The following is a 72,089-nucleotide window of genomic DNA, read 5'->3' as shown; positions in this document are numbered from 1 at the left end:
CTCTAATAATCTAGTGAATTTATGAGAGATGCTGACGTCTAAATTGGAACCTTAAGTATGAATATATTAGCTACATAACATATGGCAGAGATGGAGTGATGGATTGTAATTAGCTTTCCAGCCAGAGGTTACTCTTTCCAGGAAAATTCTTACGTAAAGGAAAACATTCTGAGGGACTCAATCCATTATGAACATCCCTCTTGGGAGGAACATCTTCCTCCACCTCAAAATGTTTCCTGGATAGACATGTGAGACACTTAAGTGGGTAAAAAAGATCATCACAAACAGTAAGTTAAAAACTGTTTTTGTCCTCATCTCTGGAAAAACATTTGCTAACCATGCACAGGAAAATCAATTAACAGATCTCAGAAGCCCTTTAGCAGAGATCAGCAAGGGCTCACAAAGGAGGTACAAATCTCAAGTAAAAAGAAGCTTGAGGGGCAGCTAAGTAAGAAGTTCACTTACTGGGTCCAGCGGACACACCGCATCCCCGCTGGTATCGTGGAGGAGGTTCAACTATCTGGGCCAAGACAGCGCTAGCTTCGCAGGCTCCTTAGCGTCTTGTTTCTCCCTTCCACTATCGCTCCCCTTTTGAGGCCAGAGAGGCAAAGGACAAACCAAAGCTCCATGGTCCTCACAGTTTATCACTTCTTCTTCCAGAAAGTTTTTGCCAGCACCTGTCGCTGGTCCAGGTTGTCCTGGAGCACCTTTTCGGTGTGCCTGCGGGTCTGAGCTCCCAGCAGTTTTGCTTCGAGGCCCACTATCAGGGGGAGGCCCTGGCTGATGGGCACGGGTTCGTCAGGCCCTTCAGTGCCTTAGGACAGGAGGTGGGCTGGATGCTCGAGCCACACTAAACGGCTTCTCCGTGGAGGAGGCTGGGCGGGTGACTCTCCTCAGGTCGTCCTGTGCCTAGGAAGCGACCTTGTTGAAGGAGACAGTCCCCAAAGACACGCGGCCGCCCAGGGCCGCTCTCAAACTGCCGCTGCTTGGTGAAAAGGGGCTGGTTTCTCAGAAGCGTCACAGCCAAGCCCAGCTCAAGTTTGTCTGTGGTGCGACGGGGACTTTCGCCACAGCCTCCGTGTGCTCCGGCCGCCAGCCAAAGGAAGCAAGGCTCGACTCCTGAAATGCAGCCACCTTCCAGTTTTCCTCTGAGAGGCTCCTGCTCCCTGGGGCAGCGCTGGTGATGACGCGCTGCGTCTCGTGCTGGACGGAAAACGCGTGGATAGACGTGCGTTCTCCCCACACTTCTCGCGTGACCTCGCTGCAGACCCGAAAGACTCCCGCCTGCGCCGCTGAGCCGCCAGGATCAGCTCTGACAGACCACACTCGGAAACCGCAAACCTGCTAAGCGTCGGATTCTTCAGGTGGTGCTCAAAAACCTCCTGCCTTTCCCACAGTGTGAGAAGGTCGATGAAGACGGTCCAGTCGGACAGGCCTCGGCGGAGCGTTGTCCAAAAAGGTCAGCTTGGTTGGTGGAATGCCAGGGCCGTGATGCAGTCTGTGGTGCAGGTTCCGTCTATTTACGTAGAAGCTGGTCGAGAGTCTGCCCTTCCAACTTTTTGGAGAAGCGGGACCTAGTGGCGGGGCGCTTTTTGTCCTCATTGTCTATCTCATCAAAGTATACAAGCGCGGCTTCCTTGAAGAGCCTCCGCAAAAGGCAGGCCGGAGGCCTTGGTTGACCTCCCTCAACTCAGGACCAGCGGCGACTTCTACAGCCCAGCCAGGTGAACCCAGCGCGCCCTCGGGAGCTTTGGCACTGACCTGAGGGAAGCGCTGTGGGCTCTTCAGATAATCATAAACTGACTGCATTACCGCCGCGTCTTTGCGGCTGACTCTTTCCTGCATCTTGCCATCCACAATCATGACAGGAGACATTTTAAGCTGATGAAAAGCTCTGAGTTCTGCTTCCCTTCCTGACAGTCCAGTCAAATGGGAAACAATGCACAGCCAAGCCCATCGCTAATTTCCCCGAGACAGAGAGGGCATTTCCTAAGAAGCCCGTGTGCTTGTAGGAAACTGGGGTTCGGGCCCTGTCTTCCATATTCAGCTTGTCTTAAGTGTCTCTTCTAATTTGTCCACATGTGCATCCGGCCGAGGCGGATGAACACAAGGACTCCGGGAAGCAGGCCAACTTCCACCACATCCCTCCGGGCACCCCTGGGCCTGCGCACTTCGCGCCCGTGGCCCAGGTCTCGTGGATGAGGTCGGTCCGGGAATGTTGTCCCCGCCGGTGCTGAGGAGGGCAGTGGGCTCGCCCCGACAGCGACGGGAACAGGTACAGGTGGTCCTCATTCCCCTTGCCTCCTTTTCTTCTAAGGGGCTCCTACCCTTGGATTTAGCAATGCTAGTTTCTGCTTCTTCCTTGAGGTGTTAAAGTAGTAGTTTTCAGAGTCTGACCAGATTCTGGACCAGTGCTGTATCAGCTGTCACCCGCAGATCCTATTAAAGGTAAGGGTCAGCTGTCGCGCTTGCAAGCTCTGCGGAACTCGGCCTCCAACCTGGGCGAAACTCGCAAGGCCTGTGGAGGCCTGTGCAGCACGTGGATCTCCTCCCGGCCTGGCACAGAGGCCTGGGCCCCGCAGCCGCCTGGGCCCAGGGCCCTGACTGAAGGCCCCTGCCTTTTTTTTTTTTTTTTTTAAGTTTAGAGTTTAACCACTTTTCTTTTGAATAGGAAGCATTTTGGATGGACATCATGTCGCATCAGTCTTCTCCCCCTAAAGCACCCCACAAAACATCCTAAAACGTGGGACACTTGTTGTAATGAATCTTAAAGCCTCACTACCTCTCCACCCACATACTTGTCCCTAAGCTGGTCTGGAGTCACTTGTAAATATTAACCTTAAAATTGTGTGTGTGTATATATATGTATAGAGAGAGAGAGAGAGAGAGAGAGAGAGAGGATACTAATACAACTTTCATTTCATTGAATTGTACCGTTTTTGCATTTTTTGAAGATTATTTCTTACTTTCCTGTTTTGTTTTAATGGAAGAACAAGTGCAGTGGAAACAACTTGATAAACTTGTGGAAATGATTTCAACTAATAAAAGCCTGTAATATGTCTACTAAGAGACCCAAATGCTATATGTTCAGGCCTCCTATTTCTATGTAAGATGTTTATTAATAGCAGCTACTGCTTTTGCCAGCTATCCCAAGGCTTATGAATAACAAGCAGTTACCTTTTTTTTTAAGCATATAATGCATGGCTTTTGATGCTTCTCTGGGGATTTATTTGACTTATGTTGTATAAGTTTTAGAAATGCTACTGAAGATTTACATTGATCGAATACCCAAGGGCCTAGGTAAACCAATATCTAGATTGAGTTATTACTTAAGTACTATTTAACAAAATTACACTTGCGTCACCTGGAAATATTTTGAGGTGCTGGTTTGATATAGAGGACAGCTACTGTAGGGCTACTTGCTTTGGTGAATTCAGAGGAGAATCAGGTCATATAAGGGGGAATAAGTCACTATATTCAGATAACTGTCACTGCTAACCAGGGACACAGTGGACAATCTTTTTTAGGTAGGGTTATTGATTTGGAAAGAACAGTTCTTTTGTTGCTGTGTGAGAAAATGAAACTTTTAGGGCTATATGTGTGTGTTTACCACATTTGCAAATTCCATAGGAAAGGATTGGGCCATAGCATTTTATTCAGAGGCAAAAAGAGAAGGTAAATTTCTCTATAGAGTATACAAGTTTTATCCCAAACTATGCTTTCAAAATGTGTACAGATTTTTAAATAGTAACTGTGATCACATCATTGCATAATTACTAGCAATTTTACTTTTTAAAAATATAATCAACTCATTTCATGGCTACAATATTAACACTTTGTTTAAGCTATAACATATGGGAAAATGCTGAACAGGATGTGTTTCTCTCTTGAAACACTCTAGGAGTGATCTGCTTGCTCCCTTTTATAAGTATTCTTTTACAAAGACTGATTAGAATAAATAAAAAAAACCAAATACATACTGAAAGTTCCACTGTAATGTATTTACCTTCTGAAAAAAAAATGGGTGGCTGAAAAAATTACTATCTTAGTAATATTGAAATATAACTTACCATTAAAAGGAAAGCATTTTTGCAATCCCAAATTATTGGGGAAAATGTTTAGATGAATTTATAAGAATTGACATTTTAAAAAAACTCAAGTCCCAGGATGTCATTCATAATTCTTCAGTAAAACAGCTAATGGCTTTATCATAAACACATTAATAATCTGTACCCAGTAACTCCCTATGGTGAATATTAGATATTCTAGTAGAAAACAGGAATAATGTAAAATATTAATTTCTAGTTTCCCAAAGATCTGAGAGTGAATATTGTTATTATCTCGTTGGGATGTATTTTTTAATAGGTTGGAGTTCAAAAAAGTTCTTCTATGGCTGCAAGCATCAAATAAAATTATATATAAGATTGTATAAAATAGTAAGATTGAAATATAGTATATAGTTTTCCTACTTTAAAAAATAATCTTAATTTTCTTATTGTCAATTCTGCTTAATTTTAGTTTATTTTTTAAACATAAGTATTTAAAGTGACATTAACTTGACATCTCATAGGCTTATTATTTAAAATTTATTTTTTCCCTAGAGATATAACATGAACAATTTAAGAAAAATAAATAAAATGTATACTTTATAATAGAGTGGTACTTCAAGTTGCATCTTGTAGTGGGAAAAGAATGCATGTTTTCCATATTGGCTGTACCAATTTACATTCTCACCAATTGTATAAATGTGTTTTCCCTTTCTTCACACTTTAGATGCATACACTTCTGAACTCAAATTTCTAATATAATATCTTTGCTTATCTGTCTATACTGTTTTTATATCCCTTCTTAGTTTTATATTTTTATCCTCTCTTTAAATTGTATTTTTCCAGTGAATTTTTGTAATTCATTTATTAGTTCTCAGCCTTCTCCTTCATGTCGTAGTTCAGGTTTTCACATCTCCCATTTGGAATTAACCATTTTCATTTTTCCCCCAGTTATTAAAGATACTGTTTGTGGTTCCAATTTTTTTCAACACAAATGTTAAAGTGAGTATAGAAATCTATATGTTCAATTTGCTCTTATTTTAGTGTCAGTGGATTTGGGGAAAGGTATTTTTTAATAACAAAAAATATAATTTTTATGATCAAACATGACATTTCTAATTAAAGAGGAGTCTAAAATGAGCAATTTGTTTAGGAGAGTTCATCCTATGCCTGTTTTAATAAGAAAAATGTATTTTTAACTTTTAAAATTTGCTTATATAAGTACAACACCTTAAGCAGGAATAGAACTACTATAAGTTAACAATATCATTCTGTATCATAAATGTCTGACTAATTTCTAGCATGTATTTTCTGGATCAACTTTAAGACAACCTGAGATTATTTTAAAAGTTGGTTTTTTTTTATATGTAGAAGAGGGCAGATCAAATAGCTTTTGTTATTTTAGTAGTAAATTATTACTTTGATTTCTGTTTTGTGTAAATATAGTAGTATCCTACTTCCTTAGTTCAATCTGTGGTTTCCTCTCTGTGTTGGTGGGAGGAGCCATGCTCCAGTGAGTCAGTAATATACACAAGTAATACATCAGTAATGTATACCTGCATCTTGTGTATATCTCTAGAAACCGTGTGTGACACGATATGCCAGATAATTTGGCAAGTGTAGCCACTGGGCTTTTCAGTTTAGATCTGGAAAGTATATTTCTTTAAGTTGATAGAAGTGCAAACCAAAATGCGGGCCTACGGAAGAAGATTAGGTGGAATTTAGAGCAATGTTATGGATTGAGCATCTACTGTGTAAAGGACTCCCTAGGTGGTGTAGAGGAGGGGACAAAAAAGAGTATGAAATTGCTTCTCCCATCTTGAAAGTGGTCTAGAGTGGCATGAGAATAAGAAACAGCAGTAAAAGGGAAAATATCAACAATAGAAATTACACTTTTCTTAAGTGCTCTGTTCTTTTCAGGTGCAATTCCTGTAATAGCAACAAATGACTTGCCAATGATACAGTGAAAGAAGAGTCAAAGGCCACTCTACTAACTATCCATCCTTAGTCTCTCTTTCCCATATAGAGAGGAATGCCCTTCTATAGGATCTAGGGTTTAAAACTATGTCCCTAACTGGCTAAAATATTTATGAATTGAAGCAACTGGAATATATTCATGAAATGAGGTTCTAGTTATGTTTTCTTCAAGCTAGATACCTTTTTAAATTTAAATAAAAGATCAGCCTATACGAGAAGCATTATAGCCACAAGTAGATAAAAATATTTATAAGTAACAGAAAAATTAATAAATAGAACTATGTATAAAACTTAATTTGAGTATTGCCAGGTATTCTCATTCTGTTTTTTCCTCCAAATATAGACAGTTAAAAATGTGTTTTTGAAAAAAGCTGGGTAGGGTAAATTTATAGAGATGTTCTTTGAGACAAAGTACTATTATGGAGACCATTAAATACAAGAATCAGTAATGGAGATACAAAAAGATGGAATTGTTTAATGTGATTAATTATTTTAAATGTTCTTTAGCCATTTTAGTGAAATTTTACTTACACAATTACAGGATGAAGGGTCAGGAGAGGGTGGATATATCGTCATAAATAATTCATACTCTTTGCTCTTAAGTAGCTAAGTCTAGTAAGAAAGACACCTGTGTTACTAAATATAATGTACATGTGATGTGTTCAATTATAATGGTCAAGCCATTAAGTCCAGTGGAGTGCAAAAGAAGGATTCCTAGAGGATGATATGCTTGTTTTAGATTACTTGAATTTCATCCAGGAGAGGGTGTATGTGTGTAGGTGTGTGTAGCAGTAAGAAAGATAACCAAAAACTAAAGAGAAGTTGGTAAGGATGCATTTAAAAGTGTGATAGCCCATAGTCAGGAAGACCCCTTTAAAGGATACTTCAAGTGAAAATAATGAGTTCAATTGATGTGTTTTCAAATTATTAGAGCAATATCCTTTTAAGTTACTTAAAGGGAATGGAAATATAACTTTTGAGAGTCTCATTGTAGTATGCTCTTTACTATTCTGTATTCCTCAGACCCCTGTGATTTCACAAATCTTGGAGGGAAATGTCTCATTTATTTGGTTCTCATTCATGTAAACTATGTTAACCACACAGCGATGCATATTTATACTAGTCTGTTTCCTGCCACACAAGCCTGTTCTGTTCTCTTTCCTCTACTCCCACTAATGACATACAAATACATGTGGCTACGCATACGCACATACACTAAAGAAAGATTTGTATTTCTGCTTGATAACTAGCTATTAAACACAGCCTTTGGCTATGTGAAGATCACTAAAACATACACAGGTAGAACACATTTATATAAAGAGAAGCAACATCAAGTTCAGGAAGTAAATGCTAGAAACTAGCCATCAAATAGGATTAGCTTAGCTTCACTGGAGATTTTTCCTTCTGATATTAAGCTTTCTTTTGTCCTGTGAAGATTTTTTTTTTTTCACTCCAAACATCCAGAGCTAACTGAACAAATAACCTACTTGTCTAGACATTGTCTAATAGACCATGGGGTAGGGGGAGGGAGGACAGTGGAAGGTTTACAACAGAAAAAGTATCTGGACAATCAGTTAAATAAGTCTGCATGATAAGATGTTTTCAGAATAAAAGTATTGCTTGGACTCCACATGTACTTTTTTTGTGGGAGAGGATTAATTGACTAGAAGGAGTATATTCAAAATAGAGCACATGGCACTTAAAAAACTTATGAAAATAATTCATTCCTAATTTTGGAGAGACTTGAGTAATTTTGTATAATTAAGTAAGCAGTAGGCACATAGAGACAGTGGATTTACAGAAAAGAAAAAAGAAAGCAGGCACGACCTTTCTCTGCTATTATCTGTACACCCCAGGTAGAACAGAATAGAATTTGCAAGGATGACAGAGGTTCACCAAAACTAACTTCATTTTCCTGTCAGTGTTGTTCCAAAAATCTTAATGTGATCAAAAGATTTTGAGAATGCAGCAGGACTTGTATGTGTCTCATTAGATCTTAAATTCCCAGGACATTAATTAATAATAATTAATGCATCGATACGCATACCTTTACATCTCCAATTTCAACAAAGTAGAACTATTACTCAATTAACTGGAAGACTTTGGTTGTGAAAAACTTTGGTTGCAAAGTTTGGTGTGATAGTATAAGAAACAGAGACCCCATGTTTAAAATATGTAGTAAGGTACAGATAAGAGAATATAACCTATAAAGAGAGAGAAAATAAATAATGGGTGGAGGTAGGACAGTGGATGAAGAATTAATTGGGAGGTGATGACCATTGTTTCTCTCCCTTCTCTCCTACTGTGTGCGTTTGTGTGTATGAATGTAAGAAAGAGAAAGCAGACTTTTAAGAAATTTTGCTATACTGAATATTATATCCATTTGTCATTGTCAAGAAAATTCATAAGGGTAATTTGACTTTATGTTGGCTATAATTGTAAATATTGTATTTGGGTGTTTTAAAATGCATTTTTAAAAGATAAAATCATTTCTCATACAAATATGAAATAAATCTGTATCAAATATTTTCCTTAACTAATTTATTAGTAAGGGATACAATAAGATGTTACCAAGAATGGTTCAAAGGAGAATTCAAAGTATATACATATAGGTAAATCAAAAATGCCAAAATGAATGTACAAATAGATGCAAAATTGGCTTTTCTTCCACAAGAAGGAAAGGAAATTGGTTGTCCCATTACTAGATAATTTATTTTCATATGGAAAATAATAATATGCAGTGCTATGAATTGACAAAGATAACCTGGAGGGCTGGGTTAGGATATCCACTATTAATTTTTGCCCATTTTAAAGTCTTTTACACTCTTTCCCAGCTATATATACCAGGTTCATATTGATTTTAAAATCAGAATTTAGGAACTGTGTTTTAAGAATGCCATAAACTTATGAATTGAGGAGAAAATGAGAGAAAAGCCAAAATGTTATTTATTCAACTCATTTTTTCAGTTTTACAGTCGTAGTCTGGTATAATGATTCCTCAGGTCCTACCAGTTATCTAACTTTCCATACAATAAATGCTTTAATTATACTGAAAACTCACATTGGTAAATCTTCCACGTCCCATTCTTACCACATCAGCATTCTCTTTATCTTCCCAAAGGATAAGTGAAGTATCATCTGCATAATTTGTTGTTCTTCCCATTGTAATGGAGATAGAAGTGAGAAAAACACAAACCTGATAAAGTAAGAATAGGGAGCATTAACTACAGGGATTTAGAGTTAATTTGTTTAAAGTGAAGTTCTCACTCCCAGGTCCTCAGTTTCAAAGAATTAGAAAAGCCACATTAATTTGCCTAATGAATGGGTACTGAGAACTAAATGCTAAATAAAGATATAGGTAATCTTAGCACTTGGATGGCCATTAAGTTAAAACTACTCAATTGATTTTCTTCTTTTCTGGGAAGCCCTTTAGCAAAGTGGAATTAATCATTAATTTGAAAGATAGGTGATTGTTAAAAATGTTTTACAAATTCTTAAGTGTAATAGTATAAATATGTTTGTGGTGCTATGTCATTGTCTACTGATTTTCCATTTTGATGCAAGGGACAATTTAAAATAATGCAACATTTTAATTAAAGGTAGATTGCAGCTATACCTAAGAAAAGCAAAAGACAAAATCTTTTAACATTGTCTGATTAAAGACTCACTGTCTTTTAACGTAAAAACCCATCTAAACACATACCACACCACATGATGAGAATGGGTTACCAAACTGTTTCTGGTTTGCTTCATCCATGTTAATAACACGTTCAGTTCAAGTATGATGTATATCCCTATTAAAGTGATGTAAATATAGGAAGTTTAGTCTGAGAATTACTTGTGTAATTCTTCTTGTTTTGTATTTTGCTGGTACCTAGAAAATAAGATTAGTCACTTCAGAATAGTTTTGTCATTTCCTAGGTGATTTACTGTGTGTAGATATTAAACTTTAGTTCAGGATTTGTACCGAATAAATCACTAAGAGTCAATAGGAACAAATTTCAGAAAATGATTTACTACATTTAACAAAAATGAAAAATAATATGAAGTGTTCATTTTAATTAGGTTTTTGGATAAAGCTTACATTGTTTACCATTCTTGCCTCAACTTGGCCATGGGGAACATCAATTTAATGACTTGTTCAGAACAAATTACCACTATGATTTTCCCAGCAAACAGCAAGTATAGCAACATTACATGGGAAACAGAAATTCAGCAATTGTTAACAACAAAATACAATTTTGAGGTTTTTTTAAACTTTGTCCTACACTGAGGGGTAAAAAAGCAATAAAATAGTACAAGTTGATAAAATAGCTGCTGCTAAACATCAAGTTAGGCTCAAAGAAACATGCAAGCTTATTAATCATCATTAAAGTTATTATTAGGCCTACAGTTTGGAGAAGTCTATAGTTTAAACCGTTTCCTTTTAAACTAGGTACCAATTAAAATTATAGTTACAGTATAATACTGTGGTTCTGACAAAAACACTCTCGTTAACCGAACATTAATCATATTCCTCTAAGCCCTTTTCAGACTAGGCTTTCTCCTTGGGCCTTTTCCTCAAGCCCATCTAGCCCAGTTGTAGCAAGAATCCTGCTAAGTCAGTTTAGAGTGAATCCTCACCTTCAATATCTGGTTGCCCTGGCCTGCTTTCACCATGAATCCTGTTAAGTAGGTTTAGCAAGAATCTCCTCTACCCTTGATGTCTTCTCTTAGTCATTTTTCCTCCACTGATGCCACCTTCCCCAACCTCTGTTCATTGGCTATGAATCCCCACTCATCTTGCTATACTTAGAATTGTGCTCAGACGGTCTTCTGTTTTGCAATAATCTTGACATCTATAGCAATAGTCTTGAATAAAGTCTTCCTTATCATTTAACAAGTGTCAGAATAATTTTCTCTGTGATAATTCAAAAGATGTATTTGAGCAAGTGTAAAAATTAAGAAGATGCATTAGATGCCAAATATTTTAAAAAATATACAGTTCATTACTTAACTCCCAATTTTCTCTATCACAATTTCAGTTTTTATTAACATTGTAAATATTCAAATCTTTTTATGAAAACAAAATCAATACACATGTCTTGAGTCCAAATTTTATATAAATGCAGTACTTTAAAAATTTAAAGACAACTTTGATCTTTTCACCTTGTTCTCCGAGATAACCTGTGTCAATAGTTGGTGGATTTTTTCCTAGTACTTTTCCTCCAAATGCTTATTTTTAAACATTAATTGAATTCTTCAAAGTACCACTGTTTTTCTCTCCATGACTGAATCATAAAAGTGTTCATGGCCTTGTACAATATTTAGTGTGTATAAAATGTAAAGGGCCAGTAATTCTGCTGGTAAAACAAAATAAGCACAAAGCTTGTGATTTAACGTGCTTTAAACAATACACAAAAGCATTAACTGTGAAGATTCCTGGGGACTTACATATGCGTGTTTGGTGGTGATGGTGGTGGTAAGGAGAGGATTGGGTAACATTTATATTTTACTTGACATAACTCATTTGATTTTTAATTTTTTAAACATCACTTTTACAATAAAAAATAGAATACAGAATTTAGTACTTAGTATCTCTCTGATCAGTAATTGACAGTAATGATCAGGTTCACTCCAGATGCCTGTTACCTTACCCAACATATCATGTCTCTAGAAAAGGCTCTTCCATTGTGTGATAATAGATTGGACTAAATTAATTTTTTTCTACTCATCTGAAAGCTTAAATGAAGATACCATTTCATACTTCCCAGCACCACTTTTGAACCAGAGCCCCAAGTTTCCCTTTTATGTTGTTATGGAAGCTATATACTTTGAGTCTGCAACCTTCTTGAAATTGTCACTGTTATCATTCATCCCCACACGATGTACTTCTGTCTCTGTGGATAATTTCAGTAGATTGTACATGTATATATTTTCCAAACAACTTAGCTGACCTCATTTTCCAAATTGATGTTGGCTGTCAGTGCTACTCTTCAAGTTCACATCATCTTACCCTCCTCAATAACCATGACCTTTACTTATCTTCACTCTAGATTGACCACCCAGTAATACAGCCCCACTCTGACCTCATCAGCACATCCGCACCCAACAACTCAAACTTCCCACTTGGCATGTATAATCAAAAGTTCCTGTCTTGTTTTCTTTCCTATTTCCCTACACCCACTAACTCTGTTCTCTAACTTGACTGAAAATGCCAGTTGCTCAGTTTCTCTTTCTTTAATTAACTCTCTCCTTTCTTTTAAATATATTTGCGACCTTCTGTGCGTCTTTGCTGAGGAAGCTTTTTAAAAATTATCTTTCTGGATTCTCTAATACCAATCTAAGTATTTCTGATGGCTGGATTCATGGTGGTTCTTGTCGGTGAGCCATCCAGAGTTCTTATGTTGATGCCTGCATTTTAAGTCTCATTCTCCAGACTTCCACTAGGTATATGAACCCAAATGTTTTTTGAATAATTTTTCTTTCTAGTTATCTTTTTTAAAAAATTATCTTTGCTGCCATGAATTTTGACAAACACAATTGATAAAGCCCCAGAGCCCACAGTGAACAGGGCCAGAGCACAGGGCATATCTGCATCAATAGGGAAGATAAGGCTTGAAAACTAATATTTCTATCTATGCCAGTAATTCTTAAATTGGAGTCCAAAGTTACTCAAGGAATCTGTGGAGAAAAATGTATTTAACAGAATTAACTTTCTTAGGAGACATCCAAAGGTAATATTCAATGAGTAAATGCAGCTCAGAGTCCAGAATCTACAGTTGATAAGCAGCAATCACTCTATTGGGATTCTGTGTGGCTCCTTTTGGCCTTAAGATCTAAAACTAAGAGGACTGCTTGTCTGTCCCCTACACACCCAATATAGGATGGTAGAGCAGGGCCAGGAAAAGCACACCCACATAAAAATAGCTCCACTTGAAAGGAAAGAATGGGATTCAAAACAGTCAATTCTGAGATTACTGTGAAGGCCTCTTACCCCAGAGGTCAGGAGGTTCTGCAAATAGTGTATGATTCTCTTGAGAGAGCTTTTTTTGTTCCTCTTCTTTATTTTTCCTTATCCTCTTTGACCAGTTCTAAACGGAGGCTGCACAGCTTTCTCAGCTCACCCCCTGCTCACTTAAGTTTGAGGAACCACAGGTTACTTTTGTTATGGAAACGACAGGCCAGTCAAGAAACAAGCACCACTTGGAGGGTTGGAGTACTCAGATGTATTACTCTGGCAGGCTCAGAGGGGCTTTTGCTCCGAAGCTCTGAGCACCTCCAAGACGTGCGCATGAGGTTTTATAGGGTAAAGTACAAGCTTGGGGTATTCGGCCAATAGGAATGGAACAGCTTTAGCATCATTATCATCACAAAAGTGGAGGCGGGGAGGCAGCAAACCCACATTCCAAAGCCAGATATGTATCTTTGAAAACCCAGCTGGCTAGCAAAAAAACATGAACAGCAAACCAACACTAATTAACTTAGATTTACAAGTTAGTCCAGCAGAACTCAGATCAGTATTCCGATACTTAGATTTGCGAGTTATCTTGTTAGCCCAGCCTGGCTTTTCCTTCACACTTTAATTCTCAAAGAGTCACAGGATTTTCTGATTCAGGTTCATGGCTTCTTTGGCAGTTAGTACACTGTGTTTTCTTCCAGTCTCTTCTTGTGTTGGGACCATTTAGGTGCTTATTACAAATGCAGATTCCCATACTCTACTCAGTCACAATGTCAAGAGGTGAGGTAAGAGGCAGGGCTTGGGAATATGCATTTTAACCAATTAGTTAAATAGTTTTGATTCTGTGTAAATTTGGGGAACTATTGGATTACGCTGAAGGTGATTCGTTGAGGTAGGAGAACTTTTTGTGTTGTTCAGAGGTAGAAAAATGGATGCTGAGAGCCTGAAGTAAGGTAGTTACAGAGCAGCTTGACAGAAGTAAGCAGATTGCAGAAATACTTTGGATGTAGAGTCCACAAAAGTTGGAAACATTACAGTTAGGAGATATATTAAAAAATAAGGTAATCAGGATGAACTTCCAAGTTTTGCATGGGGTAAAGTGCATAGGAGTGTTCTTCATCAAGGTAAAAATAAAAAAAAGTTTCTCATGTGATTTGCAGGTATCTGTGGAGCATGAGCAGGGAGGGGCTGTTAATTGAGGGATGAGAACTGAGGGATCGGAAAGTAAAAGAAGTAGAGTTTGTCTTCTTTGAGGAGAGGGTATTTTAAATGATTCTGTTCCAGTGCTATTCATCTAAGGTCTGATTAGCATATGTTTTCCTCAGATTTTTATGCAAAACATGAACTCATTGTATAGTTTTGTATGCACTGGAAAGTGATTGTGGTGCTTTTCGTTTAAAGTTAATGAGATTTCTTTGACAGTATGATGTTCTATGATGTACTGTGTGTAGAGGGGACTACTACTGGACAAATTACTTTTGAGCCTTAAACTGTTTAATTCTATCCCATTAACTACAACGCAGAATTCTACTGACATTCAAAAGGATGTGTTATTCTGTCTCCTACCTTGTTTGAGACCTAGAAGTCATTACCTTTTTTCAGCACTCAGTATTAACAAACAAATTAAACTAGGAACATTTTTAAGACTAAAATTCCCTAGCCTGGGAATTGATGGACAATCTCTCAACACCCCCCCTCCCAGGTCCTTGGTTAGACAAAAAGAGAGACAAAATGTGTGGCTGCAGCAGTGTATGTAAATTATCTGCTATCTGTGCCTTTGCTCACCTTTTTTTTTAATCTAGAAAATCAAGACTTTTGATTATACCTAGCAGTGATCTATGGGAAGTATACATTCACTCTAGTTTGCTCTGACCTTCAGCAGCACTTCCCCATTGAATAAAGATAAAAAAGAAGAGGGGATTCAATAACTGTGTCTATGCTATAGGAAAATAAAGCAAAAGTGTCCACTGAGACTTTCTCAAATGACTCGGACAATTATAGCAGAGTGCTGAGGGGACATATCAATATATCATTGTGTCTCCCAGGAGCACTAGATCATCTTTCCCCTCCCAAGTGGGATCATTTTGCCTGACCAAAGTACTCTGACCTTTATACTACCCCACTGCCTTGTCATCCTTTCTGCCGCCACTCCACCTCCCCTGGCTGTGCTTAAGACAACCCACAAATTCTATAAGACACCTATACTCTCATTCTAGAAGAAGTTACGAAATTAAAAAAAAAAAAATCAATGAAAAATATGTAATGTTAAAATACATATTTTTACTAATTTTTATCTGCTGAAAAACATATGTATCTAGATACATTTTTGATAGTACTCTAACTTGTTTTCATTTTTTAAAAAACTATGTCCATTTCTATTATACATTAAGCAATTATGAGCTATTCATTTATTTTGCACTATGTTTTGTGTGTGTTAAAAAGAAAAAATATATAGATATATATTTCGCTCAGTATAAATCAAAATCACATCTGTGGAGGTTTTTGTTGTTGTTTGTGTGACAGTACAATGGAATAGCTTCACAAATGAGAGGCAAGTATTTATTTATCTTTTAAACACCTTAAGATCCGCTTAAATCTGTCCTTTATCTGAGAAGCCCTGAAACCTGATCTGGGAATTGAGATTTGTGAAACCTTTCTCAATTTCTGGCTCTGACATTTCCCACATGGAGTCAAGAAAATATCCTATTTTTATAACACATTAAGAACAAACAGCTTGAAGCTATATTGAATGATCTGCAATCAATAGAATATTTATATTATTAAAAATGATAAATCAGTGAAAAATTCTTCCACAGCAGTAAAAGTATTATCTCGTTGGGAATGATTTTATCTGAGATAATCTCAGTACACCCATATTAGAGATACTTTCCTTGAATACAGGCCTTTTTAATCTCCTGGAATTAAAATGCTACATTTTGAGTCAAGAAAATATTCTTTGTTTGTGTAATATATATATACCTTTATATCCAAGTAAAGTGCGTATTACTTTAAAAGTGTTTGGAACAATAGAGTTTGTTGGAAACATTTTATTAAACAAAGTAATGTAGTGAAAAAATCCATAGAGGCAGAGTTCATTGATTCAAAAGTCCTGATCATTGCTAGGAACTTTTAAATATATCTTTGTTCTGCCTAACAGATCTCACATTTCTTAGTTTTATGATGATGATGATGATGATGATGATGATAGTAATATGCTTGACATAATATTGGGATAAATTAGCAGTTACTAATTATTTGTGGGTTTTTTCCCCACGGAAAGTATAGGCTATTTAGATAGTAATTTTAGGAAATATATTGTACTATATACTTTTCTTATCATTTTCTAGTACTATTTATATTTTCTAGAGACATCCTAAATAACTAAATAAGATGGTATGCTTCTAATATATGAACAAATTTAGTAGTTTGCTAGCTTCAGAGGGTTAAAAATAACCTGGTCTCTTTATTTGATCATTAGAAATTATGAAAAATAATTTCTTTTGTGAGCCACACTTTATTGCATTTTTTTGTTTGTTTACAACCAGACATATAATTAACTTTACACAATTCATATTTGAGGATTTTTTAAAAAATTTGACTAAATCATATGATCATATCATGTGTGTGTGAATTTGAGTTTTATAAAACATTTTTAAAAAAGAAATAGTTCAGAATAGTTTTCTTAAAAAATTATTGTTTTCTTCATTTTTTCATGAGGCCAAAATGATAATTTAGGGATATTATACTTTTTGATGTTAATACTTATTTGAACAAACTTCTAATGACAGGCAAGCAAGGTACTTTTTGTAGCCATATTCTTTACCAATGAACAAAGAAAATAGAAGTAGTCCTTTGCACATATTTTAGGCAAATAATTTTCCAAAAATAATTTTATTTCCTCCCCATCACAGAACTGCTACTGTACAAGGGAGGATGCTTTGAGCATTGATACCACATGTTACTTGAAGGACTAGTAACAGCCTAGCAGCATACATCCTCTAGCTTAATTATGTATTTCTCCATGTGTATCCTTTTTTACTCCTTATCTTATTCTTTAAAAGTAAATGTGTTGAGTACCTACTATGTGCCAGGCACTGGCACATGAATTACTCATGTAATTCTCATAACAACACTGTTAATTTGATGCTGTTCTCAGACTACAGATGAGGAATTTAAGCGTTAGTTAAGTGACTGATCTGAGATCTAAACTTTTCTCAGTTCTTGAAAGCGAGTAACAAAATGGGTTTTACAAGCTCTTGAACTTAATTATTTGTCAGTAAATAATAATCAGTGAATTAATTTGATTTAATCTTTATTTGATTGCTATAATTGCTCTCTTATAAAATATTCTCCAATATTATTGGCTTGATTTTTACAAATGCCATATATAAATCATCTAACTGAATTTTATACTCAGCACTTGTTTCATGAGTTCTCAGCGAAGGGCAACAACAACAGCTTAATATCGTTGTCTTTCTCTGTCTGACTTATTTCATGTAGTTAAATTAAAAAAAAAAAAATCCTACTCCTCTCCAAACTTTACAAGTATGTGGGGTTGGTTTTGGTTGTCAGTAGTTGAGAAGTACTTCTTGGCATTTAATGAGTTAGGATCAGAAGCAGTAAATATCTCAGGATGCAGGAGTCTTTTGTATTATAAAGGACTATCCTTTTCCAAAATGACAAAAATAATCCTTTGGAATAACACAGAGAAGAAACAGCACAAAACTCAAACGTTTGCACTGATCCCACTATCATTGTGATCTTACTCATTGAGAATTAGTTCATGCAGTGTTTTAAAATTTGGGATCTGATAAATTCATTAGTGTGTCGTGAAATCAGTGTAATGTTTTGTGACGGAGTTTTTTAAAAGTAAACATTGGAGAATAGACAGTATCAGATTGTACTGCATATAGTTAGGGTAGGTATTATTATGAAAACCTTTTGTTTCAGTTCTATCACTTTTTATTCCAGTTTAATTGCCATATAGGATTGTGTAAGTTAAGTGTGTATGGCATAATGATTTGACTTACATACATCTTGAAATTATAACCACAGTAAGTTTAGTGAACATCCATCATCTTATATAGATACAAAATTAAAGAAATAGAAAAAATTTTTTTTCCTTGTGATGAGAACTCTTAAGATTTACTTTATAGTTTTCGTATATAATATACAGCAATGTTAATTATATTTATCTTGTTGCACAGTACATGTCTTGTACTTATTTATCTTATAACTAGAGTTTTGTACCTTTTGACTACCTTCATCCAGTTCCCTATCCCCCCAACCTCTGCCTCTGGTAACCACAAATCTGATTTCTTTCTCTACGATTTTGTTTTTTTGTTTGTTTTTGAAGTATAATTGACCTACAATGTTATGTTAGTTCTTGGTATACAACATAACTGTTGACTGTTTTCCCTACACTATACTTTCATACCTGTGACTCATTTATTTTGTAATTGGAAGTTTGTACCTCCATTACTTATTTCTCTTTTCCTGCTACCTACCTTTGGCAAACAATAGTTTGTTCTCTGTATCTATGACTCTGTTTAGTTATGTTTGTTCATTTGTTTTATTTCTTAGATTACACGTGTAAGTGAAATCATACAGTATTTGTCTTTCTCTGTCTGACTTATTTCACTTACCATAATAGTCTCTAGGTCTATCCATGTTGTCACAAGTGGCAAGATTTCATTCTTTTTTATGGCTGACTAGTATTCCTTTATATATGTATGTGTATACACATACACACACACACAATGGAATACACATCTTTTTCCATTCACCTGTTGATAGACACTTAGGGTGCTTCCATATCTTGGCCATTGTCAGTAATGCTTTTCAAATTAATGTTTTCATTTTCTTCACTTTCTTCAGATACCCAGAAGTGTAATTGCTGGATGGTATGGTAATTCTATTTTTAATTCTTTTAAGAGTCACCATACTGTTTTCCATAGTGGCTGCACAGATTTACATTCCCACTAATATTTAGGTACAAATGTCTGTCTATACTGGACTACTAGGAACATTTATTGCTTTCTGACAGTTGGCATTAAAAAAAGCTTTAAAAGCCATTTAGATAATCTGCACAGTTGGCTTTTTTACTTTATCACAGACTGTCTCACTTGGGGATGTTACACAATTAAGTCACTCCCACCTCAGTAAATCAGGTACCAGTTATCTATGCAAGAAGTATATATAAGTTAAAATAACAACTTAATGTTAAGAAAATTTTAGTGAAGGAAACAAGACTCATTAACAATTAAAGAAAAATGAAAAAAAGTATATATATATATGTCAACACAAATGATCTAAAAATTCTAAAAAAAAGAAAGATCAATATAGACTTGAATAGTCAGGATTTTGAGGTAGATGCTGAATGAACTATATTTTAAAGGAAGTGTGAAATTTTTGTTGTTGCTGCAAACGTATTTCATTGGTGTCTTTTTATTTTAGATTCCACATGTAAGTGATCTGTGGTATTTTTACTTCTATTTCTGGCTTAATTCACTAAAATGACAATCTCCAGGTCCTTTCAGTATTGCTGCAGATGGCATTATTTTCTTCTTTTTATGGCTGAGTAGTATTCCATTGTATATATATACCACAACTTCTTTGAAAGTGTGGAATTTTAACTGAGCAAGAGAAATAAAAGGAAGGAAATTTATCTTTTGTTGAGAGACTAAGTGGAAGAATGTGAGTATATAACTCAGCTTTGAAACTTATTTATTTATTCATTTGAAAGTAACCTGAAAATTTTAACTTGCTTGTCTTGTTTTTTAAAACTAATTCTCTTTGAATTTTTGAAACTTGAACATTCATGGAAAATAATTTTAAAAATAATTAGAAGCTAATATTCAAGTGACTTTCTGCTAATGGCAATAGAATCTGACACATGAAGTGATATAAATTCCCAAAATTATGTAACAAACAGAAGTGACCTAGTATGTATACCGGATATGAACTTTGTGTTTCCAACATCTTTTCAACACACGCTGAGTGAGCTGTGAGATAGCACTAGTATAATATTTTGATCTTAGTGTAGTGTCAACAGATGTTTGTGGAATAGATAGATGAGTGAAATTGACTACAGAAATTAAACAATTCTTCTATGTATTAAAAATATTTGTTATTTAAGCAAACTCTTCAGAATTCCATAATTACAATAAACAATGGAAAGTAGATTAATTTTCCTTTTTTAATCCCTTAAATTATATGAAATTTTACTTGTCAGTCAGTGATCACTTCCTCTGTTTAAACAATTCATTGTGGTGTTTTCTGAAACAAGGTTATTTTCATAAGTGAAGTGAAGCCATACATAGTATTTATTGTAAATATTTCACAATATCTTAACCATTGAATATATAACTTCAATAATATTTCAGTTTTATGCATTTTTTTGTGAAACAATATTTTTGAAGGACATATATATATATACATGCCAGCTGTCAGAATTCCTATATTATGAGGCAGTTAAAATTATCCCATAAACTGTTCCCTTCACTGCTGCTTCCATAATCCACATGCAATCACTTTAGAGCGAACAGCTGAATTGCATTCTACTTTTTGTGGTTAAAAAATTTATTGAAAGAAAATGAACTAAATTCTTAATTATAAGTCTGTGCTGTATCTGTGGAACTGAAGAAATGTATGTCATTCATTGTTCGCACTGTTTTTCACCCCAATTTATTACTAAGGAAACTGTGACTTTAAGAAATGAAGTAATTTGAAAATGTTATTTAATTAGTAAGTGGTGAAGCTGAGTCTTGAACTCAAGGCTTTTGATTACAAAACTTCTTTTCATCCAGTAGCACTGTCATCCTTTTAGAAAAATGCCTCAAAACATAATGACACCACATACATTTTTAAAATTCCTATATAGAATGATATCAAATTCATTTGTTTGTTCATTAATCAAAATAAAATACATAGAAGGAGCAAAATCAAATATATATATATTTTTAATCCATATTTTTCTCACATCTGCAACTTCCTTACAATTTCTCTTGAGGCAAGGGAGACTTTACTATGTTTAATTACAGATACATGTATTTATATTTGTATTTATGTATATGCATATTATATACTATAAAGTAGATTAATCTTTTTAGTTCAGCTTTTCTGTATTTATAGTGAAAGGTTTTTCTGTCTTTTCAAATTTTACATTTTGAAAATCTTCAAAATACAACAATTTTCTCTCTTTGTTTATTAACAATAAAAGGAAATTCTGAAGTTGTATTCTCAGATTAAAAAAAAGGAAAGGAAATGTGCTGCAAAGTCCAAAATGTAATCACCAGTTATGTGACTACTTAAAGCAAAATAATTAAAATTAAATAAAATTTAATTTTCTTCACATCTTAAGTGCTCACTTGCAACCAGTGTCTACCAAATTGGACAGCATAGGTATAGTACATTTCCTTCAAGGTAGAAAGTTCTGGCAGAATGCACTGAGATATAATCTTAGCATTATGATTTAGAGCAGAGCCTGAGGGCCACATCGGCCCTCCACCTGTTTTTGTAAGTAAAGTTTTATTGGAACATAGCCACATCCGTTTGTTTACTTTTTTATTATTCTTTTGTCCCCATGTGGCAGAGTTGAATAGTTGAGAGAGAGACCACCTAGCTCATAAAGCCTAAAATATGTAGTACTTTACTCTTTACAGAAAAACATTTGCCAAACTCTGACCTAGAGCCTCTCTTCTAAGCAGCTGATAATTGGCATGGTTTTCTGGCTTCATGAATATTTATAATCCTTTGCCCTCTTCACTCTCCTTTTCCTTCTCCCTCCTCTCTTCTCTCTTTTATATTATTTAAATCATATATCCCTTTACTTGAATTGCAAAACTTGCATGAAAATCTATCTCTTCAGGAATTTCTTAGTAACTTGATAATGGAAAGAAGTACCTAGACTCCCGACTACTTTTATAAATTTTTAGTCACCAAGACATTACAATAAAAACACAGTAAGTAGTGTTTTCAATAAAAGTCACAGAGAGTATTATTATCCTGACATCTGCATCTGGGATGTGGGAAGGAAGTAATATTCTCTTTTATGGGCCCAAATAAAGAGGAAAGTTCTCTAGGGATACAGTCCCATCCGTATCTCTTTTTGTTTAATTCTCTGTAAGAGAAAGTTCATCTTTCCATTATTGATGCATAATACTATTTTTTTCATTCCAGAAAGATTTATTAAAAGTTTTCTAAAAAAAGGATAAAAATTGTCCCCTCTTCTCATTTCATTTCTATCTAAAAACATTTCAAGACCCTTGTCGACTCTTTCATGTAATAAAATTAAAAAGAATTTTCTTTGACTAATCTCATATGGGACAAAAATAGCTGCATAACATGTTTATTTGCCAAAAATACCCCCTGCTACTATACAGTAATTGCAGACAAAATTTGAATAAACTACAATCTTGAGCTATGTAATAACTGCAAACTAAATTTTACCTATGTTTATTAGCAGTAATATAAGCCTGGTAAGAAAATCTACTATGCTTTCTCCACAAGTGATTGCTTTGACTCTTGGTGGATCAAAAGATCTACCTAATATTTTGTTAGACTCTTTAGTGTATACACAGTTTTATTCATTTCACCCAATGGTTAAGAAATAACTAAGATGTGACAAGGTGGATTATTTTTCCCAAGTAATATTAGTTATGATCATACACATTTAGCTAGTACTCACATAGCATCATACAAGTGAGAATTCATGACAAGTATCCCAACTCTGCCTCTTGCTAGCTGTGTAATAATCTCCCACAAGTTACTTAGCCTTTCTGTTCCTCAGATTTTCCATTTATTATACAGGGATAAAAAGTGTACTTATCCATGGGTTGTTGGAGAAGTAAATGAATTAATACCTGCAAAACCCTTATAACAAAGCCTCAATAAGCTTTCACTAAATGTTAGAGTGCTCTGTTACAACAAGTGTAAAGACGACGTGTGTTGAAACTTGTCAGGTTTGTCCTTAATTCCCAATTCTATACTTCTAGTCATATTAAATTCTCTGAGCCTCAATTTCTTCAGCTATAAAATGAATATGGCTGTACTTAGTAGCTGTAGAAAAAGGTCAATGACAAAATATATAGGATGCTTGGTATATTACAGATACTTAATAAGTGACAATTTATATTAACCTAATTTGGTAAACATGAACACTCCAAATTAGCTGGCTGATTTAGTCGGTCTGGCCAGCCAACAAATGTATAATTATAGTCCCATTTCCTCAAATCTCCCCTGAGACCTGTCTTACAAAATTTGTTGAACAAATGTCTAACTAGTGAAAATTCTGCTTGCCTTTCAAGAAAGGAATACTTTCTCTTTGACAATACATGGCTTCTATTCCAGTGGAATTTAGCTAAGAATCATCATTTCACAGACCATGAGAACTGGAAACAGGCTGATGTGTATGTAAATTAAGCTCTTCACTCACAGATGTGGTGCGTGAGATCCAAAAAGTTTAAACTATCCCTACAGTGTTGTGCAGCTATTTGGCCAAATTTCTTTCAGGAAGCTGAATTGACCCTGGTCTACGCTATTCCTTCCATCACTCTGCATTTAGCATTTAAAATGTATACCCTTTGTATGCTTGTTTATGTATCTTTAGAGTTGCTCTTTAGCTGCTCACATGTACATTTAATTTTTCTCCAAATTCTAAGATTCTTGAAAACAATGATCTTGAGGTCTTCTCCTTTAAATCTTTCCAAACAAACACAATAGTGTTATGAAAAAAAAATTTTGCATATTTAATCAGTGAAAGAATTGTTGAAGTTTCACAGTAGAGTTAAAATTCTAGTATGTATGGTGTCTCACACAGCTTGGGCTGCCATAACAAGATGCCATAGACTGAGTGGCTTAAAAAACAAAAATTAATTTCTCACTATTCTGGAGGCTAGCAGTCCAAGATCGGGGTGCCAGCATGGTTGGGTTCTTTGAGGGCTCTCAGCTTGCAAATGGCCTCCCTCTTGCTGTGTCCTCAGGTAGTGGAGAGAGAACCAGCAGTGTAATTTATATGAGTGCACCCCTTCAAATCAATCTCCTTACATCTAGATATTTCACACGTTCAAATTCAACAAACACATGAATACATGTACACAAAATTCAGAGCTGTCTCTATTTCAGTGTTCTTGTTATAACCCATTCTTGGGATGCTTTAGTCACAATTGTTTGAATGGAGAAAGGGCTTAACAACACATCTTCTACTCCAAAAATGGTGATATGTTACAGTAGATTTCCTTGCCTCCCATTCTCCAGTTATCACAATCATGAGTCAACATACATGTCACACTGCAATTTTGACATGGCCATTTTCACTAAACATTAAAAGCTTCACATTTAATTTTTTTTTTAAATTACTATGTAATGTGAGAAATAGACTTCATCAGTCCTTTCCTTAATCATACATGCTCTCTGCTCTTAAGCAGTGATTGTCATTTCTTGGTATCATGGTAGTGTTAAGGCTAAGGTTATTTGGGTTAGAAACCAGGAATAAGGGGGGCCAGAACTAAGGTCAAGGTAACAGAATGAGCTAATGCCAGGGATGTACATTCATACATTGTTGGGGTAATAAATGATTCTAATTGTAACAGACCTGTATTTATCATACCAAACAACTACATCTTACTTTTAGTCAGTAATTGTTGTTAATAAGAATAGTTAGGTCCTAGTCTTGGATTAGAAAAAAAGGTTGAGACTATTTCAGCTTATTCTTTCTGTAGTTTGGTTCACATATTCTCAATGACCTGGATATAATGTCACTTAAATTAAGGTTATATAGTTAAATATATTCTTAAATTTTATAAGATTCATTCTTGATATGCATATTTACATATTTTGAGAATAAAAATGAACAAACGAATGATTTGGTTTTTTTTCCTCAAAGTAAGGCACTTTTATTAGCAGCAATTTTTTAAGGTCTTATTCTGAAGAATTCAGTAATATAAAATTCTCCAAATTATTTAGATTTCTTCTCTGTTAATACCTGATGTATTCATAAACTAAGGCTTTGTAGATTTCAGGTGTACTTTAAAACTTCTCATTTCTGTATTAAAAGATTAGACTTATTTAGACTGTATAAAACATCAGATTTTCCAAAAAATTCATCAGAATTACAAATGAGGATTAGAATCATGTTATCATGAATCTCATTAATGTAATTAAGCGAGTGTTGCTAATTTCAAACAAGTGAAACCACCTTTGTTTAGTTTAACAGAAAAATGAATTATCAGAAAGTTATCTGGTACCTTCCAGAAACAGCAGGAAGGCTGCTGAACTGGGCCAAGAAAAAGTAGTAGGATGAAAGAGAGACCAGGCAGCCAGTAACACAGCCACCATCACATCATGCGCTCAGTCTGGTTAGAAAATTGTCTCCGGTGCCAGGACCACTGGACATGCCTTGCTGAGTTGTTGGAATTCAGTGCAGCTGCCACTGTGGTCACTGGACTCTGGCTATTTTTACTGCCACCACAATGTTCCAGAGGATTTGTAAACTGTCAGTACAGAAGCTCCGTCTAGGGCAGGAGAATCTGACTGGTAAAGCAAAGATCCCGAGCTAAAGCTGAGTCACATGCCTATGTCTGAGCTGCCAAGGGTTTATGAGAACATGGATCTGGCCCTTTTAGTTTCAGAGGAAAGACTTCCCAGGCTTTACAGATTGTCATACTGCCTGACCCATAGGAGAACCATTTCAATGCAAATCAGCCAAAAAGCGAGCAATATTTATCTCGCTTGTTTGTCTTTGTTGGTTTTGATTCCCGTCTCCATTGTGACTCTAATCTTTGGCCACACAGAAGCCTCAAACAATTATATTTTTCCCAAATTAAATGATCAAACTTATCTGAACTGCTGTTTATACCTCTACCTGAATTTCTTAAGCATTGGTGATGCTCCTTATTACCAATAATTTTGTTTTGCAAAGTTATTCTTCCTAAATGTATCAAGGTTTTATTTCAACTTTTTTGTTGAGCTTTGGCTCATAATCAATAGTAAGAGTTGAATTATAAGGTAATGTCTTCTTCATAAGATGACCTTAACGCTACTGCATTTAGTTTAAACTGTGATGAACAAATTAAGCTAATGTCCAACTATTAGATTGTCTCTCTTTTATTAGGTGTTAGGTATAGTATTTAGTTGTTACTGGTGAATTCTAAGAGTGGATTACTGATACACAGACAGAAGAAAATTGCCATTTGTTCTCAGACCTAGTTTGCTCCTCTCTACAGTATTCGTACTAGCGTATCAACACAAATGTAACACATAATTATTACTTTTCTTGATCTTTTTCCTAGAAAATTATCTCTTGATGCCTAAATGCATTTGTTCAGCTGTTGGTACAGGCACACAAACACACACTTGAACACACACACACACACACACACACAGCTTCTATTTCTACTACTCATCTGCTAGTTATAAGCAGAGCTGTGTGCAGGGAAACTATAAGCAGCAATAGACCTGAATTCACCATTTCACAAAAGGCAAAGAAAAATGTTATGTATATGAGTTATGCCTATGAATATTAACCATTAAAATAAATTTTCTGTGCTCTTTCTGCAGCATATAGATCAAGATACATTACATTTAAATACTAACATCCTGAATTGTCATCTTAAGAGCTAAGAGCGTTGTGAATTACTGAGATAGAAGCTACTCAGAGGATATGACTAGTTCTTTTCTGCATTGTCAAATACATCGACAGTCATAAATTAATAAATACAGCTATATTATTCAACTTCAATAAAAGAACCTATCAATACTATTTCTTTCCATATAGGCTCATTTACCTGTTTTTGTTGATCAAGCTAATCTATTATTAGTAGAAAAGCATATCTATTGAGTAAATAAAAGAAGTTGGATCTATGAGCAGTAGCAATTGGCAATCAAGGGAAAAATTAAAAATAATACAAATATACATACATGTAACCAATTTTGGAAAAAGGAAGGAAAAGAGGAGAAGAATAAGGTAAACTAAGTTACTTTAAATTAATTGAAGGATCTCATCAGATATGAGTTAAATTTAATAAACTGTGGTATAATTAAGGCATACCATTTAGAGCTATGCAGTTTATCTTCAGAAGAGCTGTGAATAGAAATGTTCAAATGTGATTCCCTCTTATGACTTAAATTTTGTATTGGTGCTTTATATATAGAGAGACAGAGAGAAAGAGAAAAGAAAGAAGGCTGAGATGGATATGGTGATTTTATTTTATAAATTTAAGATTCTATTGTTTTGTCTACATATGTACATATTTACCTAAAATACCAATGTACTAAACAAAACCCACAACAAAAAAAGAAAAATGTTAACCAATCTTAAGGAAATAATTTTAATGATAACGAAGTGCATCAGACCTTCTCTCTACTGGGGTAAAAGAAAAATGAAAGCAGAATAAGGGGGGCACAATAGAAGGGGGATTAGATAAAGAGATAAATAAAAAGGGATTATATAAGTAAATGGTGATATAACTATATGGTGAATTCCTTTACCATTATGAAAATGACTGCATATCAGTTAGAACTCAGTTTCGGTCATGAAACAGAAAAGTCTGAAAGAATAGTGATTTAGCTATAGAAATTTAATTTTTTCATTCATAAAAGAAGCCCCGGACAGATAAGCCAGTACTGGAATGAAGTTTAGTTTCCTTCTTCCCACTCTCATTCTAAGAATATGGCTGGCAGTCTCTGAAAATGACTACACCTCAGAACATGGCTGCTGGTCCCTCAGTTTTAAGAATTTTTTTTACAAAGCAGGCTCAGAAAAAATAGATAGTGTCTCCCCCTAGGCAAAAGATATGTAGGCTTACTGATTGTTAATAAAAGTTTCAGCTTCGTAAGTGCAGATGTTGTCTAACTCTCTTCTTGTAGCCCTGGAAGGGCTTAGAACTGGCTCTCAGAGAGCTAGAAAAAGAAAATACTGATACTGATATTCTGACTACTACTATTTCTCTAAGAAATAAAGTACTTTATCTCTGACTCATGAATCTCATATCTTCAGGTAACTTCTTAGACTGTGGTAGGCTAACTTGCTTGCAGGAAATTTAAAAATCTCAGGAACTTTGCAGTTCTTGACAGTCTCACACAACATTTTGGCTAATATCCATATGTACAGAACTTAGGCAAATAAGCACACCTAGCTAGCCCCAAAGGAGCCTGGGAAATGTTATCATTTAGCTTAGCACTAAAATTGATGTATCATTAACAATGGAGGAGGGTAATAAACTTAAAATTAGGACCCCAAAACTCACTGCCGTAGCCTAAAAATATTTATTCACAATTTCTTTTTATGTGAAAAAAAATATACAGACAAACATGAATAAGTCATAGGTTAAAGACTTAAAACAAATGTTTATAGAAATTACCTCTGGGTAACGAAGCTATATTAGCTTGCTAGGGCTGCTGTAAAAATACCACAATCTAGGTGGCTTAAACAACAGAAGTTTATTGTCTCATCATTCTGGTGGCTAGATGTCTGAGGTCAAAGGTTTGATTCCTCTTGAGAGCTATGAGGGAAGGATAGAACAGATTCTGCCCTCTCGCCTTACCTTATAGATGGCCATCTTCTGCCTATGCCTCCTCACATAGTATTTTCCCTGGGTGAATGCCCCTGTGTCCAAAGTTTGTTTGTTTGTTTGTTTCTTTCTTTCTTTCCTTCCTTCCTTCCTTCCTTCCTTTCTTCCTTCCTTTCTTTTTTAATAAGGACACCAATCATATTGTGTAGGACCTACTCTCATGATCTCATTTTACTGTAACTAATTACATCTGCAAGGAATCTATTTCCAAATAAAGTCACATTCTGAGGGACTGGCAGATAGGATTTCAGCATATGAATTTTGAGGGGACATAACCCACATCAAAAGGTATAGATGATTTTTTTGCTATATTTTTTTCTTTACAAATATTATTGTATTGCTTTTTTATTATTTTAATGATTTTTAAAAGATACATTTTTTTTAAAAAAAGTCAAAAGTGTTTTGTGTATTCATTATATTTATACAATTTTTTAATAATCTCAAACAGTAGTTTAATGGCACCCATGTATTTTTAAATATTTAGTGAAAAATGTTGTTTATTAGCTGAATCAAAAAATAGATGACTGCCTCCAGATATGTCACAATGGGTTGTTATACCTTTCTTCCAGCATATTTTTGTAATGTGTGTTTTACTTTGCTTTGCCTGTTTGCTTAATCTTCAGGATTCCATATATTCACAAAATTATTGCACCACATATTTAATCCTTGAACTTGTATCCTTCAATAGGAGTGGTTTCAAGTCTGGAACTTTTAAACCATGCATTATGTTTTTGACTTTAGTGCTGAATTGATGGCAAATCATATCAATTATGCTTCACTCCCAGTGATACAGAGGCACCGAGTGGGAGTTTGTGACTGATGGCTTTTCCAGCAGAATGTGAAGGTAATTGTAACAGTTCGACACACAAGAACAGAGTGACTGCTTCAGGCATGAGGACATAGGGAACAAACCAAGATAAAAGGAAGACTTGAAAACAAAGACTACATTCTGAACCAGTTCTTTCCAAGTACTTTACTCTGGAAGAGAACATGTAAATGAATAACTACTATTGAATAGCTGCCATGAAAGCAAACAGAGAGCTATTCTACTACTAGTTACATTTTCACGCAAAGGTTACTCATTTGTTCCTGAAAACTCAAATATTCCATATCACCCCGAAGTATAGAGTGGAGAGGAATGCTTAGGTAACCAATTTAGACCAAAAAAAGAGGTAGGAAACAGGAATAGTGAAGAAAGAAAAGTTGACCACAAATGAAGGGGTCTAAAGCCAAGGAAAGAGAGGAATGGAGGAGAGGCAGGCCTACATTTGATGTGGGGAAATGTGTGGTTCATTTTACTAAGCCCCGCAATAAACCTGAAAGTTAACATGATGATCAAGGTTACAGAAGGACAGATCATTATATTCTTAGAAGTACTGCTCCCATGTAGCAATATCTGTGTGTGTGTAACTCTGGTTGCCATAAAAGGCTAGAGCTTTATGTAAGTATTATTATTCTTTGCTTAACATCAACAATATGATGAGACTCTTAAACATCTAAAATTTTCAATTTCATTTTAACAGTTTAATACTGTGTTCATTGTTCTAATCCTGATTTTTTAAAATTTAGAAGCACATCTTAATTCTTTGTTTTTTAGTAGAACATCTCTCATAAGTCCAGTTTATTCTCTTATTCTGCAATCTCTAGAGTTCTCTTCTGCTTCCTATAAAACTTCTGATCACAGTAACCACTACCCTCCCACGAGAAGCCACTCAGAAAACCGCAGGATTCCGCAAGACATGTCATTTTAGTTAATGATATGTTGGATAAATAAATTCCAATTAACAGTGACATTTATTAAGAGTTAATATTTTAAATTATTTTTTAAAATTTATTGAGTTTTTCCATGATGAATGGTTCAGTATCAGTTTCCTAATGGCTCTTCTTAAATTTCAAAGAAAAGTCAAAAGTTCAATAGAAACTTTAGCCTCAGGGGTTCATGTATGGGACCATATAACACTATTTATATTTAAAATATAGAGTAAATTGAATTTTATACAAGCAAAGCTTTACATCCTGTTGGCTTCCAAGAAGCATAGCCCACACAGAGTCTGAATGTATCCTTTGTAGTCTAGTCTAAGTGTCAATTTGAGGACATGGTTCAATGTTAATAACTCAAGCCAGGAAGAATTTATCATTTTCCAAGCTTTGAAAGAAATGCATCTGAGGAAATAAAACATTTTTAATCAGGCCTCATGAATAATAATTTCAGTCTGAATGAGATGCTTTAATCATTAAAAAAAAGGCTGGGAGAAAGAAACAAGTATTTAAAAAAATATTAAAGTAATAGAAATGTTCTGATGTGATAGAAACTGTTAGGTAGCACAACACTTCTATATATTTTTTCACCCCAGCTTCTCCCCTTTCGATTTAAACAAAAGCGTGCATTGCATGTTTGATACCCAGAGCAAGTCAATTTTTAATATATCCTACATTTCCATGGCAAAAGCATATCAGTAATAATCTTGAAGTAATCACTAATAATCATGTTGTCATCTTTTAATTCAAAATCAATTTAAAAGAGAATAAAATTTAAACTTTAAAGATATTATTCAAGTAAAATATTTATTTATATCCAATGAAATATTTGTTGTATTATTTGAAATGTCCTTTATTGCTGCTCTCCAAAGTACATACATTACCCCTTCCGTATACCTCATCTATTTCACCTAAAAAATTTAAATATAACTAAAAACTCAAGTGGTCACATAGAATGATAGAATTAAAGTTACTCAAGTTATTTCTTCAATTTTACAGTTACTCTGTTTTCATCATTTATTTAGAATCTACTTTTTTAAATACAAGACTGTGTAAATACTATGGGGAATGAAGACAAGATCTGTACCCAGGATGAACTTGAATGATTCTGAACCATTAGGAACTTAGTATAGGAACAAACGTGTCACTGAGTCTGTGTGTATGTGTATGTTGAAGAATACAGATATATAAGAGGTGGTTTAAAAATACTTGGAAAGAATCTCAAAGTTACTTTTCTAATAAAAATACTTTGTATGCTTATATGGTATGAAATATTTATATTTAAAGAGACACTTGATTTTCTGGGACTTTTTTTTTCTTCCAGATCTGTTCAACATTAAAAACACAGACATAAAAGAAATTTTTTTCAGTCCTGAAAAAATAATCTACTGAATTTGTATTAGGTTTGTTGCAAAAATAGAGGATGCTAATCCATGAAAAATGTGTCTCCTCCTCCTATTTTTCCTTTCCTTTAAAACCAAGAGATGCGTATAATTTAACCATGCTTGCTTTGGGTAACAACCAGCATGGGGTTGCAATGCATTGAGTCTGCTTTCTGAGGAAGTATAATACCTCACGTGTTTAATGCATCACTGAACAGAGGTCAAATAGAGTAGTTCTAACATAACACAGCACATTAAACTACCCACACTAAAGTAACTCAATATCCTCTGTGTATATTTCTCCCACATTAACAAGTGGGTCATCAATCTCTTAGCCAACATAAGCCCAGCTGTAAATTTATGGTATTATGCTTCCCAATATTTCCCTGCTCAGTCTTCATGATTGTCCCTAACATATGATCACTTGACAAATTAAAAAAAAAAGACTTAATATACTAATTTTTGATTGCTAGATTAACCTAAAATGATTATTATTCTCCAATGAGAATTTGAGGCTACAAAAACTATCAAAAATAATAAGTGTTCATCCAATGTAAGAATTTTATTGTAATTATGCATCTGGTTTCCTTTTAAATTAATTTATAGCATTTAACTGAATTAGCAGCTGGGGCCATTAGCCTGAGGAGAAGTAATTAATACCAGATAGTAAGAGTTTACATAGCCCCTAAATTCAATTTTAAAAATTGCACAAAAGCAAATAAAATAATTAGAAATTCTGTAACTGAGAAAGTAGACATTCCACTTAATATGGATGATAAATAACCTATATATAAATATACTAACTCCCTCAAGTCAGTATATTTTCCTTGCTGTTTAGTACTTGTTTGTGGAAGTTTTCACATAGATTCCATTTTAAGTGACAAAGAACAATAGTGATATCACATTGCAACCACAAATGAGAAAAGTCGAAGAATCTGTGGCATTGAAGAATTCTTTCATTATATGGTTATATGATCATGTTTTCATAAGCAAAGTTTTAAGTTTAGAAGATTTTTATTCCATTTGCCTTTCAGTAAGAAATCTAAGCATCTATCATATGTATGTACATTTATGTTTAATTTGAAAATACCTCCAGTAGTAAGTTATTTAATAGCATTTGAGCATTGTGCATGTTTTGGTGATATGAAATGAGTATGATACAAATCCTGATTTGAAGAGCTTTTATAGTCTAGGGAGGAAAATTTATATTGTTGGACAAGGTGTTTTGTTTCTTTTCTTAAATAACACAATTAGAGAGTGTGCAATTCAGACACTTTAAAAACTCATATTGTCTTAACCAACGAGGTATAGCTCAAATTGTTTTAACATGTTCTAATCTGACCTGAGCCACTGCAAATAAAAGTGATGCTATCTCCTGGAAAGAAGTGTTCACTTTTAAAGCAGGTGACTCATATTCCATGACTGTCTAGGCTGGGACCTGAGAATCAAAGGTGAATGAGCAGAACAAAGAGCCTGAGATAGCTTTTTAAGATAAAGTTACAAATTTATTCTTCAGAGAGGATAGAATTGGAGCTAGTTGCTTTGTTTATTTGGAGATATATGTATATATATTTCATGAAAACATAAATTTGTATTCTCAAAATTACTTAATCATATTATCTCATATTGTTTTTAAGGGCAGAATGGGAATTCTTTTTCAGGATATTCAGTAGCTAGCAACTACAGAATGATAGGACTTTGATTGTTTTAAAAGATACTGATATAATTTCTTGGAGAAGGAACAGCCAAAAGCTACAAATTAGTATAACACTAATTGTATAGAGAAAAGATATGGAAATGATCTAGATATTCAGAAGCAGGGTATCAGTTAAATAAATTATGCAATGTTTTTGTGAAAAAAAATCAAGCCTTTCAAAGCATGTTTTAGATACAAACTACTGAAATGGAAGGCTATTCATGATATAGTAAGTGGGAAATGCATTGATGGATTTCATGATATAATTAAGACAAAAAGGTATGAGGTATAACATTTAATCATTTCCAGCATAGTATTTTCTTGATTTAAATTTGATTAAAATGTATTAAAATTATTAGTTTGTTAAGTATGTCTTTAAAATTCTTCCAGTTTAAACAATAATTCATGTAAGAGTATGTACTATATAAATTTGTGTCATTTACAATAAAAAATACCTAATTTTTGTTGTGTATTTGTAATCCATCAAGCAATATTCTAAGTATGTTATTGCATATTAACTCACAACAAATTTATGAGACAGAAACTATTGTTATTCCCACTCTACAGATGAGGAGACTGACATTCAGAGAGCTTAGGTTGATTGTCCAAGAGGGCTAGTAAGTGGCAGAGCTGGAATTTGAACCCAGGTATAATTGTTCTGTAGTATATCCTCTTAATACAATGTCTCATTAAGAAGGGTAACTATTTAAAAATATATATGTAATTTCCACTATCTTTAAGATTTGCATGCTTTTTTAATCATTTAAAATTTGCACATATTGAATTTCATTTTTTTGTTATGCGGTTGTAACATATTCAGTGATTGGTATAACCACCACCAAAGAAAGGATATAGGATAATTCTATTACACCCCAAATTTCCTCACGCTGCCCTTCATAGTCTAACACTTCCTCCATAACCCCTGGCAACCACTGATATTTCTCTATCCCTTTAGTTTTTCTTCAAGAGAATATTGTATAAATGGCATCGTACATCATGCAGTCTTTTGAGACTGGCATTTTCACTTGGCATAAGGCATTTGAAATTCATTCATGTTGTTTTATGCAATGGTAGTTCATTCTCTTTTATTGCTAAGTATTATTTTATTATATGGTTGAACTACAATTTATCTATCCACCTATTGTAAGATACTGGGTTGTTTCCTGTTTTGGGGTAATAATGAAAATTGGTATGCAGGTTTGTGTAACAAACCTTTTCGTTTTCCTAGAACAGAGTTTCCAAACCTCAGCACTATTAACTTTGTACTGGATAATTCTTTATTATGGGGGACCATCCTGGATATTGTAGGATGTTTTGCAGCATCCCTGGCCCCTACCAACTAGATGCCAGTAGTAACCCCAGGTATGATAAGCAAAAATACCTTAAGACTTTAATAAATGTTGCTTAGGTGCAAAATCACCCATTATTCTAGGATGAATACCTTAAAGTGGATTGCTGGGTCAAGTGGGTGTATATTTTACTTAATAAAAAATGGTACAACTGTATTCTAGGTGTATCAATTTGCATTCCCACCAGCAAAAGACCTTCTCAGCAGCCCATGCCATTATTAATTTTTTTCTTTTTTCTCCTTTTTAAAAAAAAATTAGCCATTCCGGTAGATGTGTAGTGGTACCTCATGTTTTCAAACTTGCAATTCCCTATAACTATTTTTGTTGCACATATTTTCCATGTGCATACTTGCCATTTGTATATCTTCTTTGTAAAGATTCTGTTTACCCATTTAATTTTAATTTTTTATTGTTGAGTTTATATTCTAGATACAAGTTCACTGTCAGGTATTTGATTTGGAAATTTTTGTCCCAATATGTGGCTAGTTTTTAAAATCTTTTGCAGGGAAAACACTTTATATATCGATGAAGTCCAACTTACAGATTACTTCTTTTAACAAATCATGCTTTTTTCTTTTTTCACCTTTATGCTACTTAATTTTTTATTGACATATAGTTGATTTACAATGTTTTTTTAATTGGAGTATAGTCAGTTTACAATGTGTCATTTTCTGGTGTACAGCGTAATGTTTCAGTCATACATACACATACATATATTATTTTCATATTCTTTTTCATTACAGGTTACTATAAGCTATTGAATATAGTTCCTGTGCCATATAGAAGAAACTGGTTTTTTTATATATAGTAGTTAATATTTGCAAATCTTGAACTCCCAATTTATCCCTGGGTAACCATAAGTTTATTATGTATGTGAGTCTGTCTCTGTTTTGTAGGTAAGTTCATTAGTGTCTTCTTTTTCCTTTTTTTTTAGATTCCACATTTGAGTAATATCATTTGGTATTTTTCTTTCTCTTTCTGGCTTACTTCATTTAGAATGCCAGTCTCCAAGTCCATCCATATTGCTGCAAATGGCATTATTTTATTGTTTTTATGGCTGAGTAGTATTCGCTTATATAAATATACCACAGCTTCTTTATCCAGTCATCTGTTAGTGGACATTTAGGACATCTGTTAAGACATTTAGGACATTTAGGCTATTGTATATAGTGCTGCTATGAACATTGGGGTGCCTGTATCTTTTTGAATTAGAATTTCTTCTGGATACATGCCCAGGTGTGAGATTGCTGGATCATATGGTAAGTCTATTTTCAGTTTTTTGAGGAATCTCCATGCTGTTTTCCATAATGGCTGTACCAAAACACATTTCCATTAACAGTGTAGGAGGCTTCCCTTTTCTCCACACCCTCTCCAGCACTTATTGTTTGTGGACTTTTTAATGATGGCCATTCTGACAAGTGTGAGGTGATACCTCATTGTAGTTTTGATTAGCATCTCTCTGTGCAAATCACTCTGTTGTTGTCTTATTTAGGAACTCTGCCTATTCCCAGCTTATAAAGATTTATCCTGTTTTCTTCTAAGAATTTTACAGTTTTATATTTTATATTTATGCTTTTGTTTCATTTTAAATATTTTATGCTAAATCAGATATAGGTTGAAGTTGTTTTGTTTGGATCCACTCATATGAATATTCAATGGTTCTAGCACAATTTTTTGAGAAAGTATTTATTATCCATTAAATTGTCTATGTATCCTGGTAAAAGTCAAGTGGTTGTATATCTGTAGGTCTAATTCAGCATTATCTGTTCAATCCTTTCTATCTATGTGCACAGTCTTTTTATAGCTATAGGTCAGCAATCAGTCTTAAAATGAGTAATGTGATACCTCCAACTTTATTCTTCTATTGGAAAATTGTTTTGCCTTTTCTTATACATTTGTTTTTCCATATAAACTATAGAACTAACTTGATTACATCTATAAAATCTGCTGAGATTTTGATTGGGTGGGTGTGAAATCTAGAGATCAACTTAGGGAAAATTGATTTTTTTGCTTTATCACGCTATCTAGGGCTACTAATACAATGTTGAGTAGGTGTATAAAGAATAGATATCCTTGCTTTATTCCTGATCTTATGTTAAAAAACATTCAATTTTTCACCATTAAATATGATGATAGATTTAATTATTTGTAGATGCCCTTTATTAGGTTCAAAATTTTCCTTCTACACCTAATTTTGAGAGAGTTTTTATCATGAATGGATATTGAGTCTTTTCAGTCTCTATTGAGATGATTAGGTGTCTTTTCCTTGTTTAATCTGTTGTTATGATGATTTTAATACTCTGATTTATTTTTGAATGTTGAAGTAACTTTACATTTCTGAGATAAACCCCACATGATCATGATTGTATCATTATTTTTATAGGTTGTTGTATTCATTTGGCTAATATTTTGTTGAAGATTTTTGTGTTTATGAGGGATATTGAATTGCACCATTTTCTTTTCCTGTCTTCATTTGGTTTTGGTATTAAAGTAATGGTTGCCTCATAAAAGGTTTGGGAAATGTTTTTTCTGTTTATATTTTCTGGAAGAGGTTTTTTAGACTTGGTGTAATTTTAAAATTATTGGTAAATTTACTAATAAAACTGGGCCTGGAGTTTAATTTTTTAGAAGAGTTTAAGCTATGAATTCAATTTGTTCAATAAATGGAGGATAATTCCAGTTATTTAAATTTTCTTGAATAGTTTTTGTAATTTGGGTCTTTCAAGAAATTGGTTCAGTTCATCTAATTTGTAGAGTGTATGTTCAGAGTGGTTTATAGTATTCTCTTGGTATCCTGTTAATGTGTGATATTCTCTTTTTTGTTACTAATGTGCTATTGAGTCATCTCTCTTTTTTTATTCCTTATTTTGACTAGAGGTCTATCACTTATATTGATGCTAGTGATCTTTTCAATCATGCAACTTTTAACAGTTTTTCTCTATGATATTTTTTTCTTAATCAGTTTTGCTCTTATTTTTATTATTTCCTTCTTTCTGCATGATTTGAGTTTTGTTTTGCTCTATTTCTAGTTTCTGAAGTTGGAACTTAAATTATTTATTTAATTTCGTTCTTCTTTCTAACATAGAGTTTATGGTATAAATTTCTCTCTATGCACTTCTTTACATCTCTCAATTTTTGACATGTTATATTTTCATTGTTCTTCAGTACAAAAATATTTTTTATTACCCTTGTGACTTATTCTTTGACTTGAGTATTTAGAAATATATAGTTTTTATCAAAATACTTGAGTTTATACCTTTCTGGGTTTTTTTTAATTTTGTTTTTATTTCCATTATGATCAAGGAATGTAATTTTAATCTTTTAAATTTAATAAAGTTTATTTTCTGACACAGAATATGGTCTCTCTTGGTGACTGTTCCTTATGTACTTGAAAAGAGTGTGTATTCTTAGTGATGTTGGGAGGAGTGTTCTATAAACAATAAGTTGATTGATAGTATTCTTCAGGTCTTCTACATTCTGATTTTCTGTCTACCTTTTCTATTGATTAGTGAGAAATGAGTGTTGAAATCTCTAACTGAAGTTGTGGATTTGTCTAATTCTTTTAGGTCAATTGTTTCACATATTTTGAAGCTCTGCTGTTAGGTGTAGACACCTTTAGTATTAGATCTTTCTGATGAATTGGTAGTTTTATTGTTATGTAATACCCTTTTTTTTTTTTTTGCTAATTTTTTTTGAAGTCTACTTTGTCAGATGTTAATATAACCACTCAAATATATTTTTGTTAGTGCTTTCATGATAAATCTTTCCCCTCCATTTTTTTAACCTCTCATTATATTCCAAGTTTTTATATTTGATGATAGCATATATTGTGGTCTTTCAAAATAATTCAATATGACAATCTCTTTTAATTAAGTGTGTTAGAACACTTACATTTAATATAATCATTGGTAGGTCCACCATTTTATTACCAATTTTCTGTTTGTACTGTCTATCTTCTTTTTGTTTCTTCTTTCCTGACGTATTTTGATTATTTAAATTATTTTAGTATTTCATTTAATTTATCTATTAAATTTTCATTATATTTCTTCTTCAGTTTTTATGCATTGCTGTAGTGGATTACAGTATACACATATAGCTTCTACATTCTGCTTAGAGATGTTATTTTACTTCAAGAAAAATATAGCCTTACAACCATATAGGTCCCTTTACCATTCTTTCCTTTATGCTGCAGTTGTGATATGTATTACATCTACATAACATTCTTGAGTCCACTACTGCATTCAATCTTTAAAACAACTCTGGAGGAAGATAGTGCCCACCCTGCCACATACTGAGAAAATTAATACTTAGAGACGTTATATAAATTGTTCTATTTTAAGTAATGTAAGCTAGGTGAAAACCAGACTTCTAACTTGTGTTTTTGCTACCAGACCAGGGTACCAACATCTGGGATAAATAATCACACATTTCTTTTTAAAGTTAATCATTTTATTTTATAGTTAAAAATTAAAACTGGTGGAGAAAAACCGAAGAGTAGCCCCAAATCAAGGAAATATTAGAGAAGGACAGCTTTGGACTTGGAAAGAACAGTTTCATGATTTACCTTTTGTGACTTAGCATATTAATTGGCTGATTTATATGAAAGAGCTTTAGAGTATTTCTTTAAGCACCATCTGGCTAGAGCACTTTGATTCCCCATGAAGGCTTCTTGAATCAATGGTTATGTCCCAAGAGCTTGGTCCCACAACAACATACCCTTCACTAAACCAGTGCCTTGGTCTATTATACCGTCATCAAATTTCACTGAATTTAGAATACCTGTAATGGGCAGAAGAAAGAAAAAAAGCGCAGTAACCACATGATCAATTGTTTTGATTTTCAAATATGGTATCCTCCCAGACTGGGGAGACACAAGTTAGTTGACACAGGCAGGCCATCAGACCATTTGTGATTAGCTTGTCACTCTCCAAAGAAAATTAGACTTTGGAAACTGGGATAAAATATTTATTTTATGGTTAAAGATCTCTAGTCTTCTGATTAAAGCTTTTGAAAAGCTATGAGCAAATAATAAAATAGCCTGTCAAGTAAGTAGTATCTTGAAATGGTATTTAAAGAATATCATTTATAAAAGTTGCAATATTCAAGTAAAATAACAATAAAATCTAAAATTATTCAGAATTTCATTTTAAATACCTTACAAGTTTTACAAATTAGTATGGTTTTATACCTCTCTTCCATTAATACCCTATGAAACTAAATGGAAATTTATCAAACACTATTTTTATTTTATCTTACATAAGCTGTACTTGAGATTTTTAAGCATTTTATGTATTTTTGTGAAGTATAAGAAAAAGATCAACAGTGCTGTTCTAAAATTCATTATTCTATCCAAGAAGTATTAGCTTGGTTTGTAGCATATCAACCTTTCTTTATCTGAACTGCTTCAGCTTTGCTGCATTTTTGTTGTTGTTGTTGTTCTTAATTCTTACTTCACTTTTTTAAGAAGAAAAAAAACAGGATGGTTTAATTGGTAGAGTCAGAGTTGTTTGTTCTTGATTACAGCACTCAACATGCAAATTATATTCACCTCTTGGTACAGAAATGGCAGCATGCCAATTCCCTGGGATGTTTAATTCAGACAGACTTTTCCCTAATCAGCCTGTATCTGTGTGTCTGCCACTAGTTATCTCTTCTGCCTTTTTACAATGATCTGTAAACTCATCCAGAACATTTGAGAAATGAGGTCTTTAGTTCAGCTGAGTAACCATAGATGGTGCAGAATCTTTGATTTTTTAGTGAACTGGATATACTCTCAATTCCTGCTCAAGATATCAGCTTATTTAACATGTCTTTTGATGACTTCAAAGGCACTTGGAAAATGAAAGGTAAGTAGTTTGCACCATTATCACTATGCTGCAGAGCATTAATTAAAATTCAAATGTGTCTGCTTCTAAAGCTTTCATTTTATCATAATTTGAGTTGAAAATTAATTACTGGTAGCATTATTTATGTTCAGAATAATAATTTTACCTTTGATTTACATCATTCTCTTTTATATCTTTCATTGCTTTTTATTATACTGCCCCACTCTGAGCTCATACCACAGTCCAAGTGCTCTAAGAACCTTAATAAAATATTAAAACAAAATTCCAAGTCTGAATTCACATATTCTTATATTCCAAATCTACCTCATAATCTTGTATGCAACAAAAATCAAGGTCTATAAAACTAGAGAATCCAGATAGAGAAATTAACTACAATATACCCAATAAACATTGAACAATCTAATATATGGCTTATGATTTGTGTTTTCTAATCTGCTCTAGTCATTTGAAATGTTACTGTGAGGAATCTCTAATAATAATGGAAAAAAGAAAAACAGTGGGTTGTATTTGGAAAGTGTATGAATCTAATGTTAGAGACTTGGATTATACACTCGTCTTCATATACCACAAATATCCCTGCAGGAGTCATATCTTATGTCTCACTTTCAATTCCTTACTGGTCCACAGTAGTGTAGACTTGTTACACAATGTATGTTTGAGGGAGCACCCTTCTAACACTTGCTTTGTGTCTAGTTTCTTCCCTTAATTAAGTGATTTATGATATTGTACAAAGATACTATATTGAAAGTAAGTCCACTAGTCTATGAGATCACCCTGAGCTCATTCAGAGCTCATAGTTCCAGATACATGGTTGACAATCAAAAATTATATTCAAATAAATTCACCATAAGTAAGAAAGCTTCTAGGTATTACTTTAGAAGCTAACTTACCTCTTATCATTTGAGAACCATTTGTTAAATAATTGTCTGATTTGAATTTCCTGATGACACTAAAGTTGGTAAATGGTTGTCCTTAGGAAACAGACTTACTATGTATCAGAAATTGTACTCAGAAGCATTCAATGATTGACAAAGAAGACATGCTCCCTTACTATCATAAAGTTTTCATTCTTATGGAGGAGACTGAAAAAAATCAGATTACTCAGACAAATTATTAAAGTCACTAAGAAAACAAAGGACTAGAAAAGAAAGTCATAGAATGAGAATTTAGTTATATAGGATGGTCAGAAAAAGCAGCTTTGATTAGGTAACAGTTAAGCTGGAAACTTGAGGATGAGAAGGAACTCACATGTAAAGAGCTCTGAAAGAACATTACAAGCACACTAAGGAAGGAATATTTTGATGTGTTCAAAAACTGAAAATAGACCAGTGAGGCTAGAGTGTAATAAATAGAAGAAGGGTTTGTGGTAAAGTTAAAGAGATAGGCAATTGCTACATAGTGGAGGGTCATTTGCCATGGAAAATAATTTCAATATTATTTTAAGTATAAGAAGAAATAACTAAAATGCTTTTATCCTGAAAATGACATGAACTAATGAATTGGAGGAGGTAAAGATTAGAAATGGGAAGCCCATTCAGAGGTTTTTGGTCTTATAAGAGACAGTGGTAAAAGTAGTGACCTGTGTTTAGGAGGTAGCATTGGAGAAAAATAGAATTAGACAAACTTGAAATATATTTTGTAACTATTATAAACAAGATTTTATGCTGGGTGGGATATGAAAGATGAGGGGAAGTGTCGAATTTATGATGACTTCTATATGTTTAGTTTTAACGGGTGAATAGTGAATGATGCCACTTATTGAAGTATGGAAAATTGGAAGTGGGTGAAAACTTGAGGGGAGAGTCCTTTAAAAGTTTATGTGAAAACGTCTGGTAGGCAACTAGATAGGTGGAATATAACTCAGACACTATCTCTGAACTTGAGATAAAAATCTGTGAGTTAGATTTTCAGTAATTTAAAGATGGTGTATGGATGAGTTCACATTAAAAAAAGGTTTTTTTTAGTAAGAAGAAAATCTGTAACTGAATTTTAAAGAGCATCAAAATTAAGAACTCAAGTAGAAAAAGAAGAACCACACAGCAAGGAGGAAGAGCAACAAGATAGAGCTTTAAGGAAATTAAGGGAAAATTGAGTTTCAAGAAAGGAGGAAGGGAATATGCATATTAATGGTAACTGAAAACTCTAACATATGAGGAGAGGGTACTATTCATCAGATTTGGCAACATGAAGATTTTTGATGACCTTGATGTGTTATTTGGAAAAAGTGGTAGAGATTGAAGACAGACTGAAGTGCATTAAAGGTGATTGGAAAGTGAGTAAATGTCAACATATTTTCTATGAAAATTGTCAGAGAATTGGAGTTGAAGATAGACTTAAGGTCAGTGGAGAACTTTTATAAGATGGCCTGGAGTAGAACATGCTTGTGTGCTTATTGGAATGCTTCAGAATAAATCAAAAGTCTGATGATACTGGAAAGAGAAGAGGCAAACTGAGGTTCATTCATTGGGAAGACAAGAGTATAGTCAGTCCTGGGAACATATGGATAGATTATTTTCTGATAGAAGTTGTTGGGTCATGGGGCATTTCCTCCGTTGTTACAGTTGGGAAGAAAATGAAATGTTAATGCAGGTGGGTCTACAAGTTTACCAGTGGCAAAATGAAGCAATTTGAGTTTAATGTCTTTCATTTTTTTTCAAAGAAGGGTGAATATAGATAATCAGATAGAGACACTGAAGAGGAGATGTGAACTCTCTTCTTGGTGTGCAGAAAAGTGAGAAACATTAGTCTTTCTGGATACAGTTGAATATCTGTTTGATGTTTGTGACTACTGATATCTGTATCTGCCTCTGTCTTCACATGGCTTTATCTTCTGTGTCTTCACGTAGCCTTCTCCTCTGTATCTCTGGCTTCGGCCTTTGATCTGTGTCTTCTTCTCTTCTGTCTTATAAGGATACCTGCTATTAGATTTAGGCCCTACATGGACAAATATGGATGATTTCATTTTGAGATACTTAATTAAATTACATATGCAAAGACCTTTTTTATAAATAAGGTCACATTCACAGATTCTTGTAGGCATATTGTTTGCAGGGGGCATTATTTGACCAACTGTATTAGGGTTCACTGAAGAACTTTTATTTGTTAAAACATGATACATTGTGAATACTTAAGAACAAATGTTCAAGTATAAAGTATGTGTTGAGATATCATAAGATAATGGACTATCAGAATATGTGGCTTTATTTTTGAATACTGCACAAGTCAATAGATTGAACGTTTTACTTTCCAGGCTCCTCAACTTTAATATGGAAATAATGAAATTTATCTGCTTGAAGGCTAGGAGTCAACACAAATAATCCTCTGTGTTCTCTTTTGCTTGGAAGACCTCTGGTTCTATATTTTAGCTAAAGTATTTTGTTTTTTTTTAATGATGTTAAAACATGAAGGTGTGGTACCAAATGATAAAATAGTACACATTTTTTCCTTCTGCATCACATTGTGAAAATATGGGATGCCTCCTATTTAAACACATATTTTCACTTAGAAGTAAAGACAAAAAAGTACTCATCATTTATCACTGAAAAATTATTTTAAACTCATATTCTAGATTGTACTGATGTTTTTCTCACATTTGTCTGGCTCAAAGGGAAAGAAAAGCCATTCTCATATAATTCAAAATGTATTAAACTCAATTTATAGTTAAAATAATAGAAATATCATTACTGTATGTGTTAAACAGTTTTCAGATATATTGCAATTTTATATTATGGTCAGCTAGGAGAGATTAAGAGCCAAGGAAAGTGGGAAGTAAATGTAAATACGCAGAAGGAAAGAGAGCAGAGAGACATTCATCAGAAATGAATCTTGGTGAGCTAAAGTCCCTCTTGCCATAACTTTTTCACTGCTGTGTGCATCATCAGATTTCCATCACCTGTTGTCTGTTCTTTCAGGAATTAAAAGATTCTGCTGCTAAGGACACATTAGGTATTGGGAATAATGGACTCCCATTCTCAGCTACTTAATTCTTTATTCTCAAGAATATAATTCTGGTGATGGATGTTAACTAGACTTAATATATACAAGTATCAAATCATTATGTTGTAAACTGATACTACTATAATATGTGAATTACACCTCAGAAAAAAATTTAAAAATATTATAACTCTACAATATACACTTAAGGGAGAGAGAGGGGAACTATTTCTATACTTTTGAGGCAGTGGCTAGGGGAAATCAAACCTAGGAATGTACTGGACCCCAGGCTTACGTCTTTTTCCTCTCTTACTTACCATATATTAGGACCAAGTTTGTAATAAATTTTCATGTTAACAAACAGAATTCAGAAACCATCACCACATTTTAAAACAAAGAAAATACAATGCACATAAACGTGTTCGCATATTTATTAAATAACATTCACTAACCTAATCTGAATATATATCATGTGCCAAAACTCCTGTTTAGTGTTTATATAAATATGTAAAAAGTTACCTCATTTGGTTTTCACAAAAACTCAGTGAGTTAGTATTGTTTTTCTCTATTACAAAGGAGAAAACAGGCAAAACAAGATTAAGCCACTTGCCCAAGGTAACAGATAACAAATGGGAGATGTAAGATTAAAAGTCAGCTCACAGAGAAAAAAATGTGACAATGAATATATATATGTTCATGTATAAAACTGAAAAATTGTGCTCTACACTGGAGTTTGACACAACATTGTAAAATGATTATAAATCAATAAAAAATGTTTAAAAACAAAAACAAAAACAAAAAACAAAGTCAGATCTATTTGACATACCATCTTTTCCATGGGAGCATTTTCTAGCACATTTTTCTCACCCAGCAGTCAAAATAGCTAGTAGTTCAAAAGTTTTCCTGCTATAAGTTGATAAACTTCAGTAGTCTTCTAAGGCACTATAATATATACCATTTGATAAAAGTCAAAACTGATCAGATAGTTGTTATCAGAAGACTGGCCAGGAATACTGCCTCCTCTATTTGCACTTTAATTTAATTGCTAGTTTCTCCTTCATTAGTGTTTCCACAGGTCCTACCTGTCCTGTCATCTTCTAAATTTGGAGGGGAGAGACACTGTTAGTGATGTCTTGTATAGTCCCGACCATATCTGAAACAGAGATAATTCCCAGTACTGTAGACAGAAATTTACAAATTGCAGAGCCTGGGTTTGTTTTACCAATTCTCCCCTACAATTAAACTTGTTTATTCAGCATGAAACTCTAAAACTTGAAAAAAAATATTGATTTCAAGGTCTTCTACAATATATTTACATTATTCTAATAAACATTGTAATGATTTTTAAGTGAGAAAATATCCTCAACCATGTCAACCTAAATATTATGATTCATGTGCATAAACTTCAGTATTTTCTTGTTCATATTGTAATATATTAATCAGATTATACCAAACAATTTCCTATTTAAATATTTGTCTGTGCCTGTCACTGTTACTCTCACATTTTAGCTTCACAGCTGCTGTTGGTTAACATCATATAAAGTTATCATTATTATTCCTAGTGCAAAGTGAAAACTGAGAATAAGATTAAACCACCTGCTTAAGGTCTGAAGCTAGTTGTAAGCCGAACAGAGGTACACTGAATATCTCCAAAACCTAAAAACATAAAAGCTTTTAAATGTTACCCAAATGACTTAAATTGTTACATTTAAATATGCCTTTTGTAGAGTTTGAGATGTTTCCAAATTTAAATTAGAACCCAGCCAACATATAGTTTATTTCAGTAATGTTCTACACCATGAATAATTATATTAATATTTGAACATAATGAAGATTCTAGAGGAAACACATCTTAATGCTTGAGCTTTATGTGTGTTCATTATGAATACAGCTTTCTTGATATATATTAAAAACTAAGCAAATGAGGGTTATATGAAGTGAGAGTGTTTATTCTTAAAGAGATCATTGGTGATTTTTATTCAGGAAACAGATGAGGCTTAAGAAACTAGTCCTGGGAAAACTAGCCATAACTTAGTGGTTCTCCTTTCCCAGTACCATTAGAATTCTGATTTGGTTTAGAACTATGATGAAACTAAGTCAAGCAGGAGACATTAAGTGAAAACTACAACAATGGAAAGCAGGTCTCTAAGACTCTCCTCTTGAGAAGATCAAAGATCTCTTTTTATAATTCTGTTAAATTCTTAGATTCTTCAGGTCTTCCTGTGTCACGTTTCTTAATCAATTCACATTTGAACAAGGAAGATATTCTAAAATATCCGAACTTTGTTTCCTATAAATGAGGAAGGAAGTTCACCACAGGAATAGTTAACATCGCAATCCAAAGCCAGGGGATGAAACCTATTTACTCCTTCCAATATGTATATTTTAACAAGAGATATAAATATCCATGATCCACTTGTAACCAATCTGTATGTTACCCAGGTGGTTTTATTTTCTAAACTTACCCTGCATGTGGTATAATAATCAAGACCATAAATGTGCCCCCCAGCTCACCCCAATGACTTGAAATATATTATAAAATGAACTTTCTATATAAAAATGTTTATTAAATGAAAGGAAAATGTTACATAAAACTTGGATTATTACATTATGAATCTTGTGATACAGTCTTTATTTTTTATGCTCATGGGTAAGTCATCTTAAAAGACTTGGGCTTTGTCTCCTTTCCCATTTTCATACCTATGTGTAATCACATACAAAAATCCATGTGGGGATTTGTGTTACTCAGAAGATTCCGTTTTCATATTCCTAATTTATAATGCATTTGAAATATTTTTACTGTTTCATTGCCAAGTTGAGACTTTTTCACATCAGGGTATGTTTTGTGAATCAACAAAGACTTTTTTTTTTTTAAAACAATGAAACACTCTTATTTACTTTCACATGTTTTCTATTTCCATTCTAGCCATATATGATTGTTTAGGATTATGATTAGTTCTAGTGGTTGCTAATTTAACTTTTAATACTTTAAGCAATGTAATGTGATTTATAGGGAAATCATAAACTAAGGGAAAGTTGATAAAGGTAGCTCGGCTTAAGTTTAACTCCGCTATCTTCTTTTCTTATTCACTAATACCCGTGTCTTATCAAACACACTCCTGAATGAATTTTTGGACTGAGGTTTTACAAAGTTTCTGGGCAAGAATCCATGTCAAATGAAGTGATGCATTCCTCGGTGATGGATTTCTGCATGCATCATTGGTGAAATGCTGGAAGGGCCCCTCAAACGGATGGACCATATTCTTTATGTTCAAGGTAAAGGCTGCCTAGGTTCATCACCAACCGGAACTCTTGATTTGGTTTAAACGTACTTTGAGCCAAATAGTCCCACACACATACAAGAAAGACAAACACTACCAAGGGATTTATTTCCCACGAGAAGCTGTGCACTACTAGCCAAAGAAAATGAACACAAAGAAGAAAAAAAAAAAAAAAGCTCTTATGATGTAACTAGAACTCACTCTCTCAAAATTGTGTATTTCTCTCTCCCAGAGAATAAATGAAGGCAGTTCAGTGGTCAAAGGTCAATCTATGTCCAAAAGGATTTTCTGAGGAATTTCTTGACTTCTTTTTCACCATGTGTTTAAACAATAAGGTAAAAACTCTTTATTTACTTGAAACAAAGAGTTCCTGCATGAGGTCAATAATCTGTCTTACTCTTTTCTTCCACATTCTTCCCAAGAGGAAAATAGCTAGAAAAGCTACATTGTCTTTGGTACTGAGAGTTTTTTTTTTCTTTGAAGTAGTCTCAGATATATAAAACTATCTGTTTTAATTTGTTAACTCATTTATTATCAGTTTAATTATATTACTGTTTATTAGAAAGGTAACTTTAGTCTGAACTAAAATTCATTACCATTGTACACTGAATTAGAATATTGGTAGAATATGAGTAGTATAGTTGTGCTCTACAGAACTCCAGAGAGTACACTACGTGTGGATTACAATGTGAATGCCCACCAACTGTAGCAAATTAAATAACATAAGAGAAATGCCACTTTCAAGGAATGAAAAAGAGAAAAGGAAAGAAGGAAGGACAAAGCTTTAAATTCTGTATATATGCATCATACTATTACTTCCCTCTCCTCAGAGTAAAAAGCCTGTTTCATTCAGATTCATGTATTACTTTCAGTCTAGAACTTCCTTGAGCAAAATGCAATGTGAGCCTCAAACCAAATTCTGTAAGATAATATAAGAATTTATTTTACAAATAAATTAATTGAAAGAACAAGGCATATGTGCTGTTTTAGATGATTTTTTTTCTGATAAAATATTTTGAGGACTTAAGGGCAAGTTATTCAGAAACATGTGGATTAAATTTTTTCTTCAAATACACAGCAGTTTAAAGAAATATAAGTTTGAGCATTTGGCAAAATACTTGACAAATTTTTTGAAAAGTTATCTGGCTTACAATATGACTGAGTTCTCCCATCCCTTTTGGAGACCAGCTGTTGATGTGTCATTAAAGGGAAAAAAAATAAAGGTCAGTTCAGCTGTCTACAAGCAGGCGTGTCAGATGTAGACACTTATACTGCGGGAGGTCACTTTATGTGTGTATGCATTTACAAAGAAAAAAAAGAAAAATGTTCAAACTCCAATAGCAAACATATAAACTTGTATCAGTAGGAGAGATATTACTGAACATAGCACATTCTTTTCAAAGCATACATTTTTGGAATAGCAACAATGACGAATTTCATCTCCATGGAGAACCCATTTATACATCTTCTGGGGAGGGTAAATGTGCCAAAACTGCAACCATGAAATAATTGGCAGCAAGGGTGGGAAAAAGGAAAACCTCATTTTAATGGTGAATTTGAATCTCAGGAGTCTACAGACTGCTTCTTCCTTAAGGGAAATGCAAACAGTGAGCAACTTGTTGAATAGGAATGTTAAATGGCTGAGATCAAAAGCAAGCTTCAGCAATGGTGCCCAAAAGGCAGGGCTACCTGTGGGAATAGGCAGCACGGGGTTGGATGCTTTGGTGGTACGTTTTCTGAAGTTACTGACTGACTGCTTATCAGTCAACCACCATCTTTCATTACTGTCCTGAATGTTGCTTCTGAAAAGTTTACAGCTTAAGCCCTTACGAAACAGCCTTTTAATTTTCCAGTTAATGACTTAACAGGGACTAAGGTATAGGATTACATATAAATAGGATTTCCCCATAGCAAACCCTGCTCAATTGACAATTTTGTCAAAATGTGGTCTAGATACAGGGTGGCAGATACAGTCACTGATATGCTGTGTACTCTTAGATCATGTGGAAATTCAGCAACTGTGAGTGTGTACTCAGAGAAACCATAGTGGAGAAAGTAGAGTCAAGTGCTGAAGTGTGAAAGGTTAAGGGTCATTAGAAGAAAAGAAAGTGTCAGCATTATGGCTTTTATTTGGTGGCTTATAGTTCTCTAAAACTTTCAAATGTGTTCATGGATTTTATCCTAACAGCAACTCTAGATTTCTGACTGAATTGAACAGTAATAATAACAGTATTGGCACAAGGTGTTTATATGATTTACTGTGATGCTGGCTTATACACCCTGTCTCCAATTCAAATTGTCATAGTCACTCCTCAGCCCTAGAAGCTGTTTATTTACATCAAAGGTTATGGTGTCAGCTTCAATTTCAGCTAGATAAGAATTGGTTTGAAAGATAGTTTGTTTCAACTTCAAAGAAAGGTCTAAAGTTTCTCTTCCTTGCATATGCCATACATTTTCACCTTTAGAAAAAAAATATTTTTACACAGCTCCCAAGCCATAATCCACTTGATGGCTGATTGGTGAGCATATCATATATGTATTCCTGGCTGCAAGAGAGTTTGAGAAACAGTTATGGTCCTGCCTAGACTAGAGATGACATCACTAGGCTTTCAAGCCCACCTAACTTCATGATAAAACTAAAAATTTTACTTCTAATGCCATCTCTTGGTCATTCCAAATTAGAGGGATTAGGAAAACTGAAAGAAAAGAAAAAACCCTCCATGGCAACTGCATAATTTTGTAATAAGCCCACATACTTCCAGCTGAATAGGAATAGCTAAAGGGGCAGAGGGTGAGGATTGATGGAGGATATCACTTCATGGGAAGGACAGAATCACATCTTCTATAGCTGGGGCAAAAGTTCACAGCAAAATGAGGCCTCCAAATTCTAGCAACAGCTTGAATAAGGCCATATTGTTACTCCCTCTGATTACCCATTTTGAACTCCTCTGAAATGCTCATGGAATAAAAACCACAGCCTCAGGAAATAAAAGTATAACTTGGGTAAAGTAGATAGAATTGCATCTGTTGTATCTCTGCTTACACAGTATCTAGCAAATTGTGCTGAATTATATAATGAAATCTTTTTTGCCTAGGCTCTGATGTTGACACTGTCATGTCCCTGAGCCTCAGTTTCCTCTTTAGTTTGTTTCAATGACAAAGATATATAATGTATATAAACTCACTTTAAAATTTCAAAATAGTACATATATGTTATGAATATATTAAAAGTGCTACATCTGTATATCTGTATTGCTTTCTTTATTATACAGACATAATATTTAATAGCTTCAAATACTACAAATGTTCTCCTTGACAACTTTCCATGCCATAAACATGAGAAAATGTGCTTCTGTTTTCTCTATAAGGCTTATTAGTAAAACTAATTTCATTTTCAATTAAAAACCATTTTGAACACTTTATATTTTCTTAGCTGGCATTAGAAGTGAAGTTTATTTATCAATGACATGGGCCAAGAGAAGGGCTTGCAAATCTTCTAAAATAATAATATAACAAATACCACTGGGAAAACTAATTATTTTGATATAGATTGATGAAGTTTTGGCTGTAATTCTTAAAATAGATGTATTTTGCAAGCATTTGTCTCTTTGTTTATACCAGGCATCTGAACATTTGTTCTGTTTTGGAGAGAAAACTCTCTAGTGTGAGTCTTAGAAGAAATGTTCCTTATCTAAACAAGTGAGACAAGAAAGACAAATACAGCCTCTTCCCGCCATGACAAACTGGGGCGTGGATATATGCCCTAGACTTGGCCAATCAGATCCTTATTGGAAACTCAAGATCTTAAATTTGTGATACTTAGATGTAGAAACAGTTGCAAACCTATTCATGGCAGGGGGAGGGGGACTGGGTGTGGTATGGTGGTGGTGGTAGTGGTAACAGCATATTGTGGTCAGTAATGATGGTAACCTTGTGAAGCCAGCAATGGCACAGAGTTCCCAGTAGCAGAAATTTCACGTCTATTGCTCTTGATAGCTTATTGATAAGACTATTGCTGGGCCTGGCCTTTGCTGTGCTCCCTTTTCTCTAGCCTCTTAGAGTGCCTGCCTATTTGCTAAAATGTTGTTAAGTCTCTCCGTCAATTCTGTGGTCTACTTAATATTGACATAATATATTATATTTTGTTTTGCTTGTGGGTGTCAGTTTCTGTTCCTCAAAACCAGACTCCTGCCTGATCCTTACACAGATTTATGTATGAATGTATCTGTTTGTTGACATCTTAATGGCACATGTAAAACAAATTCATACCTTGTTAATGATTACCTCCCATGTACTTTATTTAGTATCTACTCTATGCTTGTTTTAAATCACTCTAAGAGTTTCTTAAATAGGTGACGAATAAGAGTTGTATCTTCCAAAGGTAAAAAACTAAAAAACAAACAAAAACAAAAATTAATGAATTATGCATCATTCAGTGAATAATCTCACTACTTTGGCAAAATCAAGTAATGTTAGTTATTTGATTAAACACTTTTGCTTTAAAATAGTTACATATTTATAAATAAGTAACATTGTGACTTTTAGGAAAGAAATGAGAAATCATTCAACCTGAAAATAAGTAAATAGAGCCAATAGGAATATTTAGACTAGCATTTCTAACTACCTTTTTAGGTTGCAATACTTTTAAAAATCGTATTTTACAGTTGTTATGTCTACTTCGAATACTTCTTAAAAAATACATTGTTACTATTGAAAAGCTCAGACTTTTTAGTAATATTTGTATTTTGATTATTTTTCCTCTTTTTTAAAACCAAGAAATACTTATGCGACAGTCTATAATTTAACTGTCAAGGAGTAGCTTAATGAAACAAACACAAACAAAACAAACTTACCTTTAAGTTCCCACTTGGCATTTAGCAGTTGTTTGCTTTGGTTAAACCACCTTACACCTCTAAATCTGATTATTTACTTATAAAAACATAGAAATTAAACAATATTCCCAGGATTTTAAAGATTAACTGAGGTAACATTCTTGAATGTGTATTATAAAGTGAATTGTTGCCCATATGTTTACTGCTGTTGTGAATCTTTGATTGAACCTAGTCTTAAGCTAGCTATGCATTTCACACATTGTCTTAAAATTATTATTTCAAAAATCTCTAATCCTTTTTTTTTACTGAAATGTAATTGGTTCACAATATTATATTAGTTTCAGGCATACAACACAGTTATTCAGTATTTCTATACATTATAAAATGATCACCACTGGTAAGTCTAGTTACCCGTCTGTCACCATACAAAGTTGTTGCAATATTATTGACTATATTCCTTGTGTTGTATCTTACATAACCTTGATTTATTAATTTTGTAACTGCAAGCTTGTACCTCTTAATTTCCCTCACAAATTTCACTCATTCCCCCCATGCCCTCCTCTCTGGCAACCTCTAGTTTGTTCTCTGTATCTATAACTCTGTTTCTATTTTGTTCTGCTTATTTGTATTTTTTTTAAGATTCCTTATATAAGTGAAATCATACAGTATTTGTCTTTCTCTGTCTGATTTATTTTACTGAGCATAATACTCTTTATGCCTATCCACATTTTCACTAATGGCAAGATTTCATTCTTTTTTATGGCTGCATAATAATTCATTGTATATGTGTATATCACATCTTCTTTATTCATTCATCTATTGATGGACACAGGTTGATTCCATATTTTGGCTATTGTAAATAATGCTCCAATGAGTATAATGTGCATACATCTTTTCAAATTAGTGTTTTTGGGTTTTTTTTTCCCCCAGAAAAATAACCTGGAAGTGGAATTGCTGGATCATAAAGTAGTTCTATTTTTAATTCTTTGAGGAAACTTCATACTGTTTTCCAAAGCAGTTGCATCAATTTACATTCCTACCAACAGTGCATGAGGTTTTCCTTTTCTCCACACATGGCCAACACTTATTGTTGTCTTTTTTATAATAGCTTTTCTGGCATATGTGAGGTAATATCTCATTGTGGTTTTGATTTGCATTTCTTTAATGATTAGGAATATTGAGCATCTTGTCTTGTGCTTGTTGGCCCTCTGTATGTCTTTGGGAAAATGTCTATTCAGGTCCTCTGCCCATTTTTTCTTTTTTCTTTTTTTTTTTTTTTTTTTTGATGTTGAGTTGTATGAGTTTTTTGTACGTTTTGAATATTAATCTCTTATCAGATATATGTTTTGCAATATCTTCTCTGATCCAGTAGGTTGCTTTTTCTTTTCTTTTCCTTTCTTTCTTTTTTTTTTTTTGGTAGTTGCCTTTGCTGTGCAAAAGCTTTTTAGCTTGATGCATTCCATTTGTTTATTTTGTTTTTGTTACCTTTGCCTGAGGAGACAGATCCAAAAAAATATTGCTAAGACCAATGTCAAAGAGTATACTGCCTATGATGTCTTCCAGTTTTATGTTTTCAGGTCTTATATTTAAGTCTTAATTCATTTTGAGTTCATAATTGTATATAGTGTGAGAAAGTAGACCAGTCTGATTTCTTTACATGTAACTATCCAGTTTGCCCAACACTGTTTATTGGAGAGACTATTTTTTTTCCACTGTATATTGTTGCCTACCTTGTCATAGAGTATTGACCATATAAGTGTGGATTTATTGCTGGGCTCTCTATTCTGTTCCATTGGTCTGTGTGTCTATTTTTGTACTAATACCATACTGTTTTGATTGCTGTTTGATTATGGTTTTGATTGTTGTTGCTTTGTAATATAGATTGCAATCAGGGAGCATGTTAACCTCTAACTTTGTTGTTTTTTCTCAAGATTGTTTTAGTTATTTTGGGTCTTTGTGTATTCGATACAAGTTTTAGAATTATTTATTCTAGTTTTGTGAAAAATGCCATTGGTATATTGATGGAGATTATGTTGAATCTCTAGATTTCCTTTGGTAGTATGCTCATTTTAATAATATTAATTCTTCCAATTTATGAGCATTGTATACATTGTTTACTTTTTCTATTTGTATCATCTTCAATTTCTTTCAGAAATGTCTCCTAGTGTTCTGAGTGCAGGTCTTTTATATCTTTGATTAGATTTATTACTAGGTATTTTATTCTGATGTGATTGTAAATAGGATTGTTTTCTTAAATTCTTTTTCTAGTCGTTTGTTGTATGGAAATGAAACAGATTTTTGTATATTAATTTTCTATTCTTCCACTTTACTGAATGCATTTATTAGTTTTTTGTTAGCATCTTAGGATTTTATATCTGTATCTATATCTATATAGATATATCTATAGTATCATGTCATCTGAAACACAGGTACACTTTTACTTCTTCCCATCCAGTTTGGATTATTTTTATTTATCTTTCTTGTCTGATTGCTGTGGGTAGAACTTTCAATATTTTGTTGAATAAACGTGGTGAGAGTGGGTATTCTTGTTTATGATCTTAAAGGAAATGCTCTCAGCTGTTCACTATTATGATGTTGGTTGTGGGTTTGTCATATATGTCCTTTATTATTTTGAGGTATATTCACTTTATACCCATTTTGCTGAGAGTTTTAAATCATAAATGGATGTTGAATTTTGTCAAAGCTTTTTCTATATCTATTGAGATGATTGTATGGTTTTTATTCTTCAATTTGTTAATGTAGTGGGTCACATTGATTGATTTGCAGATATTGAATCATCATTGCAGCCCTGGGATAAATCTGACTTGATCATGGTTTGTGATCCATTTAATGCGTTTTTGAATTCAATTTGCTAATATTTGAGAATTTTTAAAATCTATGTTCATCAATGATATTGGCCTATAATTTGCTTTGTTTTTTGGTTTTGCTATCAGGGTAATGTTGGCCTAGTACAACGGGTTCAGAAGAGTTACTTCCTCTTTAATTTTGGGAAAGTTTGAGAAGGATAGTTGTTAACTCTTCTCTACATTTTTGGCAGAACTCTTCTGTGAAGCTGTCTGTGAAAAACTTTTGTTTTTGGGGGTTTTTCTATACCTGATTTAACTTAATAACTAGTAATCAGTTTGTTTATATTTTATATTTTTCTTGCTTCAGTATTGGGAAATTATACATTTGTAATAATTTATTAATTTCTCCTATTTTACTCTATTTTATTGGTGAATAATTGTTTGTAATAATCTCTTATGATCTTTAGTATTTCTGTGGTGTCAGTCATAAATTCCCCTCTTTCACTTCACATTCTATTTATTTGATTCCTCTCTCTTTTTTTCTTGATGAATCTGGCCAAAGGCTTATTTCTTTTGTTTATCTTTTCAAAGAATGAGCTTTCTTACTTTCATTACTCTTTTCTGTTTTTTTGTGTCTACTTCGTTTATTTCTGCTCTGATCTTTATGATTTCTTTCCTTCAACTAGCATTAAGTCTTATTTGCTCTTCTTTTTCTAGTTCCTTAGGTGTAAGATTGTATTGTTTCATTGATATTTTTCTTATTTCTGGAGATAGGCTTCTATCACTATAAACTTCCCTCCTAGATGTACTTTTGCTGCATCTCATATATTGTGGATCATTGTGTTTTCATTTTCATTTGTTTCCAGGTTTGGTTTTTTGTTTTTTTTTTTAATTTTCTCTTTGATTTCTTCAGTGACCTATTGGTCATATAGAAGCATATCGTTTAGCTTTTGTTTGTATTCGTTGCAGTTTTTTTCTTATAGTTGACTTCTAGTCTAATACCTTTATTGTCGGGAAAAGTACTTGATATGATTTTGGTGTTAAATGCATTGAGGCGTGTTTTGTGGCCTAGCATGTGATACAGCTTGGAGAATGGTCCATGTCTGCTTAAAAGTAATATATATTCTGTTGCTTTTGGGTGGAATTTTAAAATACATTTATTAAGTCTGTCTGATCTTATGTGTCATTTAAGGTTTCCTCATTGATTTTCTCTCTGGCTAATCTGTCTAATGACGTAAGTGAAGTATTAAAAGTCCCCTGCTATTGTTGCGTTACTGTCAATTTCTTTCTTTATGTTTGTTAACATTTGCTTTATGTATTTATGTGCTCCTATGTCAGGTGCTTGTATATTTGCAATTGTTATATCTTCTTGTTTAATTGGTCCCTTTACCATTATTTAATGCCCTTCTTTGTCTCTCGTTACACTCTTTGTTGTAAAGTCTGTTTTTTCTTATACAAATATTGATACCCTGGCTTTATTTTCTTTTTAATTTGCATTGAATATCTTTTTCTGTCTCTTTACTTTCAGTCTGTGTGTCTGTTTGAATTCAAAGTCAGTCTCCTTTAGTCAGCTATATGTGGTGTGTGCGTGTGTGTGTGTATTCATTCAGCCATTGTATGTCTTGATTTGAGCATTTCATCCATATACATTTAAAGTAATTATGGTTAGATATGTACTTATTGCCAATTTGTTATTTGTTTGGGGGTTGTTTTTTTTTTTTAGTTCTTTTTTTTTCTTTCTTTCTTCTTTTACTCTCTTTTCTTCTGATTTGATGATTATCTTTAGGATTATATTTGGATCCTTTTCTCTTTCGTGTGTGTGTATCTATTATAGATTTTTGGTTTTTGACTACCATGAGGTTCACATATAACTATATATATGTAATTATTTTAAATTGATGATATCTAGGTTGGAATACATTCAAACAGCCAGCATTTTTACCCATAATCCTACATTTAAAGTTTTTAACATCATAAATGTCATTTTTATACTTTTTGTTTTGTGTATTTCTTAACTACTTACTGTGGACATAGAAGATTTTGCTACTTCTGTTTTTTAACCTTTTTACTAGCTTTATAAGTAATTGCTCTGTTACCTTTACAGTATATTTGCTTTTGTCAATGAGATTTTTCCTTTTGTAGTTTTCATATTTCTAGTTGTGGTCTTTTCTACTTAGAGAAATGCCTTGAACATTTCCTAAAAAGCCAGTTTCATGGGGCTGAGCTCTTTTAACTTTGCTTGTCTGTAAAACTCTATTTTTTCTTCAAATCTAAATGATAGCCTTGCCAGGTAGAGTGTTCTTGTTTGTAGGATTTTATCTTACGTCACTTTGAATGTATCATTCCACTGCCTTCTGGCTTGCAAAGTTTCTGTTGAAAAGTCAACTGGATAGCATTATGGGAGATCCCTTGTATGTAACTAGTTGCTTTTCTCTTGCTGTTTTTAAGATTCTCTCTTTATCTTGAATTTTCATTATTTTAATTATAGTGTGTCTTGGTGTGGACCTTTTTTGGTTGATGTCGTTTGCAAATCTCTGTGCTTCTTGGACCTGAATGTCTATTTCTTTTTCCAGGTTAGGGAAATTTTCAGCTATTACTTCTCCAGATATGTGCTCTGGCCCTCTTTCTCTCTTCTTCTGGGATCCCTATGATGCAAATGTTAGTATGTTTGATGTTGTCCCTGAGATTTCTTAAACTCTCCTCATTTTAAAAATTCTTTTCTCTTTTTTCTGTTCAGCTTGAGTGGTTTCCATTACTTTGTCTTTACGTTCACTGGTCTGTTCTTCTGTATCATCTAATCAACTTTTGATTTTTTTTTTTAGTTTATTTCTTATTCCAGTTATTGTGTTCTCCAGCTTTTTTGGTTCTTCTTTCTAAATCTTTGTTACACTTCTCACTGTGTTCATCCCTTCTTCTCCATATTTTGTTGAGCATCTTTATGATCATTACCTTAAACTTTTTATTGGATAGAGGGCTTATTTCCACTTCCACACTTCTGGAGTTTTTGTCTTGTTCCTTTGTTTGGAACGTTTTCTTCTGTCTTCTCATTTTGCCTAATTCTCTGTGTTCATTTCTATGTGCTAATTAGGTCAGTTACATTTACCGATCTTACAGAATTGGTCTTATGGGGCCTAGCAGCAAGCTTCCCACTGGTCACCAGAGCTGTATACTCTATAGTAGTTGGTGAGGCCAACTACCATAGGTGTGCTGCTACGTGGGCTGGCCATGGGCTTAGCAATTAGGCCCTGCCTTATGTGGTGGCTTCTGGTTGACTGGGGATGGGGCTGGGGCTTCCGTGGCTGGCAGTGCAGCCCAGGTGGTTCTTGGGTGGCTTCCTGCTGAACCTGGGGGCCCAGGGCTGGTGTCTGATCTTTTGAATATAATAGTAAAGTTGCTATTTTTATTATCATGAAAAGCAGTTACCTATATTTCAATGCCATTTCTCCAGTGAAGTAATTACTAGTTTCATTTTAGAAATCATCCATTATTAAACTACAGGTACTGGGGGGAGGGTGTAGCTCAAGTGATAGAGTACATGCTTAGCATGCATGAGGTCCTGAGTCCAATCCCCAGTACCTCCTCCAAATATAAATAAATAAATAAACCTAATTACCTCCCCTTCATAAAACAAAATAAAACAAAACAAAACAACTCCTACAGGTATCTTGGCTTATTTTTCCAGCAGCCAAAATTGATACTTTACATTTATAGTATAAATGGAATAATGTAATTCACAGATCTCTTAGTCTGCTGTAATATCAAGTTCGATAGTGAGTAAATGCATTTCAGTTAAATCCAGGAAAAAAGTATTTCATTTGGCTGTAATGAAAACTAGCACTAAAAATCAGATGATCCATTTCATATATCACCCTTGTACTTGATTCTTCCTGTTTACTTGGGAGATTTATTTTATTTTTCTGAGTGGGCTATGGTTATTTAAATTTAAAAAGTAAGTATTGGATTTAATGGTTCTTAAATTTTCTTTCAATTTGGAAATTATATGTATGTGATTTATATATATATATGGCAGATGTTTAGCCAAACAACTATTTTATTCTCTTCCTCAAGGGACATGCATTAAAATTGATGGTACAGAAATATGTGTGTATACACACACACACACGGGGAGACACACACACACACACACACACACACACACACACATATAATATTACATAGAAGTGACTCTACTAGAAAGCTGTGGTCATCAGCATGTACAAGCTACGGTACATCTATTGTGGTGTGATTTGTGACAAGTGGAACACTTCCACCTGGCCAAAATAGATTTCTTCCCTCCATCTCCCCAGCTGATCTGCTGGCTTGAAACTCTAAATGTTATCATAGTAAACACATTTTAAGGCACCTTTTACTAAGAATGGGCATTGCTAAATTGAAGGTTTGGAATCCTGTATGAGAATGAGGACAAGAATTTGGGGTTCCTCTCTTAAAAATATGACCATTCATTATTCCTGTAAAAAATGTTAGACATGCATATCATTATACATTATTAACAATTATAATGCCCACTCTTCTGGGACTAGAAAATGATGCACAGAGATGAAAAACATGAAGTACCTGTTGTCAGGAAATGTATGGTCTCAGCTGCACATAAAGAAGAATGTGTAGAATATTACAAAGCAATGTAATTGTATGGTAAATTACTTCTGGATTCAGTACTTAGATTTTTGCCATCAACTCAAAAATCTCCAGTACTAAATGTGCACTTTGCTTTTGAAAAGTAAAAGAAGGAAAAACTTTGTAATGTGATATCAACAATTCTCATTTAATTTTCAGCAAAGCAAAACAGAAAAATATTGTTTGCCTCCTAGACTGTTAGTAAGTCAGTGAAACTGGCAGATACTGGAGGTCTTGGATCTTGTAGCTTAGAGTGAAGTCAGATTTTGAATTTTTATTATCTGATTCTGGCATTAAGTGTTGGCTGCAAGAGTTGCCTCAGAAGAGGTGGAATTAAAAACAACTTCCCTTACAGAAAATCTCCACCCTTCTTCAGTGAGTCAGGATTACTGGGAGAATCTTTGGCAAATCAACCCAGAGCCATCTGCTGAAATGAAACTTAAAGAACTTGTCCTTGTTAAATTATTATTTCTTTGCTGAAGCAATGGGATAAAACAGAACAAAAACAAACTGTTAAAGAAAAAGTAAGAATTAGATACTGCTCAACTTTTAAAAAATACTAAACCCCATGGTATAGATCAGAGTTCATGTATTTGTCAGCTGTTCAGTTTAATTTTTAATTCAAATGATGCATATGCATAATTTAAAATTCAAATTTCTCTTAAGATAAAAAACTGGAGTTTCTTAATGCCCCCACTTCCTTCCCAATGCCTAACTCCTCAGATCCAAGCATTTTCAATTCTTTCAGCCATTTTTTCTGATCTTCACTTTCATATATAAAAATAATATGCTGTAGCTGGTACTTGTGAGTCACCATATCACATCTCATTGGCCCACCTGATGGGCATTTTTTTGCGTGTTTTCCAGTGCTCCACATCTAGCTACTCTGTTTCCACAAAAAGTAATTCACCCATGGGCTTACACAGCTGTGAAATGCAGGAGTTAATGTTCCTGGGACAACCTTCAAATACTGAGAGATGAGAGTGTAGACTTAGGTACCTCAGCCTCTTCATCCCCTGGTGAATTAATTCTGTGATAAGTTCTGCATGATACCTCACATGGCAGCTAAAGGAATTAGAGTTTCTCAGTTGTTCATAGTAGTAACCAGCTTGGTAACACAGTCTTTGTTGTTAGTCAACTCTTTCTCATATTACTTTTTCCATGCCCTTATTCCAGTTTTCTGAGATCGCCTTTCCAATAAACTATATACTTCCAAGTTCTTCTCTCAGGCTTGACTTCCAAAGTGGAATCAAACCAGAACAGCCAGATGTAATATCTTTTCTGGGCTGTATTAACACAGTATCTTGCACTTGGTTTATTTGATCTAATAAGTCAGAAAATAGGATCTGAAGCAGTTTGCTTTTATATGAGAAAGGCAGCAGTACACATTTTTGTCTTTGTCCAAGGGTTGTGTTAATTCTTTTTTCTGTCACTATATTGTCTAGAGAAGTTAGTTTTATGTTTGTAGAATATTATGCTGATCAACTATGTTGATGGCTAATTTAACTTGGTAGAAAAGAAATGCCAAGTACTTCGAGTATGCTAATAAGATAATGTCAGAATGTAGAAGCTAAACCCTAGAAAGATCCATGAATTTTTTAGGGATCAGATGATCAGGAACATACCAAGGTAAATGACAAGTTACTATATCTTGAATGTCCTACCACTAAGAGAGACATTGTTTTTTGGACCTCTTTGGATTTTAGAGAAGTATATCCTCTTATTGAGAATGCTTCTGTGAACTATTTATTCTACGGCTCTGAAGGCTACTTATTTTGAATGAAACTCTAAGCAAGGCAGGGATCTGCAACAGGTCCAATCTGCAGTGTAAAATTCCCTGCCACTTGACAGATCTAACAGAGCTAGAGGTATCCTTGAAAGATAGGGATAGGTTGATAAGAATTCTACAAGGGTCTATGACCAAACACAACAATAAATGGCAGTATGGACCCCTAGTGTTCTGGAGGAAGGGCAGACCTTATGTCGCAGAGAACTACAACCATTTGAATTAGCTACATGCATGCTTTTGAACTCTATTAGACACATCGTACCTGACCATCTGACATCAAGTGACTGTGAAAACAGAGGAGTGCCTCATAATCTAGATACTGTCCAATCCACCAAGTTATAAGAAGCAGGAATCCATTTAAATAATTCATCTGAGATCAGGCCCAAGCTATTTGGTCAAGGGCATAAGTAAACTGCATAAATAGGTAGCCCAAAGCCTCAAATCCCCTACTTTTGTTCCACATTTGCCTCTCACTCAGCTTACAGCAATAATCTTAGGCAACAAGCCCCTTTAATCAACTGTCAGAGAAAGAAAAAGTCTCAGGTTTTATTTAATGTATGAATCATTCTGATATACTGGACTACCGCAGCATTACACACTCATGCAGGCTCCTAGAAGATAGTATACTATAAACCTTAAAGCAATTATAAAATGAAAAAATAGTAGTGTTATTAAACAAACAATGGAGATAAATGGAATCAATTGAAAGTATTCATTAATCCAAAAGAAAGTCGAAAAAATGGGGGAAAGAGCAAAAAACAATATGAGACAGGTGGAAAAGAAACAGTAAAATGATAGATTTAGACCATACTGTATAAATAGTTGCATTTCATATATAGTCCAAATACTCATATTCAGAAGGATATATTATAGGCTGGATTAAAAAAATATCAGACTTAACTACATACTGCTTACAATAAATCCACTTCAGATTACACCAATAAGTCTAAAATAAAAGGATGGAGACAGATTTATTAGGCCAACAGCTAACACTATTAAATAAAGTATAAAACAATCATAGATGGAAGGGTTCCCTTTTAATGATGAAGAGGTTAATTTTTAAAGAGAACATAATTCTAAATGTTTAAACATCTAATAACAGTGCTGCAAAATATACTAAGTAAAAACTGATACAACCACAAGAAGTAATGGGAAAATATACAAGTATTGTTGGAGATATGAACAAACCCACGCTAAATAAGTTATAGAACAAGTAGATAAAGAATCAGTAAGGATACAGAGACTTGAAAAATACTGTTAACAACTTGAATTAATTGACATTTATAAAACTGCCATTTCAAACAGAATGTATATTTTTCTCAATTGCACACAGAAAATTTCCAAAAAAAACACCGTATTTGGGGCCATAAAATAAGTCTGAATTAATTTAAAATAATTTAAATAATAAATGTATTATGTGATCACAGTGGAATTAACTTAGAATTCAATAAATCAATCATCTGGAAAACCACCCCAAATTTGGAAACTAACAAACATACTGCTTAATACTTACGGGCCAAAGGAAAATTCAGAAGGGGTATTAGAAAATATTTTTAAATGAAAATGAAAACATGCAGTATAAAAATTTGTGGGATACAGCTAAAGTAGTATTTGGAGAGAACTTATAATACTGCATGCTTAGGTAAAAAAAAAATGAAGGTCTCAGAATAGTGAATTTGGCTTCTGCCTTAAAACGCCAGAAAGAGAAGACATTAAACACAAAGTGCAAGGAAGGAGATAAAGATGAGAGCAGAAAATAGATAGTTAGAAAACAAGATAATAGAGAAAAATCAATGAAACTGAAAGCTGTTTCTTTAAGAAGATCAATAATATTGATAAAGTTAGGTGACTAGGCTGATAAAGGAGAAAAATTGGGAGAATACACAAATTACCAGTATCAGAAATAAGGATGCAGCATCATTACAGATTTTAGAGAGGTTAAAAAAATAAGAAGGGAATATTAGTAATAAATTTTTACCAATAAATTTGACAACTTAGATGAAATTGACAAATTGTTAGAGATATACAAATTAATAAGAAAGCTCTCTGGAGACGAAATTGATTATCTGAATAGCTTTATTTCTATTTAAGAATTGAATTTGAAGTTAAGACTCATTCCCTGAAGAAAATTTTAGCCTCAGATGGCTTTAGTGGGGAATTCTACATTTAAGGAAGAATTACTACCAATTTTACAGTAACTCTTCACAAAAGTTGAAGAGGAAGGACTGCATCCCAAGTTATGCTCTGAGGCCAGCACTAATCTGAAACTAAAACCAAAAAAAACACATTAGGAAAAAATACTATAGATAATACTTTTCATTCATATAGACAGAAATTCTTAATACAATTTTATCAAATCAAATCCAAAAAAATTCAGAAATGGAAAAAGGTGCCCAGAAACATTATTTGTCAGATCCGTTTTTTTCCACGGTCTGTTCTTACTCTGGAATTTATGATTATGTGAATCAATAGAAGATTGCTTATCTGCCTGAGCTACTTTTAGTTGGGTTTATTTTACTTATGACTAAAAATGTCTTGTTTATACATTATATATATAGGAATAGATTTATATAAATACATAGGAACATGGAATATGATTATTAAAAGACAATTATGACATACTATTCTATAATAAAAATATATTTCACTGAAAAAGAGAAGAATCAGTGAAATGAAATAAAAAAGCTTATGAAAAATAAGACGATATTTACACTAGCAGCTGAGATAAACGTATCAAAATATGTGCAAGACATTTATGGAGAAATAACTTATATTTTTGTTGACTGTCCTTAGACAAGAGCTATATAGATGGAGATTTATGTTGTATACAAGAGTAAGAAGATTTAACATTTTTAAGATGTTAATATTCTTTAAAATTATGTATTGAGTCAATGCAATTCCAGTCAAAATTCAAATATTTAGAAACTTGATGAACTTATTCTAAAACACATGTGAAAGAATAAATGTTTAAGAAAATACAAGACAATTCTGAAAAAAATTATAGATATAAATACATAAATTTAAAATGACACATTTATCTCTTTGTTTATCAAGTAGCAAGGATTTTTTTTTTTAAACATTATACTCAGTGTGAATGGTATCTACAGTGTGAAGCTGCTCTTAATGCTACTAGAGTGTAAATTGTTATCACCATTCTGGAAACATCCTATAAAAATCCTTTTAATGTATTTTAATATCTAATTTTTCATTAATTTGACTATATATAAGTAAGGTATGAAACACAATATTAAAAATACACATCCATGAAATAAGTACTCAATTTTAAAACTAGTCGATTATTAATAATGTTCTAGGTACTGATATGATCCTCCTATATTACATCCCCTTGTCCTCATGCTGTTCCATTCAAGAATAAATTTAAAAATTTTCTCTATTATCTTTTTAAAAATGAATTTTGACAAAATAAAAAAATATTTCTAAATATATGTTATTTAACTTTTATATGAGAAACACTATGCAGTATGAAGTCAATAATGAGAGATTATAAGAGAGAAAGATTGGAGAAAATACACTCAAACTTCAAATTCTTATAGTGTATTGAATCCTGTACCTCCAGAAGATACATCTACACCTTAATTTCTAGACCCTGTAAATGTTACCTTATTTGGAAAAAGGATCTCTACAGATGCAATTAAGGATCTTGAGATGATGATAGATCATCCTAGATTATCCAGGTGGGCCCTAAATCAAATGCCAAGAGTCTTTATGAAAGTGAAACAAAGGGAGATTACACAGACACAAAGTAGAGGCCATGTGACTACCAGAACAGAGATTGGAATGATGAGATCATAAACAAAGAAACACCTAGAGCCAGCAGAACCTGAAAGAGGATTGAAATGAATTCTCTCCTAAAGACAAATTTGTAATAATTTGTTCCAGCAGCCTCAGAAAACTAGGTACAATATTTCTTCAGAGTTTTAAAATTTTTTCCATATACATTTCTTTTTTGTCCAGAGTTTCTGTAATCAATTTGCTTATGGTAATTTTGATAATAACATAAAGTAATAAACTTTTAAAATAATATTTAAGAGTCTTCCATAATGGCAAATCTAGCATGCTAGGTTAATTTTTCTTCTACCTGACTACTACTTGACTTCTCAGAACCTTGTCTACTCAGAAATTTTAGTGAGGAATGGTAGGAAGAAAATCTGAAACTGTTCTTGAGAATAATACAAGTCTTAGCTTTAAGGGCAGTCATGTAATTCTTTATCTTCAAGCAATGTCAGAGTCCAGCAGGGAATCAGAATAGTTTACAATGCAATAAAGAGCACAAAGGCATATGATACAACAGCAATGGAAGCTGAAGTGGTTGAGGAAAACAGACTAGAAACTTGATGCTAACCTGGGCTGAGATCGGACAGCCTTTACTTGACTCTACGAATGTTTTAGAGAGAATCAGTTTTACTCATGCCTGAGATAATCTTAAGATTAAATTGCGGAGATTAAGAATAGTTGAAAAAGACTATAAGCAGAACCTAACTTTCGCTAGTTTATACTTTTCTCCCCTAAATTGTTTAGCTAATATTTAAATAAGTGATCAGATACTGTACTTTGATTGTTTTACTTTGCTGTTCTCATGTAAAATTCGATTTGTATAGGGAAAGCCCAAATGAGGCAGAAAGACTTGAAACCTGGAACTGAAGCCAAGGTATCCCCATGCAGTTGTTGACTACAAACCAATATCTAGATCAATATATCTATGAAGTAATAGCCTTTGGAGAGCTGGCTTTACAATTTCAAATCTGATGTTGGTAAATATCACCAACTCAAGTCTATGAACTAAGGAATGTATAAAATGTGCTCACTGTCCTCTGGATGACAGGAATATTGGAAGAAGGGTACTATAACTTATTTTATGACTACATTACTTTGATATATTGCATATGAATGAGATTTTGATAAAAAAAAATTTCAGGATAAAAAGATACCTGCCATTTTATTAACTTGGCATTCATCTACCTAATGAAAAATTCATGAAATTGTAATAAGCAAGCAGACTCTTAAGGTAGATTAATTTACGTTGATTCATTTCTAAACATACTCAATTCTAAAATCTTTTCATATGAAATATTTCTCTTATACTTACATATTCTCTTCAAAATTAAGCTGAAGTACCTTAATTTATGTAAATCAAGTATGAATGAAGTGTTATTGAAGTCATTTTTTTCAGAGGGCTATTTTCGGCACTCATTCTTGTGTGTAAGACATTATATATGAGGTAAAGGATACACGAAACTGAAAAATTTCAATTATGTCCATTTTTCCTTGCTGAGTTTTATGCTTAGATTCCACTTATTTGCGCAGGTATTGAATAGAATCTAATTAAGGGAAATATTAAATATTTTATTTCACATCAGGCTTTCATATCATGCCTCCAACTTGTTGAAGTAGCCTCCAGATTGGAATGTACGTGTGTAATCTGGAAATTAGCTATCATTACTACCTCTAAAGGTTTAAATCACTTTGTATGCATTTCTTTCTCTACATCTCTGAAAATCCCAGGGGGATTTTACATCACCATGGTCCCTTCTGGCTCTATTTTCCTACTTCTGCTTAATTAGCGTAGTTTATAGAATATCTTACTTTTCCCGTATGCAGTTTGTATTCGGCCTCACATGGACCCAGATGTGGAACCTGGACCATTTTCTTAATATTCACAAAGATGATCTCTTTCACTTAAAACTGTTCTTGTGCATAGATTTATGCATGATTCAGTGGAGGGGAAAAGAGAGGTATTACATCTCAGAAACACAACTTAAAAATGAGAATAGAACGTCTTGTCGCACAGCAATGGGAACCTTTTTTTCCCGCTGTTTTTACTGATTACCTAGTGCCATTTAACCAGTTTCTGTTTCCCTTTTTTCTCTCACACCTCTCTTCACCCCATTCTTCAACCCTTCCAAGCCAACCAAGTAGAACCTTGCATATTCATATCTGGACCTAAGGGGATGGCTTAATTTGGGAGCTCTAAATTTAGGAGTTTTGTAAAGTCATTGGACTGGCATAAAAATGAATAGAGAATAGACTACAACAGAGGAAAATCCAGCGTTTCAAAATGGAAAAGAGACTGACATCAGCAAAGGAGACTAAAAAAATAAACACTGATGTGGGAGGAAACCTAGTAAAGTGTGGAATCATAGAAATCAGTTTATATAATCATTCAGATAAGGAGAAAATTATCAATGGGAACAAATGGTGGTGATAAAATAAGAAAAGAACTTAGAATTGACAATCTAATAAGACAAGGAAAAGATCATTGATAACCTTGTAAAGGCCAGTTTCAGTAAAATGTTTTGAATAAAACTTTAAGATTAGGTATAGCAGAAATTTGGAGGTGAGAAATACAGAGGTAAGAACTATAGACAACTCCTTTAAGAGTTCTGTTCTAATGCAGTGTTAATTAGAGAAGATTTTAACTAAAGGGAAATGTGGAATCTGGGGGACTTCATTATCTTAAGATAGAGAAATTTCTGAATGATTGTAGGCTTATAGTAATGATAGATCAGAGAAAGAAAATTTATGATACAAGTAAAAGAGGAATTAAGTAAGAGAAGATGTGAGCTGTAGGAAGGGTTGGGTTTAGATAGAAGCTGAGAGAGTTTGTTTTGATCAGATTAAAAATAAAGCAGCAGATGCAGACAAATCTATAGACTATGACATGGGGTATTTTTTGTTTTGTCATCTACATTTTCTCAGTGAAATAAAAACAAATATTATTTGTTGAGCCAGGAGATGGGAGATAGTATATTTCTCAAGTTGCTTGCTATAGTATCAATTGTTTGCAGCAATGTATGTAGCAGTTTACCTGAATATCACCCTCAACAGTGTTAGGCGTTTTGTATGATTTTTCAAAATTTAGGCAAAATTGTTACTTGCTGTCAATTAAATTTGCATGTCTTTGATAATCTGAAAGAAACTTTAAACAAATTACAGATCCTAATTTAAAAAAATAAAAAGAGAGACTAGAAATAGGAAAAGGATCAGTTAAAACCAAGATATGGTTTCTCAAGAAATTTGTGTTTGTTTTTAAGTTCTTTGCATTATTGGTAACTGTGTCTGTTGTGTTTTGAAATAGAATCAAGGATTCAAAATGACTGGATCTTACTCTAAATATCCCTTATCCAGGAAATTCATGGTAAATAACCATGTGGATACAATCAACACCAGGAGAAGAGGGTGCACAATCTGAGCTGATACATGAATTTTTTCTTTTTTCAATTAATAAAAATATATTCTTAATACTAGGATATATTCTGTCTCCACTCCATAGAATTCAAAGACTCATAAAACTACTTAGCCACATAACAACATAACCAAACTCGTAACTAGTTTTCCAATCTACAGTTATAAAGACTAGATTTATTTATCCTCTAATTTTTGTGTTGTATTGCTTTCTTTAACCAAAGATCAGTAAAAGAGGGAAAATTAAAGCTGAATAAATGTTCAGGTTTCTTTCTACTTCTGTCACTATTTATTGGTTCAGTAAAGGATTTCCATGGTATTCTAAAATCAGTTCCCTGAAGATTAAGTTATAAAATTTAGACTACATGAACACTACCAGAGGTTAAATCTCTTATAACTGAGTGGTTAGCTGAGGCATACGTAGCCAAAGTTAAAGTCTGTGAGTTTGAAGTTAAGTGCGACTTGCCAGAGATAATATTGCTGAAAGTAGCATTGCCAGAATATTTTTGTAGTTAAAGTTAAGCTATGTTCTCCTTATATAATTACCTAGGTATATAAACTTTGCAATTCAAGATTTCAGGGTTCAGTTATGATTTACTTACTGCATACTTACCTCAACTACAAGAGTAAGTTTAACTTTTGCATTGGGTTAAAGGATTTAAATAAAATAACCTTTCAACCATTGTCAACTTTATTAGAAATGCATTATTAATGTATCTGTTCTTTTTCAAAATCAGTGAATTAAAATAATTTTTGATAATTTTTTAAAAAACAGAATACACCCACATATATACATATATATATGTAAACATATATACACATGAGTGTGCATGCACTTGTGTGTGTGTGTGTGTGTGTGTGTATTTTACCTCTTTCCAAAGTGGTCTTAGAACTTTTGCTTTGGAGTTAATGTTATTGATTAATAGGATTCTTAATTTAATATCGCTCTATATTTGTAACCTTTAAGTCTCAGTGTTTTCCCTTCCATTCTGACCCATATATTGAATCAATTACCAAGCCCTACCAATTAATGTTTTCTAATATTTTCTATTTATTACTACCCATTTTGGTCCATGTCCATTGTTCCTTACACCTAGATTACCAAAATAGCCTCCTGTAGCTCTCTTTTCGCTTTTTCCTGGTTATACAGCCACAGTTCTTTCTCTGACCTTTTTCATAGTTTTATGTGCTGCATCACTGACAAGTATCCAATGCAGTATAAGTGGGAGTAACATGTACCACTTAAAGCTAACATCCCGCTTATGCTTTGCTACCGTGTATAGATGCTTTGAGATGGGAAAAAATGTTTTAAAAACTCAACTTTGAATATAAAACTTCATTTTGATTCAATGTTAACTCATTTTGATTATCATATCGAATGTGTGTTTTATCAACTTTAGATTCTTCCCTGAAATTCTCTAAAGGAAATTATATGTACATATACCAAGCACTATCATATCATTAGAAATTTGCTTAGAAGCAAAAAGCTGATTTTAACAGAATAACTATTATTGCCACTTGATTTTGTTTCTTAGATTCCAAGTAGTTTCCATTCTTTGTTTCAGGATGAATTTTTCTTCTTTATTTTTTTCACAGTAGAGTTTGTATCTGAGGAGAGAAAACAAATAAAAAACAATGTTTTCAGAGTGTGATTTCCCAGATACTATATGATAGCACCCCTAGGTTGAAACCAGATTTCTACCTTGCTGTCTACATCTAAAGTAACAGAATATTCAGCATCACAACTTGGAAGCAGAGCATAAGACAGTTTGGCTACAAACAGCATGTTTGGCACAGTTTTAGAGTTCTCAGAGGCACTTATTAAGTCAGTAGATGGCTTTTTTTTTCTCACAGATCCATCCAAAATTGAACCAGTTCTATTCTAGACACTCTTCTGTCATATTTAGAAATAATGTTGTAAAAATCAGTCTGTTCTTGGTAGCTACTAGTATTGTTCTAGTAGGGAATGGTTTTAGTCATTTTTGAAGAGGATCGATTCCATTCCAAAGTCTTTAGCTACCCTTCTTCCAACCTTCCCACAATCCTATTATCCTTTAAGTAGGATAATCATAAACCTTGGCTTGCTCCAGACAGTCTTGGAATAAGCCAGTTTTTTTGGAATAACTGTTTCAGTAGGGTATAAATTAAATGATTGTCACACTTTTAAGCCTCACGTCAATCTTTACCTCCATTAGGTATGGTCACTGAATATTCTATTTTATAATTCTTTCATATTGTAATATAACACAATCTTAAATATTTTAAAAATCCTTGAGATAACTTTAGAGCAAGTTTTGTATCTTATTTATTTTTGTATCCTCAGATACAGATAGTCTAGAACACTTCTTCACATATCTTAGTGTTCCCAAAGTACTTATTGAATGAATGAATGAATATGTAAAATTTAAAGAAGAAAGGAAAACTTGAAGTCTTTAGGGCATAAGTAATCAAGCAAATGCCTTGGGGAAGTACTGACCTTTCTCTTGCAAATAGATGACCCAATACCAATGCTTCCTTCATCCAAAGGTGTTTAGATTGAAGAAATACGAAGTCCATTAAGATTCATGACTGAGCTGTGGTGGTCTGCTTTTATTTTCCAATTTAACCTCTTCACCTTCTTTAAAAAGTTAAGATTGAAGATGTTAAAAGCACATAGGGATGTTATGGAGAAGTGTTTTCTATTTAATAACTCATAGTTGAATTCTGAAATATTTCAAATAACAGAAATTCTCTGGAATACTCTTTTTATCCAGGGTAAAAAAATTTTTGACATTTATTTTACTGAAGGTATGTTTTCATGTATCTGGCTTTAGCCATTGACAAAATAGTATTGACTAAAAAATTCATGCAATAAGAACATCACAAACATTTTAGCAAAAATATTCTACAAATGAGAAAAATTAATCTTCTAAAGAAATCTTATAGAATAAACATTTAAGATTCTTATTTTCAATAGAATAGATTTATTTAAAAAACTTTTGTTTAAAAAAAGAATAAATATTAACTTTCTACATACTTGTCTAATTTTAATGTAATTCCTTTGAGA

Source organism: Camelus ferus, chromosome 7 (assembly GCF_009834535.1).
Source record: "Camelus ferus isolate YT-003-E chromosome 7, BCGSAC_Cfer_1.0, whole genome shotgun sequence".
In the NCBI taxonomy this organism is placed as follows: Eukaryota; Metazoa; Chordata; class Mammalia; order Artiodactyla; family Camelidae; genus Camelus; species Camelus ferus.
Note: the sequence above shows the minus strand (reverse complement) of the source record.